This window comes from Arachis hypogaea, chromosome 19 (assembly GCF_003086295.3).
Source record: "Arachis hypogaea cultivar Tifrunner chromosome 19, arahy.Tifrunner.gnm2.J5K5, whole genome shotgun sequence".
In the NCBI taxonomy this organism is placed as follows: Eukaryota; Viridiplantae; Streptophyta; class Magnoliopsida; order Fabales; family Fabaceae; genus Arachis; species Arachis hypogaea.
In genome coordinates, this window is record NC_092054.1 from 30,435,424 (window position 1) to 30,507,512 (window position 72,089).

Here is a 72,089-nt window from a genome sequence, read left to right on the forward strand (position 1 = left end):
TTGAGGAGACTTGCATGCATGATGAACCAGGCTGGGAGCAAGTTGTGAGGAAAGGTAAAACCAAGCTGGGCCAGAAGCAATCTAACAATGTCCAAAAAGGCACTCAATCCAGAACCGATTCAGGTAGAGTAATCAGGGCCACCATCCACTTTCCTCACACGGATGGGTCCAGCTTCTATCACGCCAGGGTCGGTGATGAGCGGATAATTTATACCCTTTTTGGCATTGTTTTTACATAGTTTTTAGTATGTTTTAGTTACTTTTTATTATATTTTTATTAGTTTTTTTGCAAAACTCACATTTCTGGACTTTACTATGAGTTTGTGTGTTTTTCTGTAATTTCAGGTATTTTCTGGCTAAAATTGAGGGACCTGAGCAAAAATCTGATTTAGAGGCTGAGAAAGGACTGCAGATGCTGTTGGATTCTGACCCTCCTACACTCGAAGTGGATTTTCTGGAGCTACAAAATCCTAACTGGTGCGTTCTTAATTTCGTTGGAAAGTAGACATCTTGGGCTTTCCAACAATATATAATACTCTATATTTTTCCCGATATTTGATGGCCCAAACTGGCATTCAAATGCCAGCCAGAGACCCTTGTCTGGAGTAAAACGCCAGAACTGGCACCAAAACTGGAGTTAAACGCCCAAACTGGCACCCAAGCTGGCGTTTAACTCCAAGAATGGCCTATGCACGTGAAAGCTTCAAAGCTCAGCCCAAACACTCACCAAGTGAGCCCCGGAAGTGGATTTCTGCACTATCTTCACTTAGTTACTTATTTTCTATAATCCTTAGTAACTAGTTTAGTATAAATAGCACGTTTTACTATTGTATTCATACACTTTGGATACTTTATCATCTTTGGACTTGGAGGCTAGCCACACGGCCATGCCTAGACCTTTTCCTCCTATGTATTTTCTACGGTGGAGTTTCTACACCTCATAGATTAAGGTGCGGAGCTCTGCTGTTCTTCATGAATTAATGCAAGTACTATTGTTTCTCTTTCAATTCACTCTTACTTCTTCTCCAAGATATACTCTCGTACTTAATTCAGTTAAGTCAGAATGAAGGGGTGACCCGTGAAAATCACCCACTATCTTCGTTACTCGCTTAGCCAAGATCCGCGTGCCTGATAACCACAAAGCGGTCTACATGATGTTCAACGTAGTCATTGGACGACAGCCGGAGTATATTCTCTTGGGTCTCTAAGCCACGATTCGCATCATCTCTCCTGACAACAAAGCATCCGAATTCGTGATTAGAACCTTCGTGGTATAGGCTAGAACCAATTGGCAGCCATTCCTGAGATTCAGAAAGTCTAAACCTTGTTTGTGGTATTTCGAGTAGGATCTGGGAAGGGATGACTGTGACGAGCTTCAAACTTGCGAATGTTGGGCACAGTGACAGTGTGCAAAATGATAGAGATATCCTATTCCAACGCTAGTGAGAACCGACAGATGATTAGCCGTGCGGTAGCTATACCTGGTATTTTTCATCCGAGACAAGAAATTTGACAGTTGATTAGCCGTGTAGAAACCGTACCTGGTATTTTTCATCCGAGAGGATCATACAACTTGCCATGGAAGGGAGCACGCATGATTGGAAGAAGACAATAGGAAAGCAGAGGTTCAGAAGCAACAAAGCATCTCCAAACGCTTATTTAAAATTCTCACCAATGAATTACATAAGTATCTTTATTTTATTTTATGTTTTATTATCTTTTAATTATCAAAACCTCATAACCATTTGAATCCACCTGACTAAGATTTACAAGATGACCATAACTTGCTTCAAGCCGACAATCTCCGTGGGATCGACCCTTACTCACGTAAGGTATTACTTGGACGACCCAGTGCACTTGCTGGTTAGTTGTGCGGAGTTGTGAAAAGTGTGAATCACAATTTCGTGTACCAAGTTTTTGGCGCCGTTGCCGGGGATTGTACTAGTTTGGACAACTGATGGTTCATCTTGTTGCTTAGATTGGGTAATTTTATTTTATGTTTAAGCTTTTTATTTTTAATTTTCGAAAAAAATATATAAAAAAAATTAATAAAATCATAAAAACCAAAAAAATTTTATGTTTCTTGTTTGAGTCTAGTGTCAAATTTTAAGTTTGGTGTCAATTGCATTCTCTTTTTTTATTTTCTTAAAATTTTCGAAAATTCATGCAATGTGTTCTTCATGATCTTCAAGTTGTTCTTGATGATTTTTCTTTGTTTAATCTTGTGATTTTCTTGTTTTGTGTCTTTTCTTGTTTTTTCATATGCATTTTCAAATTCATAGTGTCTAAACATTAAAAATTTTTAAGTTTGGTGTCTTGCATGTGTTTCTTTTCTTAAAAATTTTCAAAAATATGTTTTTGATGTTCATCATGATCTTCAAAGTGTTCTTGGTGTTCATCTTGACATTCAAAGTGTTCTTGCATGCATTAGTTATTTTGATCTTAAATTTTTATGTCTTGTTTCATTTTGTTGTTTTTTTCTCTTTCTTCATTAATTCAAAAAAAAATAAAAAATAATATCTTTCCCTTATTTTACTCATAAATTTTGAAATTTTGGGTTGACTTAGTCAAAAATTTTTAAATTTAGTTGTTTCTTGTTAGTCAAGTCAAAATTTCAATTTAAAAAGTCTATCTTTTCAAATCTTTTTCAAAAATAAAATCTTTTTCAATTCTTCTTAATATTTTCGAATTTCTAAAATTAATTTTCAAAATCTTTCTTATTTTTATTTCCCATTTTCGAAAACTTTACTAACAATTAATGTTTTGATTCAAAAATTTCAAGTTTGTTACTTTCCTGTTAAGAAAGGTTCAATCTTTAAATTCTAGAATCATATCTTTTAGTTTCTTGTTAGTCATGTCATCAACTTTAATTTTCAAAATCAAATCTTTTTAAATTTCTTTTTCAAATCATTTTCAAAATAGATTTCAATCATATCTTTTTCAAAACTTAATTTCAAAATCTTTTTCTAACTTCTTATCTTTTCAAAATTTATTTTCAAATCTTTTTTAATTAACCACTTGACTTGCTTGTTTTAATTTTAAAAAGTTTACTATTTCTTATCTTTTTCAAAACCACCTAATTACTTTTCCACTTCTAATTTTTGAAAATCACTAACCACTTTTTCAAAATTCTTTTTAATTAGCTAATTGTTTTAAATTCTAATTTTATTTTATTTTATTTCTTTTCTTAAATTTTGAATTCTAACTTATAATTAAAATAAAAATAAAAATATTTTTTTATTATTTTAATTAATATTCGAATACTCTATCTCTCATCTCTTTCTATTTATTTAATTATTTACTAACACTTCTCTTCTACTCATAATTCGAACCCTCTCTCTTTCTCTGTGTTCGAATTCCTTTTATTCTCTCTCTACCTCATTCTCCTATTCTTCTATTCTTATACTCACATAAAGGAATCTCTATACTGTGATATAGAGGATTCTTCTTCTCTCTTTGTTCTCTTCTTTTTCATATGAGCAGGAACAAGGATAAGGACATTCTTGTTGAAACTGACCCTGAACCTGAAAGGACTCTGAAGAGGAAGCTAAGAGAAGCTAAAGCACAACACTCTGGAGAGGACCTTACAGAAATTTTCGAAAAAAAAGAAGACATGGCAGCCGAACCCAATAACAATGGTGGAGATGCAAGGAAGATGCTTGGTGACTTTACTGCACCAACTTTCGACTTCTATGGAAGAAGCATCTCAATTCCTGCAATTGGAGCAAACAACTTTGAGCTTAAGCCTCAACTAGTTTCTCTAATGCAGTAGAATTGCAAGTTTCATGGACTTCCATTGGAAGATCCTCATCAGTTCTTAGCTAAATTCTTGCAAATCTGTGACACTGTTAAGACCAATGGGGTTAATCCCGAGGTCTACAGACTTATGCTTTTCCCCTTTGCTGTAAGAGACAGAGCTAGGATATGGTTGGACTCACAACCTAAAGAAAGCCTGAACTCTTGGGAAAAGTTGGTCAATGATTTCTTGGCCAAATTCTTTCCACCTCAAAAGTTGAGCAAGCTTAGAGTGGAAGTCCAAACCTTCAGATAGAAGGAAGGTGAATCCCTTTATGAAGCTTGGGAAAGATACAAGCAATTGATCAGAAGGTGCCCTTTTGACATGCTTTCAGAATGGAGCATCTTATGTATATTCTATGATGGTCTGTCCGAATTGTCCAAGATGTTATTGGACCACTCTGCTGGTGGATCTCTTCATCTAAATAAAATGCTTGCAGAAGCCCAAGAACTTATTGAGATGGTTGCAAATAACTAGCTCATGTATACTTCTGAAAGAAATTCTGTGAATAATGGAATGACTCAGAAGAAAGGAGTTCTTAAGATTGACACTCTGAATGCCATATTGGCTCAGAATAAAATATTGACTCAGCAAGTCAATATGATTTCTCAGAATCTGACTGGAATGTAAGCTGCATCCGGCAGTACTAAAGAAGCCTCCTCTGAAGGAGAAGCTTATGACCCTGAGAATCTTGGAATGGAAGAGGTGAATTACATGGGAGAATCTTATGGAAACACTTACAATCCTTCATGGAGGAATCATCCTAATTTCTCATGGAAGTATCAACAGATGCCTCAACAAGGCTTCAATAATAATGTTGGGAGAAATAAGTTTGGCAATAGCAAGCCTTTTCCATCATCTTCTGAGCAACAGACAGAGAATTCTAACCAGAGCTTCTCTGACTTAGCAACCATAGTCTCTGATCTATCTAAGACCATTCTCAGTTTCATGACTAAAACAAGGTCATCCATCAGAAATCTGGAGGCACAAGTGGGTAAACTGAGTAAAAGAGTTACTGAAATCCCTGCTAGTACTCTCCCAAGCAATACAGAAGAGAATCCAAAGAGAGAGTGCAAGGCCATCAATATAACCAAATTGGCCAAACCTATAAAGGAGGAAGAGGCAGTGATTTCCAGTGAGGAAAACCTCAATGGACGTCCACTAACCAATAAGGAGTTCCCTATTGAGGAACCAAAGAAATCTGAGGCTCATACAGAGACCATAGAGATTCCACTGAACTTACTGTTGCCATTCATGAGCTCTGATGAGTATTCTTCCTCTGAAGAAGATGAAGATATTGTTGAAGAGCAAGTAGCTCGGTATCTAGGAGCAATCATGCTGAATGCTTTGGTTCAACAGAAATTACCTCAGAAGAAACCACATCCCGGAAAGTTCTTAATACCTTGTACCATAGCCACCATGACCTTTGAGAAGGATCTGTGTGACCTAGGATCAGGTATAAAACTCATGCCACTCTCTGTAATGGAGAAACTAGGGATCTTTGAGGTACAAGTTGCAAGAATCTCACTAGAGATGGCAGACAAATCAATGAAACATGCTTATGGACTTGTAGATGATGTCTTAGTGAAGGTTGAAGACCTGTACATCCCTGCTGACTTCATAATCCTAGACATTGGGAAGGATGAGGATGAATCCATTATCCTTGGAAGACCCTTCCTAGCCACAGCAAGGGCTGTGATTGATGTGGATAGAGGAGAGTTAGTCCTTCAATTGAATGAGGACTACCTTGTGTTTAAGGCTTAATGATCTTCTTCTGTAACCATGGAGAGGAAGCATGAAAAGTTTCTCTCAATACAGAGTCAAACAGAGCCCCCACACTCAACTTCTAAGTTTGGAGTTGGGAGGCCACCATTAAGCTCTGGGTCTCTGTGAAGCTCTCTAAGAGCTCACTGTCAAGCTATTGACATTAAAGAAGGGCTTATTGGGAGGCAACCCAATGTTATTTAATTATATTTATTTTTATAGACATTTGTTTTCCATTGTCATGTTATGTTTTCTTTAGGTTGATGATCATATGGAGTCATAAAAACAGCTACAGAATTAAAGCAGAATAAAAAACAGCATCAAAACAGCACACCTTGTAGGACAGGCTTACTGGCGTTTAAACGCCAGTAATGATAGCAGAATGGGCGTTTACCGCCCATGCAGGCAGCATTCTGGGCGTTCAGAAAAAATGCCTAGTAAAGAAGGAATCCTAGTATTTAACGCCAGCCAGGGTATCTGGCTGGGCATTAAACGCCCAAATAGGCAGTCAAGTGGGCGTTAAATGCCAGAATGGATAGCATTCTGGGCGTTTAATGCCAGGATGACACAAGGGAGGTAATTTTATTTTCAATTCGATTTTTTTTAATTTTTCATGTTTTAATTCATAATTTTTTGCATCAAACATATTTTAAACATTCATCTTTCAATTTCTATTTTCAATTATTAATAATCTTTCCAATTTTTTTTTAATTATTTTTTTTAATTCTTTTCAATTCCTCCCAAAATATTTTCAAAACTTACTATCTTTTCAAATTATTTTCAACTCTTTTTAAATTTTTCTTGCATGCAGTAATAAGTTTTCAAATTAATTGCATCATTCTTCTTCTACTCCCTTCTATCTTATTTTTTTGCTCAAGGACGAGCAAACCTTTTAAGTTTGGTGTGAAAAAAATCTTTGCTTTTTGTTTTTCCATAACCGTTAATGACACCTAAGGCTGGAGAAACCTCTAGGAAGAGGAAAAGGAAGGCAGTTGCTTCTAACTCTGAGTCATGGGAGATGGAGAGATTCATCACAAAATCCCATCACTAGAAAGAGGATAGAACAAACAAGAGAGCCCACTCATGGACCTCAACAAGAGCATGAGAAGATTCCTCATCAAGAAATCCCTAAGATGCCTCAAGGGATGCATTTTCCTCCACACAACTACTAGGAGCAACTCAACACTTCTTTAGGAGAATTGAGTTCCAACATGGGGCAACTAAGGATGGAGCACCAAGAGCACTCCATCATCCTCCATGAAATCAGAGAGGACCAAAAAGCCATGAGAGAAGAGCAACAAAGGCAAGGAAGATACATTGAGGAGCTCAAGCACTCCATAAGATCTTCAAAAGGAAGAACTAGCCGCCGTCACTAAGGTGGACCCGTTCTTTAATTTCCTTATTTTTTTTTTCTGTTTTTCGGTTTCTATGCATTATGTTTTGTCTATGTTTGTGTCTTCATTACATGATCATTAGTGTTTAGTGTCTATGTCTTAAAGCTATGAATGTCCCATAAATCCTTCACCTTTCTCAAATGAAAAATGTTTTCTGAAAAAGAAAAAGAAGTACATGAATTTTGAATTCTGTCTTGAAAATAGTTTAATTATTTTGATGTGGTGGCAATACTTTTTGTTTTCTGAATGAATGCTTGAACAGTGCATATTTTTGATAGTGAAGTTTATGAATGATAAAATTGTTGGCTCTTGAAAGAATAATGAAAAAAGAGAAATGTTATTGATAATCTGAAAAATCATATAATTGATTCTTAAAGCAAGAAAAAGCAGTGAAACACAAAGCTTGCAAAAAAAAAGGAAAAAAATGGCGAAAAAAAAAGAAAAAAAACAAAAAGCAAGCAGAAAAAGCCAATAACCCTTTAAACTAAAAGGCAAGGCTAAAGAGGATCCAAGGCTTTGAGCATTAATGGATAGGAGGGCCCAAAGGAATAAAATCCTGGCCTAAGCGGCTAAATCAAGCTATCCCTAACCATGTGCTTGTGGCCTGAAGGTGTCAAGTGAAAAGCTTGAGACTGAGCAGTTAAAGTCATGGTCCAAAGCAAAAAGAGTGTGCTTAAGAGCTCTGGGCACCTCTAACTGGGGACTCTAGCAAAGCTGAGTCACAATCTAAAAATGTTCACCCAGTTATGTGTCTGTGACATTTATGTATCCGGTGGTAATACTGGAAAACAAAATGCTTAGGGTCACGGCCAAGACTCATAAAGTAGCTGTGTTCAAGAATCAACATACTGAACTAGGAGAATCAATAACACTATCTGAATTCTGAGTTCCTATGGATGCCAATCATTCTGAACTTCAAAGGATAAAGTGAGATGCCAAAACTGTTCAGAAGCAAAAAGCCACTAGCCTCGCTCATCTAATTAAAACTAATCTTCATTGATAATTTTGGAATTTATTTTATTTTCTGTTCTTTTTATCCTATTTTGTTTTTAGTTTCTTCGGGACAAGCAACAATTTAAGTTTGGTGTTGTGATGAGCGGATAATTTATACTCTTTTTGGCATTGTTTTTACATAGTTTTTAGTATATTTTAGTTACTTTTTATTATATTTTTATTAGTTTTTATGCAAAACTCACATTTCTAGACTTTACTATGAGTTTGTATGTTTTTCTGTAATTTCAGGTATTTTCTGGCTAAAATTGAGGGACCTGAGCAAAAATCTGGTTCAGAGGCTGAGAAAGGACTGCAGATGCTGTTGGATTCTGACCCTCCTGCATCCGAAGTGGATTTTTTGGAGCTACATAATCCCAATTGGCACGCTCTAAATTGTGTTCGAAAGTAGACATCTTGGGATTTCCAGAAATATATAATAGTCTATACTTTGCTCGAGATTTGATGGCCCAAACTCGCGTTCAAACACCAGCCAGAGACCCTTTTCTGGACTAAAACGCCAGAACTGGCACCAAAACTGGAGTTAAACACCCAAATTGGCATCCAAGCTGGCGCTTAACTCCAAGAATGGCCTATGCACATGAAAACTTCAAAGCTCAGCCCAAACACTCAACAAGTGGGCCCCGGAAGTGGATTTCTACACTATCTTCACTTCGTTACTTATTTTCTGTAATCCTTAGTAACTAGTTTAGTATAAATAGCACATTTTACTATTGTATTCATACACTTTGGATACTTTATCATCTTTGGACTTGGAGGCTGGACACACGGCCATGCCTAGACCTTTTCCTCTTATGTATTTTCTACGGTGGAGTTTCTACACCTCATAGATTAAGGTGCGGAGCTCTGCTGTTCTTCAAGAATTAATGCAAGTACTATTATTTCTCTTTCAATTCATGCTGACTTCTTCTCCAAGATATACTCTCATACTTAATTCAGTTAAGTCAGAATGAAGGGGTGACCCGTGACAATCACCCACTATCTTCGTTACTCGCTTAGCCAATATCTACGTGCCTGACAACCACAAAGCGGTCTACATGATGTTCAACGTAGTCATTGGACGACAGCCGGAGTATATTCTCTTGGGTTTCTAAGCCACGATTCGTGATTAGAACCTTCGTGGTATAGGCTAGAACCAATTGGCAGCCATTCCTGAGATCCAAAAAGTCTAAACCTTGTCTGTGGTATTCCGAGTAGGATCTGGGAAGGGATGACTGTGACGAGCTTCAAACTTGCGAATGTTGGGTGCAGTGACAGTGTGCAAAAGGATAGAGAGATTCTATTCTGACGCTAGTGAGAACTGACAGATGATTAGCCGTGTGGTAGCTGTACCTGGTATTTTTCATCCGAGACGATAAATCCAACAGTTGATTAGCCGTGCAGAAACTGTACCTGGTATTTTTCATCCGAGAGGATCATACAGCTTGCCATGGAAGGGAGCACGTATGATTGGAAGAAGACAATAGGAAATCAGAGGTTTAGAAGCAATAAAGCATCTCCAAATGCTTATCTGAAATTCCCACCAATGAATTACATAAGTATCTTTATTTTATTTTATGTTTTATTTATCTTTTAATTATCAAAACCTCATAACCATTTGAATCCGCCTGACTAAGATTTACAAGATGACCATAGCTTGCTTCAAGCCGAAAATCTCCATGGGATCGACCCTTACTCACGTAAGGTATTACTTGGACGACCCAGTGCACTTGCTAGTTAGTTGTGCGGAGTTGTGAAAAGTGTGAATCTCAATTTCGTGCACCAGTCGGGTCACAGGTCAAGGTCGGACACAGCGCTTCCCGTGTTGGTGAGAAGTCGATCTCCTCAACCTGACACACCCAAGTGCCTCGTGGCTCCTCTCTCTAGAAACGACCAAGGCCGCCGTCCCTACAGAGCTCGCCAGTTGAGAAGAGTGGAGGCACAGCGGTGGAAGCATCGTCATGTCCTCTTGCAGCTGTAAAAGAGAGTGTTACTGTGTCGGTTCCATTGGAGAAGGAAGGCGCATTGCCAGCTGTTGCTGCGGTGGTAGGCGGGAATAAGGAGATATTCCATGGAGATCATGCAAACATGAAGGTCATGGGAGTCATTCCCGCTGGGCAAGCCTCAGTTTGAGGTTGGTGAAGCACTTTGATTTCCTTGTTTTATATTTTTATATTTTTATATTTTATATTATGGATAGTGTAAATATAATAGCTTGGAACATTAGGGGTGCTTCTAATAAGTTGGCCCATGTGAATTGTAAAGAGCTGGTTAGGAAATTTAAACCTGTAATTTTTATTGTAGTTGAAACTCACTATCCTTTTTAACACTTGAAACTTTCCTTTTTAACACTTGGTTATCACTCTATTGGTATAGTGGAGGCATCAGGACATAAGGGGGGTATTTGGTTCCTTTCTGCAATGCAGGGTGCTCACTGCAAATAGGTTGATGCTTTCGATCAGTGTGTTATAGTTGAGGTTTAGGTAAATAATGTGATTTGGAGGTGCAGTGGTATCTATGGTAGTCCTCAGTTTAATACCAGAGTTCTACTATGGGATTATCTTGTTACTCAGTCTTCGTCTTTCTGCGGGCTATGGATTATTCTTGGTGATTTTAATGAAGTACTATTCTCTCACGAATCTAAGGGTTGCCTCTTCTCGAGTCACCATGCAGATTGGCTTGCTGCCTCTCTAGGGGATAGTGATCTGTTTGACTTGAAGAATATTGAAAGACAGTTTTCTTGGTATAGAAGGGTTAAAAATGCTGTTGAGCTAGTGAAAAAACTTGACCGAGTCTATCTCAACAGTGGATGGTTATCTCTCTTCCCAGAGGTTTACACAAAAATTTTAAATAAGCTTCAGTCTGATCATTGTCCTATCCTAGTGCGCTGTACAGGTTGTCCCCAACCGAAAAAGAATAGACATTTTTGGTTTATTGCAGCTTGGGCAACTCATCCGGGGTACAGAGATATTGTGAACCAGTCATGGCAGGCTGGCTACAGAGAGATGCATGGCAAGCTTTCAGAAGTGCAGAAGAACTCTTTGGAGTTTAACTCTAAAGTGTTCGGCAATATTTTTGTTAGGAAATGTGAATTGGAGAGACAGATTTATTTCCTTTAGAAGCGACTAGAAGTAATGGAAGATTTGTCTATGCGGCAAAAAGAACAACAGCTGATTGAGGAATTTAATAACACGCTTGTTCAGGAAGAACTTTTATGGTTTCAGAAATCTAGAGAGCAGTGGGTAAAATTCGGGGATAGAAATACCAAGTTCTTTCATGTCCAGACTCTTGTGCGAAGAAAGCATAATAAGATTCATGGTCTCTTTCTTCAAGATGGGGTGTGGGAAATGGATTCGGAGGTCCTTAGAAAGGAAGCTAAATCCTTTTATAAACGCTTATTCTGCCAGTTGGGGATGAAGATTTAGGTTGTTTTGGTGATGTGCCGCTACCTTCCTTGAATGATGAAGCTTGTTGTAGCCTTACAGCGCCAGTTACTCTGGAAGAAGTTAAGTCGGCTGTTTTCAGTATGCATTCTTTTAAGGCACCGGGCCCTGATGGGTTTCAGGCTTTCTTCTTTAAAGAATACTATGAGATTGTTGGTTTTGATATTTGGACTATGGTTTGTCATGCGTTCTCTGGTTTGGATATGGATCCAAGTAGGGGTGGCAAATGGGTCTAAACCCGCCGGGTCGGTGATGAGAGGACTTTTGCGTGGTCTAGAAATTTGCGGATAAATCCTCGTTGCAAGTATAGTTTCTAAACCTTCAAAAGTTCTTTCATACAAACTTTTTGGTTGTCACAAGTAACAAACCCCTTTTAAAATTGATAACCGAGTATTTAAACCTTGGGTCGTCTTCTCAAGGAACTGCAGGGAAGTATGTTCTTATTATTGGTTATGGAGATTGTAAATTTGGGGTTTCAAGAATGAGGAACGAGTAATTTAATGAAAAGTAAATTAAATGGCAATTAAAATAAATAAATAACTGTAAAGCAGACTTTTGGCAAGGTATGAGAAATCGGAGGTCCTATCCTAACTATCCTTATCAATGATGATGATGGTTGAATCTTAATTTCACTTTGTTAACCTTTACTAAGATAAAGGAAGGTCAAGGGATTAATTGGTTTGATCTTCGAATCCTATTTATTTCCTAAGAAAAGATTGGGATTATGGAAGTTCAATTCAATTGGCAAGATAACAATTATCAATTATGCTGTTGAATTGGATAACTCCTGAGTTACTAATTTCTTAACCAAGTCCAAAAGGGGAAAAATAAATTCTACTGGAATAAAAATGTCTTCAGAGTAAAAACAACAATAGCATAAATAAAAGAAATCAATATTAAACTGAAATACCTCAAATAACCTTAATTCAAATAATCTGTAACATGAAAGGATTCATAAAGTAGCTTACAAAAGTAAATAAAAGGAATATTGAACCTGATCAAAAGAGATAATCCTGAAAGCGAATAATAGTCCTAATTCTAAATCCTAATCCTAAAGAGAGAGGAGAGAACCTCTCTCTCTAAAAACTACATCTACTCCTAAAATTGTGAATATGAGAGCTTTTTTTGAATGGATATATTCCTCCACTTTATAGCCTCTAATCTATGTTTTCTGGGCCGAGAACTGGGTCAGAAACAACCCAGAATTCGCTGGTTGCGAATTCAACATGCTGAATTTCCGTCACTGCGATGCGTCCGCATGGAGCACGCGGTCGCGTCACCTAGTGTCAGGATAACTATGGCATATTATATATCAAATCGAAGCCCTGAAAGTTAGCTTTCCAACGCAACTAAAACCGCATCGTTTGAACCTCTATAGCTAAAGTTATAGCTGTTTGAGTGCGAAGAGGTCAGGCTGGACAGCTTTGCAGTTCCTTCAGCTTCTTGTATTCCTTCCACTTTTGTATGCTTCTTTTCCATCCTTCAAGCCATTCCTGCCCTATAATCTATGAAATCACTTAACACACATATCAAGGCATCTAATGGTAATAAGAGAGGATTAATAATAAGCAAATATAAGATCAAAGAAGCATGCTTTCAATCATAGCACAAAATCAGGAAGGAAAATGTAAAACATGCGAATAGTATGAATAAGTGGGTAAAGAGTTGATAAAAATCACTCAATTGAGCACAAGATAAACCGTAAAATAGTAGTTTATCAACCTCCCCACACTTAAACATTAGCATGTCCTCATGCTAAGCTCAAGAGAACTAAAAGAGTGAAGGAGAATGGTAAGAATGTATGAAATGCAATCCTATCTATATGAATGCAACTAAATGTGAAATGATTCTGCTTACTTGGTTAAAAATAAATAAATTCTCCAAGACAAATATAAATCAGATTCCACTAATTCAAATCATACAAAATAAGGTACAAGTAAACTTGTAAGAAGATAGCTCATGAAAGCAGGGAACATAGAATTTAGCACTGAACCCTTACTGGTAGTGTATATCACTCTAACTCTCAAGTGTCTAGGGTCAATCACTCTACTCTTCTCTAATCATACTTTCTAAACTTTGTTCTTCATCTAACCAATCAACAAATATTTAGTATACCAATGCAAACATCATGAGGTCTTTCCATGGTTGTAATGGGGCTAAGGTAAGGGTGAGGATATATATATATATATATATATATATATGGCTAAGTGAGCTATAATATGAATCTTTGACTAACCTAAGCTCTCACCTAATATACATATACTCTATATACTGTTAAATTCATGCTTAGCTACCCAAAATTCTCACTTTTGTATGATTTCCATACTCATGTACCAAAATTTTGATATCTCTTTACTTTTATCACATGTGCATTGATCTTTTTATTAACTTAGTATTGGGGTAATTTTGTCCCCTTATTTATTTACTTATTTGAATATTTTTGGATTTTTTTGTAGAGAAATAAACATAACTTATCGATGCACATGGATTTTTTTTTATTATTTTTTTATTTTGGTTTTTCATGAGTAGGTTCCCAAATTCCCAATATTCAAATGAATTAGAAACATGATACATTCCCTTATTAACCCATATTCCCACAATTTTTCCACATTTAGTTGATGCACAATCTCTATCTTAAGCTAACCAAAGATTCAATTGGGGTTTTTAATTTGTTTTTCTGCTTAAGGCTAGTGATGTGATAAAATATAGAATAAATGGGATTAAAAAGGCTCAAGGTGGCTGACAAGGGTGATTTAAAGGATAGGCTTATTTGGGATAAGTGAGCTAAAATCAAACAATGGCCTCAATCATATGCAAGCATGTAAATATACTAAATAATGGACATATAGAATGGAACAAAGCAAAGATTGCAATTATAGAGAAGAAAACACACAAGAATAAAATTTTTATGGTTAAATAATGTAACCATATAAATAAGCTCAAAATCTCACAGGTTGTGTATTCTTTGGCTCAAAAACCATATTCCACATACAACTTCAAACAAGTTTTAACATAAAAATTTTTTTCAATTTAAATTAGTGAAAATTTTCAAAGGTAGGGTCTTAAAAGAATTTTATTACTTTAAACAAGTAGTAACTAAATGCATAAAATCAAACAAATATGCAAATGCAATAACTAATTTAACAAAGAAAATTTAAACATTGGTGTTGAAACAAAAAGGTACTAACCCATGGAGATCGGTATCGACCTCCCCACACTTAAAGATTGCACCGTCCTCGGTGCATGCTGAGATTTGCAGGTGGACGGGTTGTTTCAACTATTACTTTTCTCTAAGGATTGTGCAGATGGACTTGTCTGTCTCCCCATGTAAAATGTCTTCCGCTTCCCTTCCGGGTGGCCATCCTGAAAGAAAAAGGGAAGAAGAGTAACCCAGAAATAGAGATAAGAAAATAAAAGAAGTATGGGTGGGTTAATGCCAAATGATAAGGGTCTCATTTACATGGAAGCTTCAACATGTAAGTGAGAAAACAATAGAAGCCATGGCATACCAGTGGTGCAAAATTCCAACAATGGAGAAGAGAGTGGGGAAAGAGATAATATAAATTCATGTCAATGCAAAAAAGTAATACAGGTATAAAAGATTGGCATTGATTTAAATAATATTACCTAACTAGAATAAAACAAGTCATAAGCACCAAGATAATACCAGAAAAGATATAACAGTTGAATAAGAACATTTGAACACCAATGGTAAAATAATAAATTTAGAAAAGAAAAGAAAAATATGCACAAAATTAAAATGTAATGAATGAAATATTCAAATAAATTAAGTAAAATAAAATGAAAGATAAGAAGAATGAGAAGGGAGAGAAGGGAAGAAGAAGTAAGTAAGAAAGGAGGGAGGAAAAATTAGGATTGGGGGAGAAAAGATAAGATATTTGGCAAATTAGGATAAGCTGTGCGGCGTAAGCGACGCGGTCGCGCGACTTGCGCTTAAACTGATTGACGCGGTCGCGTCGATCACGCGGTCGCGTGACCCGTTTTATGCCACTAGCGCCAGGGGAGCCTCGCGCTCACACAACTTTCTGTTCAAAATCATTTAATTGCCAAATATTGGGTGACGCGATCGCGTGGGCCATGCGATCGCGTGAGTGGGCTTTCAGAAGGACATGACGCGGATGCGTGAGGCACGCGATCTCGTGAGAGGAACTGCGCGTCCAGGGCCAGTCCAGCACCACTCTAGCACAACTTTCGGGTGTGCACCACTTTGACGTCGAAATCCTGGTCACGCGGCCGCGTGGGGCTCGCGGTCGCGTGGGAGGCCATTATTCCCATATGACGCGGTCGCGTCAGCGACGCGGTCGCATGGGACGATTTGTGCCATTGGCACGCCTCCAGCGCTGCTCCTGCGTAACTCTCTGTTCATATTAATATTGTCCCCCATCTCCTTGCGACGCGGACGCGTCGCTGATGTGGTCGCGTCGCGTGCTCTCTTTTTTTTATCTGAAAAGATGCAGAATGCAGTGTTAATATGAATGTGATGCAAAACTCCAGGTTCAATATAATAAAATGAAATAAAACTCGAAAACAAATAAAACAGACTAGAATTAAAGCTTAAAAAGGGACGATCATACCAGGGTGGGTTGTCTCCCACCTAGCACTTTTAGTTAGAGTCCTTAAGTTGGACATTTGGGGAGCTTCCTGTTATGGTGGCTTGTGTTTAAATTCATCCAGAAATCTCCACCAATGTTTGGAATGCCAGTAGCCTCCAGGGTCCCAAACTAGGCATGTGAAGCTTCTGAGCAGCTTCAAACAGATTTTCAGGCTCCCGGGGTGATGAATATCAGAATATTTTCTAGGATCCCAAACTTTGGTTCTAAATATGCCTTTGTTTTGATCTATATTTTTCCATCTGGGCGGTTTAGAAAGTAGATTCTCACCATAGTGACCAAACATTTTCCGAGATCCATTCAATTGAGCATGATACCAATCCGTGCACTTCGATTTGAAGCGTGGAACCTTATTGAACCTTGTACACCAGCTCTGAGTACGAGCCATTTCCCTCTTACTCTTAAAGCCACAGAGAGCTCTAAGCTGGCCATCTGTTTCAAGCAAACCATATTCAAGTGAGAAAGTAAAGTTAAAAGTTAAGGATTGTACCCACTTGAAGCTTGTATTAGGCGGTAATGGCCTTGGGGTAGGTGTTTCTGGTGGTTCCGTAAGTTCCACTCCCTCGTGCTCTTCTATGAGTTCCTCCACTTCTTCGCAAGATTCTTCAAATGCATCTGTATCCTGGTTAAAGTCTTCTATGTCTTCCTCATCACTTGAGTCATAGATTGGAGGTTGAGAGAAATCTACCTCCGCATCATCTTCGTATTCACTTGGGGAAGATTCTTCGATCTCAGAGAATTCACTTACGGATGCAAGTTCATTACTAAGAGAGCTAGACTTGTGACTATCATCATCAAGGGAATTTGTGTCTTGGGTTATTCCGTCTAGTTCTTCATAAACGACTTACCTTGGGGATTGTGCTCTATCCTCCTTAGCATCAACTGTGACGTCCTTGACGGAGTTCTCCTCAACTCTGGATTCCCATGGAGGTTCAGCGTCTCCTAGATCTTCAACGAACTCTTCTTCTTGTACAATGACAGCTTCTTCTACTTGTTCTAGTACGAATTTATGCTCTGTCTTGTCCACTGGAGTTTCTAGTGTCTCCTTCATGCTACGCTCTTCATTAGATTGTCCACATGGGACTGTGGTTGGTCCTTGAATGTTCGTGCGTCTAGAAGCTAATTGAATTACTACTTGCTCCATTTGTCGAATAGTTGTTTGAAGTTTATTTACTGTTGCCTTGAGGTGAACCTCTGATTCTCGGGGTGATGGATTTGGACATGAAACATAGGGAAGTGGTGGTGCTTGGGAGTGATTGGATTGGAACTGGGGTAGAAAAGGATCATACGGTGGCGAATGGTGAAGAGAAACTTGTGAGTGTGGTGGTTCGAGGTTATGTTGAGAGGATGGTCTATAGGCACGGGGTGGGGCTTGTTGGTAGTTACAAGGTTGTCCACCATATCTATCAGCTGGGTATGCATTGTAGAATGGTCGTTGTCCATGATATCTTGGAGGGTGTTGATGCCTAAAGGGTTGATTAGATCCTCTTGGCTCCATCCATCCTTGATTGGTTTGACCTTGATGCATATTCCTACTGTAACTTCTATTTTCTTCAACAAAGTTAGAGCCAAACTCAAAGCGAGAGGGGTGAGAGTCCATAGTAGCAAATAAAATTAAAAAGGAAAAACAGAAATAAATAAACAAGCAAAAGAAAAATATTTACAATAACCAATAATAAGGCACACATTAGCAGTTCCCCGTCAACGGTGCCATTTTGACGAACAGGATTTTTGCCAGTAAAGAATGTCATAAAAACTGTCGCGTTGTAGATATAGTTTCTAAACCAACAAAAATCCCTTTCGTGCAAACATTTTGGTTGTCACAAGTAACAAACCCCTTTTAAAATTGATAACCGAATATTTAAACCTCGGGTCGTCTTCTCAAGGAACTGCAGGGAAGTATGTTCTTATTATTGGTTATGCAGATTGTAAATTTGGGGTTTCAAGAATGAGGAACGAGTAATTTAATGACAAGTAAATTAAATGGCAATTAAAATAAATAAATAACTGTAAAGCAGACTTTTGGCAAGGTATGAGAAATTGGAGGTCCTATCCTAGCTATCCTTATCAATGATGATGATGGTTGAATCTTAATTTCACTTTGTTAACCTTTACTAAGATAAAGGAAGGTCAAGGGATTAATTGGTTTGATCTTCGAATCCTATTTATTTCCTAAGAAAAGATTGGGATTATGGAAGTTCAATTCAATTGGCAAGATAACAATTATCAATTATGCTGTTGAATTGGATAACTCCTGAGTTACTAATTTCTTAACCAAGTCCAAAAGGGGAAAAATAAATTCTATTGGAATAAAAATGTCTTCAGAGTAAAAACAACAATAGCATAAATAAAAGAAATCAATATTAAACTGAAATACCTCAAATAACATTAATTCAAATAATCTGTAACATGAAAGGATTCATAAAGTAGCTAGCAAAAGTAAATAAAAGGAATATTGAACCTAATCAAAAGAGATAATCCTGAAAGCGAATAATAGTCCTAATTCTAAATCCTAATCCTAAAGAGAGAGGAGAGAACCTCTCTCTCTAAAAACTACATCTACTCCTAAAATTGTGAATATGAGAGCTTTTTTTTGAATGGATGCATTCCTCCACTTTATAGCCTCTAATCTATGTTTTCTGGGCCGAGAATTGGGTCAGAAACAACCCAAAATTCGCTGGTTGTGAATTCAACATGCTGAATTTCCGTCACTGCGATGTGTCCGCATGGAACACGCGGTCGCATCACCTAGAATTAGGGCAACTATGGCATATTATATATCAAATTGAAGCCCCGGACGTTAGCTTTCCAACGCAACTAGAACCGCGTTGTTTGGACCTCTGTAACTAAAGTTATAGCCGTTTGAGTGCAAAGAGGTCAGGCTGGACGGCTTTGCAATTCCTTCAGCTTCTTGTATTCCTTCCACTTTTGCATGCTTCTTTTCCATCCTCCAAGCCATTCCTACCCTATAATCTATGAAATCACTTAAAACACATATCAAGGCATCTAATGGTAATAAGAGAGGATTAATAATAAGCAAATATAAGATCAATGAAGCTTGTTTTTAATCATAGCACAAAATCAGGAAGGAAAATGTAAAACATGCGAATAGTATGAATAAGTGGGTAAAGAGTTGATAAAAATCACTCAATTGAGCACAAGATAAACCGTAAAATAGTGGTTTATCAGTCGGCCCGCGCAACCCACCGAAAAAGGCAGGCCAAGCTGGAAATTTGGGACCGCTGAAAGACAAAAGCCCGCCTAACTCACACCGGTTAAATCGTGGGCTTTGGCAAGGCGGGGCGGGCTTCCTCGGTGTTCATGCCCTGGGTCGAACTGCACGACCTAGGCTAATTAAAGACAAGTCGACCGACCTCTTCAAGTCTGGATTCCCCGACCTCTTCTTAAAGAGGTCGGCCAAATCGCTACAAGGAGCCCAAGCAGGCCCAAATAAAGGGACATAGCCCAATCTAAAGGCAACTAAAGCCTAGAAAGATAAGGGCAGTTCCCCTCAAAGATAAGATGACTTCACTCAGAAGATAAGATAAGATAACTAACTTATCTTATCCGGAAAGGTCAATGGGATCCTGGAGGCTATTGGAATTACAAACACTGGTGGGGATTCCTGGATGAGTTCAAGCACAAGCCTCCATGACAGGAAGCTCCCCAAATGTCCAACTTAAGGACTTTAACTAAAAGTGCTAGGTGGGAGGCAACCCACCATGGTATAATCGTTCCTTTTTATTCTTAATCTTATTTTATTTTACTTTTATTAGTGTTCATGCAAAATTTTGGCATATTCACCTGCATTCTCCATTTTTCATTCTGCATATAAAAAGGGGGGGGGGGGGTCAACGCGCAAGTGTCTACGATGCGCACGCATCGTTTGCGTATGCGCACCTGAACAGACAGTTGTGCGAGAGGTGCGCGGGAGGGGTGCGTGGTGCACAAGCCACCCCACGCGTACGCGTACCTCACGCATACGTGTCCCCTGCAAAGAGTTCAACCCATGCGTAAGCGTCAACGACGCGAACGAGTGGGCATGAAAAATCGGCGTAAAAGAGTGTTGAACAGCGTGTTGTGATGGTCTGTGGCTGGTACTGTGCTAGAGGCACAACATCACCCACGCGTACGCGTCCCTGATGCGTGCGCGTCCCTGACGCGTGCGCGTCCTTTTTCTTCCAGACCACCCACGCGTATGCGTGGGCGACGCTTACACGTCGAACGGCCACTCAGTTTTCACGTGTACGTGTGATGCCCGCGTGTGCGTCGCGTCCCGTTTTTCAATTCTCCATTCTTTCTTTCTTCTTACTTCCTACTTCCATCTTTTTCCTCTTTCCATCTTCCTCATCAGGTTTCTTTTCTTTTCTCTCCTTTACTCTCTCATTCTTTATTTAATTATTGTATTTAATTATTTTTCTTCCTTCTCAATTTCGTCTTAGCATAATTCCTTTTTGTTTCTTTTTCATTTTTTTTATGTTGGTGTTGGAGTTTTATTTGGATAGTACCTTATTTTACTTGAGCCTGTGGCTATTCTGAGGAGTGATTTGACAATTGACATTTACTTATGGCTCTCATATACATTTGGATTACATTATTTTCATTCCTATTATACCTTGCACACCACGTGTTTGTGAAAAAGCTTTTATGGCACTTTGAATCCTATTTTCTTTTACTCTTTTACTTGTATGCCTCTTTTTTACAACACTTGTGCTCCACATGTATTTGGGATTATCGTTCACAATTGTCATCATTATAAATGCTCTTTTAATTTGGCATAATTATTACTTGATGCTTGAGTTATGCTTCTCATGCCTGTTACTTGCATGTTTTTACCCTCCTGCATCTTATTATTCTGAATTGCCTACCTAATCTTAGTTGATGCCTTACCTACATGTTGTAGCTACCATGTATTTGAGCTATCATCTTTCCTTTGGCATTCATTATAAATTGGAATTTTCTCCCTTCTGGTCTTAGTTATCTATATTTCACACTCTTTTTTTTTCTTCTTCCTTAGGCATGGGTACCAAGAAAGGAAAAGAGAAGGCCATTGACAAGACACCGGCACGGAGAGGAACCAAGAGACCTCCAGCTAAGGCGCCTCCATCTAAAAATGCCAGTTGGAACCACCCGTCCACTTGTACATCTTAGCATGCACCGAGGACAGTGCAATCTTTAAGTGTGGGGAGGTCGATACCGACTTCCGTGGATTAGTTAATTTCTTCTCAACACCAATATTTTATTTTCCTTATTAGTTGTTGCATTTGCATGTTTGACTGTATATTTGTTTGATTTTGTGCATTTAGCTACTACTTGGTTGAAATAATATTTTCTTTTTCAAGATCCTTTTTATAGTATTTCTCTAATTTAAATAGAAAACTTTTGTGATAAACTTGCTTGAAGACTGTAAATTGGAACATGAATTATAGCTAAGAACACACAACTCAGTGAGATTTTTGAGCTTAATTACATGGTTACACTATTTAGCCATAATATTTTTCTTGTGTGTTTCCTTCTTTATAATTGCAATCTATAGCTTGTTCTATTCTATATGTCCATTGTTTAGTGTATTTACATGCTTGCACATGATTGAGGCCATCATTTGTTATTACTTCACTTATCCCAAATAGCTTACCTTTCAATCACCTTTGTTAGCCACTTTGAGCCTTTTAATCCCCATTTGTTCTATATTTTACCACATCACTAGCCTTAAGTGGAAAAACAATTAAACACCCCAATTAAATCTTTGGTTAGCTTAAGATAGAGATTGTGTGTCAACCAAGTGTGGGAAACTGTGGGAACTTGGGTTAATGGGAATGTATTGTGTTTGTACTTTATTTGAATATTGGGAATTTGGGTGCATACTCATGTGAGACCAGAAAAATTAAAAACCCATGTGCATTGATATATTATGTTTGCTTTTATGATTCAAAAAAATAATAAAAAATAATAAAAAAATAAAAAAATAATAATAATAATAATAAAAATATATTATTACAATATAAATAAATAAATAAATAAGGGGACAAAATTATCCCGATGTCAAGTTTAATAAAAGATCAATGCATATGGGGTGAAATTAAGGAAAATTTGGTATATGAGTATGTGAAATATACAAAAGTGGGAATTATGGGTAGCTATGCATGATTTTAGAATTACATAGAGTGTGTGTGTGTTAGGTAAGAGCTTAGGTTAGTCAAAGATTCATATTACAGCTCACTTGGCCATACATATATCCTCACCCTTACCTTAGCCCCATTACAACCTGGAAAAAACCTCAAGATGTTTGCATTAGTATACTAAATTTTTGTTGATTGGTTAGATGAAGAACAAAGTCTAGAAAGCATGACTAGAGAAGAGTAGAGTGAATTAACCCTAGACACTTGAGCGATTAGAGTGCATATACACTACCAGTGAGGGTTCAATGCTTGATTCTATGTTCCCTGCTTTAATGAGTGGTGCACGAAATTGTGATCATCAATGGCGCCAACAACTTGATACGCACAATTGTAATCTCAACTCTTTATCACAACTCCGCACAACTAACCAGCAAGTGCACTGGGTCGTCCAAGTAATAAACCTTACGTGAGTAAGGGTCGATCCCACGAAGACTGTCGGCTTGAAGCAAGCTATGGTCACCTTGTAAATCTCAGTCAGACGGATTCAAATGGTTATGGAGAATTGATAATTAAAAGATGAATAAAACATAAAATAAAGATAGAGATACTTATGTAATTCATTGGTAGGAATTTCAGATAAGCGTATGGAGATGCTTTGTTCCTTCTGAACCTCTGCTTTCCTATTGCCTTCATCCAATCATTCATACTCCTTTCCATGGCAAGCTTTATGTTGGGCATCACCGTTGTCAATGGCTACTTCCCGTCCTCTCAGTGAAAATGTTCCAAATGCGCTGTCACCGCACGGCTAATCATCTGTCGGTTCTCGATCATGTTGGAATAGGATCCATTGATCCTTTTGCGTCTATCACACGTCCAACACTCGCGAGTTTGAAGCTCGTCACAGTCATCCCTTCCCAGATCCTAGTCGGAATACCACAGACAAGGTTTAGACTTTCTGGATCTCAAGAATGACCGCCAATGATTCTAGCCTATACCACGAAGGTTCTAATCTTAGATTAGAAACCCAAGAGATACACATTCAAGCTTGTTTGCATGTAGAACGGAAGTGGTTGTCAGGCATGCGTTCATAGATGAGAATGGTGATGAGTGTCACGGATCATCACATTCATCAAGTTGAAGAACGAGTGTATATCTTAGAGAAGAAGTAGGCGTGAATTGAATAGAAAAACAGTAGTACTTTGCATTAATTCATGAAGAACAGCAGACCTCCACACCTTAATCTATGGTGTGTAGAAACTCTACCGTTGAAAATACATAAGAACAAGAGGTCCAGGCATGGCCAAATGGCCAGCCTCCCAAAGCGTGAACATACAAGTTCCAAGATGAAAAGTATGTAAAAGTCTCTCAAAATACAATAGCAAAAGGTCCTATTTGTAGAAAACTAGTAACCTAGGGTTTACAGAATTGAGTAAATGATGCAGAATCCACTTCCGGGCCCACTTGGTGTGTGCTTGGGCTGAGCATTGAAGCTTTCACATGTAGAGGCTTTTCTTGGAGTTAAACGCCAGCTTTTGTGCCAGTTTGGGCGTTTCACTCCAGCTTTTATGCCAGTTCTGGCGTTTTGACGCCAAAATTTCTATGCTGACTTTGAACGCCGGTTTGGGCCATCAAATCTTGAGTAAAGTATGAACTATTATATATTGCTGGAAAGCCCAAGATGTCTACTTTCCAACGCAATTGAGATCGCGACAATTGAGCTTATGTAGCTCCAGAAAATCCACTTCGAGTGCAGGGAGGTCAGAATCCAACAGCATTTGCAGTCCGTTTTAGCCTCTGAATTAGATTTTTGCTCAGGTCCCTCAATTTCAGCCAGAAAATACCTGAAATCATAGAAAAACACACAAACTCATAGTAAAGTCCAGAAATGTGATTTTTATTTAAAAACTAATAAAAACATAATAAAACCTAACTAAAATATACTAAAAACATACTAAAAACAATGCCAAAAAGCGTATAAATTATCCGCTCATCACAACACCAAACTTAAATTGTTGCTTGTCCCCAAGCAACTGAAAATCAAATAGGATAAGAAGAATAGAATATACAATGAATTCCAAAAACATCTATGATGATCAGTTTTAATTAGATGAGCGGGGCTTTTAGCTTTTTACTTCTGAACAGTTTTGGCATCTCACTTTATCCCTTGAAGTTCAGAATGATTGGCATCTATAGGAACTCAGAATTCAGATAGTGTTATTGATTCTCCTAGTTCAGTATGTTAATTCTTGAACACAGCTACTTTATGAGTCTTGGCCGTGACCCAAAGCATTTTATTTTTCAGTATTTCCTCCGGATACATAAATGCCACAGACACATAACTGGGTGAACCTTTTCAAATTGTGACTCAGCTTTGCTAGAGTCCCCAATTAGAGGTGTCCAGAGCTCTTAAGCACACTCTTTTTACTTTTGGACCACGACTTTAACCGTTCAGTCTCAAGTTTTCACTTGACACCTTCACGCCACAAGCACATGGTTAGGGACAGCTTGGTTTAGCCGCTTAGGCCAGGATTTTATTCCTGTGGGCCCTCCTATCCACTGATGCTCAAAGCCTTGGATCTTTTTTTATCTCACCCTTGCCTTTTGGTTTAAAGGGCTATTGGCTTTTTCTGCTTGCTTTTTCTTTTTCTTTCTTTCTCTTTTTTTTTTGCATATATATTTTTTTCTGCAAGCTTTTCACTACTTTTTCTTGCTTCAAGAATCAATTTTTTTTTTATTTTCAGATTATCAATAACATTTCTCCTTTTCCATCATTCTTTCAAGAGCCAACAATTTTAACATTCATAAACAACAATTTCAAAAATATGCACTGTTCAAGCATTCATTCAGAAAAATAAAAAATATTGCCACCACATCAAAATAATTAATCTGTTTTAAAATTTGAAATTCATGTACTTCTTTTTCTTTTTGCAATTAAAAATATTTTTTATTTAAGAAAGGTGATGGATTCATATTCATAGCTTTAAGGCATAGACACTTAGACACTAGTGATCATGTAATAAAGACACAAACATAGATAAACATAAAGCATAAAAATTCAAAAAATAGAAAATAAAGAACAAGGAGATTAAAGAACGGGTCCACCTTAGTGATGGCGGCTAGTTCTTCCTCTTGAAGATCTTATGGAGTGCTTGAGCTCCTCAATGTCTCTTCCTTGCCTTTGTTGCTCCTCTCTCATGACTCTTTGATCTTCTCTAATTTCATGAAGGAGGATGGAATGCTCTTGGTGCTCCACCCTTAGTTGTCCCATATTGGAACTTAATTCTCCTAGGGAGGTGTTAATTTGCTCCCAATAATTTTGTGGAGGAAGATGCATCCCTTGAGGCATCTCAGGGATTTCTTGATGAGGAATTTTCTCATGCTCTTGTTGAGGTCCATGAGTGGGATCTCTTGTTTGCTCCATCCTTTTCTTAGTGATGGGCTTGTCCTCATCAATGAGGATATGTTCCTCTATGTCAATTCCAGCTGAATTGCAAAGGTGACAAATGAGATGAGGGACGGCTAACCTTGACAAAGTAGAGGACTTGTCTGCCACTTTGTAGAGTTCTAGGGATATAACCTCATGAACTTCTACTTCCTCTCCAATCAGGATGCTATGGATCATGATAGCCCGGTTTATAGTAACTTCAGACCGGTTGCTAGTGGAAATGATTGAGCGTTGAATGAACTCCAACCATCCCCTAGCCACGGGCTTGAGGTCATGCCTTCTTAGTTGAACCGGCTTCCCTCTTGAATCTCTCTTCCATTGAGCGCCCTCTTCACAAAAGTCTATGAGGACTTGGTCCAACCTTTGATCAAAGTTGACCCTTCTAGTGTAGGGGTGTGCATCTCCTTGCATCATTGGCAAGTTGAATGCCAACCTTACATTTTCTGGACTGAAATCTAAGTATTTCCCCCGAACCATTGTAAGCCAATTCTTTGGATCCGGGTTCACACTTTGATCATGGTTCTTGGTGATCCATGCATTGGCATATAACTCTTGAACTATTAAGATTCTGACTTGTTGAATGTGGTTGGTGAGAACTTCCCAACCTCTTCTTCGAATCTCATGTCGGATCTCCGGATATTCACCCTTTTTGAGCTTGAAAGGGACCTCGGAAATCACTTTTTTCTTGGCCACAACTTCATAGAAGTGGTCTTGATGCACCCTTGAGATGAATTTCTCCATCTCCCATGACTCGGAGGTGGAAGCTTTTGCCTTCCCTTTCCTCTTTCTAGAGGTTTCTCCGGCTTTTGGTGCCAAAATGGTTATGGAAAAACAAAAAGCAACGCTTTTACCACACCAAACTTAGAAGGTTTGCTCGTCCTCGAGCAAAAGAAGAATGAAAAGAGCAGAGAAAGAAGAAATAGAGGAGATGGAGGGGGGTTAATGTTTCGGCCAAGGGGGAGAAGTAGTGTTTAAGATGTGTGAAAATGAAGGGGTGAAGATGGATTTATATAGGAGTGGAGAGAGGGTAAGGTTCAGCCATGTATGAGTGGGTTTGGGAGGGAAAGTGGTTTGAATTTGAATGGTGAGGTAGGTGGGGTTTATGATGGATGGATGTGGATTGGTGAAGGGTATTTGGGGAAAAGTATTATGAAAAGGTGTGAAGAAGAGAGAGAGTGAGTTGAGGTTGGTGGGGATCCTGTGGGATCCACAGATCCTGAGGTGTCAAGAATTTCTCATCCCTGCACCAATTAGGCATGCAAAACGCCCTCTGCTGCCAATCCTGGCGTTAAACGCCAGGTTGCTGCCCATTTCTGGCGTTTAACGCCAGCTTCTTGCCCTTTTCTGGCGTTAAATGCCAGTTTGGTGCCCATTTCTGGCGTTAAACGCCCATAATGGTGCCAGACTGGGCGTTTAAAGCCTATTCTGCTGCCCTTACTGGTGTTTAAACGCCAGTAGGCTTCTCCTCCAGGGTGTGCTATTTTTCATTCTATTTTTCAGTTTGTTTTTGCTTTTTCAATTGTTTTTGTGACTTCACATGATCATCAACCTATAGAAAACATAAAATAACAATGGAAAATAGAAATTTAACATAGATAAGTAAAATTGGGTTGCCTCCTAACAAGCGCTTCTTTAATGTCAGTAGCTTGACAGTGGGCTCTCATGGAGCCTCATAGATACTCAGAGCATGATGATGGCCTCTCAACACCAAACTTAGAGTTTGGTTGTGGCCTCCCAACACCAAACTTAGAGTTTGAATATGGGGATTTTGTTTGACTCTGTATTGAGAGAAGCTTTTCATGCTTCCTCTCCATGGTTACAGAGGGAGATCCTTGGGCTTTAAACACAAGGGAGTCCTCATTCACTTGAAGGACCAATTCTCCTCTGTCAACATCAATCACAGCTTTTGCTATGGCTAGGAAGGGTCTGCCAAGGATGATGGATTCATCCATACACTTTCCAGTATCTAGGATTATGAAATCAGCAGGGATGTAGTGGTCTTCAACCTTTACCAAGACATCCTCTATAAGTCCATAAGCCTGTTTCCTTAAATTGTCTGCCATCTCTAGTGAGATTCTTGCAGCTTGTACCTCAAGGATTCCTAGCTTCTCTATTACAGAGAGAGGCATGAGGTTTATTCTTGACCCTAGGTCACACAGAGCCTTCTCAAGGGTCATGGTGCCTATGGTACAAGATATTGAGAACTTTCCAGGATCTTGTCTCTTCAGAGGTAATTTCTGCCTAGTCAAGTCATCCAGTTCTTTGGTGAGCAAGGGGGGTTCATCCTCCCAAGTCTCATTACCAAATAGCTTGGCATTTAGCTTCATGATTGCTCCAAGGTACTTAGCAACTTGTTCTTTAGTAGCATCTTCATCCTCTTCAGAGGAAGAATACTCATCAGAGCTCATGAATGGCAAAAGTAAATTCAATGGAATCTCTATGGTCTCAGTGTGAGCCTTAGATTCCCGTGGTTCCTCATTAGGGAACTCCTTGGAGGCCAGTGGACGTCCATTGAGGTCTTTCTCAGTGGAGATCACTGCCTCTTCCTCCTTTCCAGGTTCGGCCGTGTGGGTTAGGTTGATGGCCTTGCACTCTCCTTTTGGATTCTCTTCTGTATTGCTTGGGAGAATACTAGGAGGGAGTTCAGTAACTTTCTTACTCAGCTGACCTACTTGTACCTCCAAATTTCTAATGGAGGACCGTTTTTCAGTCATGAAACTTTGAGTGGTTTTAATTAAATCAGAGACTATAGTTGCTAAGTCAGAGTGGCTCTCTTAGAATTCTCTATTTGTTGCTGAGAAGATGATGGAAAAGGCTTGCTATTGCTAAACCTATTTCTTCCACCATTATTGTTGTTGAAGCCTTGTTGAGGCCTCTGTTGATCCTTCTATGAGAGGTTTGGATGATTTCTCTATGAAGGATTATAGGTGTTTCCATAGGATTTTCCCATGTAATTCACCTCTTCCATTGCTAGGTTCTCAGGATCATAAGCTTCTTCTTCAGATGAAGCTTCTTTGGTACTGACTGTTGCTGCTTGCATTCCAGACAGACTTTGAAAAATCATATTGACTTGCTAAGTCAATATTTTGTTCTGAACCAATATGGCATTCAGAGTATCAATATCAAGAACTCCTTTCTTCTGACTTGTCCTATTATTCACAGGATTCCTTTCAGAGGTGTACATGAATTGGTTATTTGCAACCATTTCAATGAGTTCCTGAGCTTCTGCAGGCGTCTTCTTCAGATGAAGAGATCCTCCAGCAGAGCTGTCCAATGACATCTTGGACAATTCAGACAGACCATCATAGAAGATACCTATAATGCTCCATTCTGAAAGCATGTCAGAAGGATACCTTCTGATCAAATACTTGTATCTTTCCCAAGCTTCATAGAGGGATTCACCTTCCTTCTGTCTGAAGGTTTGGACTTCCACTCTAAGCTTGCTCAATTTTTGAGGTGGAAAGAACTTTGCCAAGAAGGCATTGACTAGCTTTTCCCAAGAGTTCAGGCTTTCTTTAGGTTGTGAATCTAACCATGTTCGAGCTCTGTCTCTTACAGCAAAGGGAAAAAGCATAAGCTTGTAGACCTCGGGATCAACCCCATTGGTGTTGACAGTGTCACAGATTTGCAAGAATTTAGCTAAGAACTGATGAGAATCTTCCAATGGAAGTCCATGAAACTTGCAATTCTGTTGCATTAGAGAAACTAATTGAGGCTTAAGCTCAAAGTTGTTTGCTCCAATGGCAGGGATTGAGATGCTTCTCCCATAGAAGTCAGGAGTAGGTGCAGTAAAGTCACCAAGCACCTTCCTTGCATTGTTGGCATTGTTGTTGTTTTCGGCTGCCATGGCTTCTTCTTGTTTGAAAAGTTCTGTTAGGTCCTCTTCAGAGAGTTATACTTTAGCTTCTCTTAGCTTTCTCTTCAAGGTCCTTTCAGGTTCAGGATCAGCTTCAACAAGAATACCCTTGTCCTTGTTCCTGCTCATATGAAAAGAGAGAAGAAGAAAATATGGAATCCTCTATGTCACATTACAGAGATTTCTTGAGGTGTCAGAGGAAAATAAAAATAGAAGGATGAGGTAGAGAAGAGAGAATTCGAACTTATCAAGAGGGACAGAGTTCGAATTATTGATAATGGAGAGGTATTAGTCCTCTAAATAGAAGGATTTGAGAAGAAGGGAAGAATTTTTGAAATTAAAGTAAAAAGATTTTGAAATAATTAAGAGCAATTTTGAAAATTTGGTAAATGATTTTCAAAAACTAAGATTGGGAAAGAAATTAAGTGATTTTTGAAAAAGATTTTGAAATTAGAAATAAAAAAGATATGATTGAAACTTAATTTTGAAAAAGATGTGATTGAAAAGATATGATTGAGAAGATATGATTGAGAATCAAATTTAAAAGAAGAAAGTTTTTAAAATTAAAGTTGATTACTTGACCAACAAGAAATTAAAAGATATGATTCTAGAATTAAAACTTTTGATCCTTTCTTAATAGGCAAGTAACAACTTGAAAATTTTGAATTAAATCACTAATTGTAGCAAGGATTTTCGAAAATAGTAATAAATAAAAAAATTGAAAAGAAATTGATTTTGAATAGATATGATTGAAAATATATGATTTGAAAAAAAAATTTGATTTTGAAAAATTATGAGAATTTGAAAAAAATTTGAATTAAAAACAAAATCTTCCCTCTAGTGTCCTCCTGGCGTTAAACGCCCAGAATGACATCCATAATGGCGTTTAACGCCCAAAATGATACCTTTTTGGGCGTTTAATGCCTAGCCAGGTACTCTGGCTGGCGTTTAAATGCCAGTTTTCCTTCTTCACTGGGCATTTTGAACGCCCAGCTTTTTCTGTGTAATTCCTCTGCTGAATGTTTTGAATCTTCAATTCTCTGTGTTATTGACTTAAAAAGACACAATTTAAATTTTTTTTTGAATTTTTAATGATGAGAAACAATAAAAAAAAATGCAACTAAGATTAAATAAACAATGCATGCAAGACACCAAACTCAGAAGTTTGTATATTAAGGACTATAACAATTTAAAAATGCATGTAAGAAACAACAAAAGACACAAAATAAGAGAAATTAAAGATCAGAGCACTGAAATCATCAAGAACAACTTGAAGATCAATGAAGAACATAATGCATATATTCGAAAAATGCAAGAAGAATGCAATTGACACCAAACTTAAGATTAGACACTAGATTAAAACAAGAAACATAAAATATTTTTGATTTTATAAATTTTATAAATTTTTTGTGATTTTTCAAAAATTATATGAAAAAGAAAATAAAGAGATTCAAAATTTTTAATAAGAATTCCAAGAATCATGCAATGTTAGTCTAAAACTCCGGTCCAGGAATTAGACATGGCTTACTAGCCAGCCAAGCTTTCAGTGAAAGCTTCGGTCCAAAACACTAGACATGGCCAATGGCCAGCCAAGCTTTAGAAGATCATTACTCTCAACAGAAAAATTGATAGAAATCAACAATCTCTTGTGATGATAAGTTGAAACCTCGGTCCAAAAGTTTAGACATGGTTTTACAACCAGCCAAACTTCAACAAATCATCATGAAACTCTAGAATTCATTCTTAAAAACTCTGAAGAATAGAATAGAAAATTTTTTTTTGTATTTTTTGAAAAAATTTTTTGAAAAAATAAAAAGTAAAAAGCATAATCATAAAATAAAATTACCTAATCTAAGCAACAAGATGAACCGTTAGTTGTCAGAACTCGAACAATCCCCGGCAACGGCGCCAAAAACTTGGTGCACGAAATTGTGATCATCAATGGCGCCAACAACTTGGTACGCACAATTGTAATCTCAACTCTTTATCACAACTCTGCACAACCAACCAGCAAGTGCACTGGGTCGTCCAAGTAATAAACCTTACGTGAGTAAGGGTCGATCCCACGGAGACTGTCGGCTTGAAGCAAGCTATGGTCACCTTGTAAATCTCAGTCAGGTGGATTCAAATGGTTATGGAGAATTGATAATTAAAAGATGAATAAAACATAAAATAAAGATAGAGATACTTATGTAATTCATTGGTAGGAATTTCAGATAAGCGTATGGAGATGCTTTGTTCCTTCTAAACCTCTGCTTTCCTATTGCCTTCATCCAATCATTCATACTCCTTTCCATGGCAAGCTTTATGTTGGGCATCACCATTGTCAATGGCTACTTCCCGTCCTCTCAGTAAAAATATTCCAAATGCACTGTCACCGCACGGCTAATCATCTGTCGGTTCTCGATCATGTTGGAATAGGATCCATCGATCCTTTTGCGTCTGTCACACGCCCAACACTCGCGAGTTTGAAGCTCGTCACAGTCATCCCTTCCCAGATCCTAGTCGGAATACCACAGACAAGGTTTAGACTTCCCAGATCTCAAGAATGACCGCCAATGATTCTAGCCTATACCACGAAGGTTCTAATCTTAGATTAGAAACCCAAGAGATACACATTCAAGCTTGTTTGCATGTAGAACGGAAGTGGTTGTCAGGCACACGTTCATAGGTGAGAATGGTGATGAGTGTCACGGATCATCACATTCATCAAGTTGAAGAACGAGTGTATATCTTAGAGAAGAAGTAGGCGTGAATTGAATAGAAAAACAGTAGTACTTTGCATTAATTCATGAAGAACAGCAGACCTCCACACCTTAATCTATGGTGTGTAGAAACTCTATCGTTGAAAATACATAGAACAAGAGGTCCAGACATGGCCAAATGGCCAGCCTCCCAAAGCGTGAACATACAAGTTCCAAGATGAAAAGTATGTAAAAGTCTCTCAAAATACAATAGCAAAAGGTCCTATTTGTAGAAAACTAGTAACCTAGGGTTTACAGAATTGAGTAAATGATGCAGAATTCACTTTCGGGCCCACTTGGTGTGTGTTTGGGCTGAGCATTGAAGCTTTCATGTGTAGAGGCTTTTCTTGGAGTTAAACGCCAACTTTTGTGCCAGTTTGGGCGTTTAACTCTAGCTTTTATGCCAGTTCTGGCGTTTTGACGCCAGAATTTCTATGCTGATTTTGAACGCCGGTTTAGGCCATGAAATCTTGGGAAAAGTATGGACTATTATATATTGCTGGAAAGCCCAAGATGTCTACTTTCCAACGCAATTGAGAGAGCACCAATTGGGCTACTGTAGCTCCAGAAAATCCACTTTGAGTGCAGGGAGGTCAGAATCCAACAACATCTGCAGTCCTTTTCAGCCTCTGAATCAGATTTTTACTCAGGTCCCTCATTTCAGCCAGAAAATACCTGAAATCACAGAAAAACACACAAACTCATAGTAAAGTCCAAAAATGTGATTTTTATTTAAAAACTAATAAAAACATAATAAAAACTAACTAAAATATACTAAAAACGTACTAAAAACAATGCCAAAAAGCATATAAATTATCCACTCATCAATGAGCTATCTTCTTACAAGTCTACTTGTCTTTTATTGTGTGATTTGAATTACTGGAATCTGACTTATAGTTGTCTTGGAGAACTTATTTGCTTTTAACTAAGTAGACGAAAACATCTTAGTATATAGTTGCTGATACACCACTATTTTATTGTTTATCTTGTGTTTAATTGAGTGATTTTTATCAAGTCTTCACCCACTTATTCATATGATTTTCATGATTTTATAATCCCTTCCTAGTATTGTTTTATGATTGAAAACTTACTTCCTAGAGATCTTTAATTAGTATATTTTAATTCTCCTTTATACCATTCGATGCCGTGATCCGTGTGTTAAGTATTTGAGGCTTTATAGGACAGGAATGGCTTAGAAAATGGAGAGGAATCTTGCAAAAATGGAAGGAACACAAGAAACCAAGGAGATGACTAGAGAGCACCGATGCGCACGCATGGCTCACGTGAGCGCGCGGAATGGAAAAATTTACAGCGACGCGTGCGCGTGCCTGACGCGTACGCGTGGATTGGAGTCTGCATAAAAGACGCGCACGCGTGGACGATGCGTACGCGTGACAAGGAAATTCACCAAATGACGCGTACGCATGACTGACACGTACGCGTGACCTTCGCGATCTGCAGAATTAACAGAAAATGCTGGGGGCAATTTTGGGCCGCGTTTTGACCCAGTTTTCGGCCCAAAAACACAGAATAAAGCTAGGAAACATGCAGAGACTCAACACACACAGAGATACATTCACATAATCTTATTAGGATAGTTTTTAGGTTCTTAGATCTGAATCTATAGAGGAATTACTCTCCCTCTAGTTTCTCTTTACATTCCTAGTTTATTGCTTTTGCTTTTGAATACTGAAGAGTCTTTACCTCCGTTGAAGATATTATTCTAGTTTGTTTCCCTACTTGCTCTTTTATTTATTCCATATTCTTAATTCTTGTTTAAAGTGGTAGTTGGATTATTTTCATGGATTGTTAGTGAAAATGATTACTTTTATCTTTAATTTAATTTTCAAAGCTTTATTTTATTCAATTTATTATGTCTTCTTCTTATATTTTTCTAAGCATTATATTCATGTCAATGGAGTAGACTCCATACTTGACATGGGGGTTGATTAAAAGGAGACACTTGAGTTGGAAGGCTTAAGTGATGGTTAAATTGGAAATTGTTGGCTAGTTCTGTATTTACTAACGCTAGACCTTCCTAAGGGAGAGGACTAGGAATTGCAAATAAGAGTTATCTCAATCACTTGACTTTCCTTTATTTAGTAAGGGTTAACTAAGTGAAAACAACAACCTTTTTGATACTACACCTAAGAGATCCCAACAAGGATAGAACTTCCAATTAATCATTCCCCCAGTCAAGGCTTTTTATCTAGAATATTAATAATCATTCTTAGTTTTTATTGCTTTAATTTATAATTATTTAATTGCTCATTATCCAAACTCAAACTCTTTTGAAAACTCCTGATTAATAAATTAGCATCCTTTCTCACAACTCGTTGGGAGACGACCTGGGACTCATACTCCCAGTATTTTTATTCTAAACTTTTTGTGACATCCTTTCTAAATTGATGAGGTGGATCTTTGCTGGTTAAGAGCTATACTCGCAACGCTGTTCTATTATATTATAATCTCTTAATTGGTCTAACTTCCGCCGCTCGTCAGTTTTGGCGCCGTTGCCGGGGAGTTGCAATTGTGTGCTAAATTATTAATTAGTGTACATATTTTTAGTTTTATTTGCATATTTTATTTTTATTTTATTACCATGAGCTATACGTTTCTCTCATTGAATGATGCATTCACTGCCTGATCTGAGCTTAGCTGCATTTGATCCTGAAATTGAAAGAACTATTTCACGTATTAGGCGAGCTCGACACAGGTTAGCCTCTAAGGGTGGTTAAGTGATTGTTATCGATTCACCAGTTTCATCTGAGGGCGAATATGAACCGCCATCTAAGAGAGAAACAAGCTCCTTTACTACTGATTCAGTTGATTCACATGCAGATAATATGGCAGCACCTAGGAGGATTACTCTCCAGGAAGCTGGAGCCCCAGATTTTACACTACAACCGTATCAAGTGCATCATCCAACTCTGGCTGCAGATTTTGAGCTGAAGACTACATTAATCAACTTGATGCCCAAGTTTCATGGCTTACCTGCTCAGGAGCCCATCAAGCACTTAAGGGATTTTTAGACAGCCTGTTCTACTGTTAGGCGTCGCGGTACGAATGAAACTTCTATTTTGTTAACCGCCTTCCCGTTTTCCCTTGAGTGAAAGGTGAGGGAGTGGTACTACTCCCAACCTAAGGTGACTATTACCAATTGGGATACCCTCAGGAGAGAATTTTTGGAAAAATACTTTCCAGCTGAAGTTACAGACAGACTGAGGAAAGAGATCTCCTGTATTGTTCAAGGAGAATCAAAAACTCTTTATGAGTACTGGGAGCACTTTAAGAACCTTCTAGACGCATGCCCCCATCACATGATTGACAGACTAGTGTTAATCAGCTACTTCACTCAAGGCATGAAGCCTCGGGATAAAACTACACTAGATGGTGCTAGTAATGGTTCTCTGAAGAAGTACAAGATCGCAGATGAAGCATGGTTACTGATTAGCGACTTAGCTGAGTCTACCAGGAATCACAGGCACAGAAGCAGCCACTCCAAAGCTATTGCAGAGGTTTCCTCTAGCACTGAGACCTCTGCTCTTACATAGAGTATATGTGAAATGACTAACCTACTGAAGCAAATGCAGTTAAATCAACAACAAACTCAGCCTTCCCCACCACAACAAAGCCAACAATTAGTTCCACAAAGAGTATGCGGAATATGTGCTGATTATAGTAATTATACTGATGAATGCCCGCAGCACCAACAAGAAGATAACACTGTGGCAGCTACTCATAACTTCTATGACTGCCCAAATTAAGGATACAATCAACAAGGTGGCAACTACAACAAGGTGGAAACTATAACCGAGGATGGCAAGACAACTGCAACCAAAGTTGGAGAGATAATTCCAACCATGGCTGGAGGGACAACTATAACAGAGGAGACAGAGATAATAATGGAAACCAGAGGTGGAATAACAACAATAGACAGCAGAATTAGAACCAACCTTACAGAGATCCTCACCTAAGACAGTTACAAGGACCCTAACATAACCAACAACAAGTCCCACAGATCACTTATCCTACTTCCTCATCAAATGATGAGATGTTTCGTTCTCTTGGACAAGGACAACAAGACTTGCAGACTACACTGAACTCTATTCTAAATGGTCTGAATGCTACCTTACAAGCTCTCGCTGCCCGAATAGATTCATTACCTACTTCCACTAACAACCTTTAAGCTCCAGTGGAATTCCTTCTCAACCCTTACCTAATTCCAAGGGTGGCATCAATGTCATCACTTTAAGGTCCAGAACTACACTGCCAGAGAAGAATCAGGAGGAGCCAAGCCCAATAGAACACACCCAAATTGAAGACTCAGTGGAAGTGGAAGATGCTGAAATGGAAGATGCTGAAGAGGAAGATCAAGTACAAGTCAAGGTTGAAGAAGAAATAGCTCAGCCAAGGAATGGAGCACCAAAGGATGCAGAAGCTGCAAGTAGCGCCATTCCTATCCCATTTCCACATCTTGCAAGGAAGTCCAGAAAGCAGATGGAACTTGATCCCAAAATGGTAGAAATTTTCAAAAAGGTTGAGGTAACTATTCCCCTTTTTTATGTTATTCATCAAGTACCTAAATATGCAAAGTTTCTGAAAGATTTATGCATTCATAAGGATAAAATTAATGAATTAGAAACTATTCCTTTAGGTAGTTCTATATCTGCTTTAATGGGAGGTATACCTGAAAAATGTAGTGATGCAGGTCCATGTATGGTAAACTGTACCATTGGAGGTGTAATATTTTCTGATTGCATGTGTGACTTAGGAGCGTGTGTTAGTATAATGCCATTGTCTATATATGATACTTTGAGGGTCCCTCCCTTAAAAAGGTTGGCAGCTCGTTTTGTGTTAGCAGATAAAAGCATTATTACAGTAGTTGGAATTGCTGAAGATGTATTAGTGAGCATTAAGGGGCTCACATTTTCCATTGACTTCTATATCCTGGAAATGCCCCCTAATGACTCAAGAAGACCATCATCAATCCTGCTTGGAAGACCATTCCTGAAGACTTCAAAATTCAAGCTGGATGCATTCTTAGGAACTTACTCCTTTGAGATAGATGGCAGAACAGTGAGTTTAAGTTTAAATGAAGCTATGAAGCACCCTCCAGAAGATCATTCTATCTTCCAGTGCGACATCATTGATGAAACTGTAGCTGAAGTTCACCAAGAAGAAGTAGAAGAGAAACACATGGAGCAAGGTCCAAGTGTGGGGACACCATCTGAACATAATGACGACACTTTACCATTACTACTAGCCCCGGATGATCCAAAACCTAGCCATGAGCAGAAATTGGAATTAAAGCCCCTTCCTCCACACCTCAAGTATGCTTACCTTGAGGATAATCAGAAGTTTCTAGTTATCATTGCAAGGGAACTCACTTCTCAACAGGAGGAGCAACTGCTCAGTATGCTGAGAAAACACAAGAAAGCAATTGGGTGGAGCTTGGCGGAAATAGTAGGCATCAGCTCTCAAGTTTGTGAGCACATAATATATTTAGAAGAGGAATCAAAACCCGTCCGTCAACCCCAAAGAAGATTGAATCCTACCATCTTAGAAGTTGTCAAGAAAGAAGTGACCATGCTACTTGAAGCAGATATCATTTACCCCATCTCATACAGTGAATGGGTCAGTCCAGTACAAGTGGTACCCAAGAAGTCTGGAGTCACAACAGTAAAGAATGAGCATGGAGAACTCCTGACAACTAGAGTGCAGAATTCATGGAGGGTTTGCATTGACTATAGGCGTCTCAACCAAGCTACTCGCAAGGATCATTACCCCTTGCCATTTATTGATCAGATGCTTGATCGCCTGTCAGGTAAATCGCATTACTGTTTTTTAGATGGTTATACAGGCTATTTTCAAATTCATATAGCTCCTGAAGATCAGGAGAAGACTACTTTTACATGTCCCTTTGGAACGTATGCATACAAAAGGATGCCTTTTGGCTTATGTAATGCACCGGCTACTTTCCAAAGATGCATGATGAATATCTTTTCAGATCTTATTGAGAACTGTATGGAAGTATTTATGGATGATTTTAGCGTTTATGGTGATTCATTCAACCTTTGCTTGGATAGTTTAGCTAGAGTATTAGACAGGTGTGTTAGTTCAAACCTTGTATTGAATTTTGAAAAATGTCACTTTATGGTAAAACAAGTGATTGTTCTAGGACATGTTGTTTCTAACACGGGTATTTCTGTAGATCCAGCAAAGGTGGATGTCATTTCTAGTTTACCTTACCCCCTCCCCCGTGAGGGAAGTCCGTTCGTTCCTTGGCCATGCAGGTTTTTACAGGAGATTCATTAAGGACTTCAGTAAGGTAGTATTACCTTTATCCAGACTGTTGCAGAAAGATATTGAGTTTGAGTTCATTGAGGATTGCATGCAAGCATTTGATAAGCTGAAGATCGCCTTGACGCAAGCTCCAATTGTGAGAGGACCAGATTGGAGCCAGCAATTTGAAATTATGTGTGATGCCTCCAACCATGCAGTAGGAGCGGTGCTGGCCCAGCGCAAAGGTAAAGACCCCTTCGTAATTGCTTATGCATCTAAGACCTTAGATGCTGCGCAGTCTAATTACACTACTACTGAAAAAGAGCTTCTAGCTATTGTTTTTGCTCTGAATAAATTCCGAGCCTATTTACTTGGTACTAAGGTGGTAGTGTACTCAGACCATGCAGCTCTAAAGTATTTATTAGCTAAAAAAGAGTCTAAACCAAGATTGATATGTTGGATACTGTTGCTGCAAGAATTTGATTTAGAAATTAAGGATAGGAGTGGTAACCAGAATTTAGTGGCAGATCACTTGAGTTGCCTTGAGCACATTAAGGATGACTCCACTCCTATAAATGATGCTTTTCCATTTGATAGCTTGCATGCAGTATCCAAAGTAGTTCCTTGGTATGCACCTGTATCTAATTATCTAGTTAGCCACACTTTCCCTCCCAATTTTACTAAGCATCAAAGGGACAAGCTGAAAAGCGAATCTAAATATTACATATGGGATGACACATACTTATGGAGGTGTGGTGTTGACCAGGTAATTAGAATATGTGTGCCCCAATCAGAATTCCAGTCCATTTTAGAGGCCTACCACTCTTCTGAGAGTGGAGGACATTTTGGCCCTCAAAGAACAACTAGAAAAATCTTAGACTGTGGATTCTAGTGGCCTACTCTTTTTAAAGATGCTGCTGAATTTTGTAAATCTTGTTCCCCATGCCAAAGGTTTGGTAATATATCCAAGAGGAATGAGATGCCTCAATAGATTATGCTTTTCTGTGAAATTTTTTATGTTTGGGGCATTGACTTCATGGGTCCATTTCCAAACTCTAATGGTTACCTTTATATACTGTCAGCTGTAGATTATGTTTCTAAATGGGTGGAAGCAATTCCTACCCGTACTGATGATGCTAACACTGTTGTTTCCTTTGTTAGAAACCATATTATTTGCCGCTTTGGATCACCACGAGCAATCGTGAGTGATCAAGGCACTCACTTTTGTAACAAGAGACTGACAGGATTACTGAAGAAGCATGGAATTGTTCATAAAGTAGCAACAGCTTATCATCCTCAGACCAATGGACAAGTTGAAGTATCTAACAGAGAGATTAAACGTATTCTGGAGAAGATAGTAAAGCCCTATAGGAAGGACTGGAGTGCCAGGCTACAAGATGCACTCTGAGCATATAGAACAGCGTACAAGACACCCACTGGGATGAGCCTCTTTCGCTTAGTGTACAAAAAGGCTTGCCACCTTCCAGTAGAGGTAGAACACAAGGCTTTCTGGGCTGTGAGGGAGTGCAATATGAATTTTAAAGAATCTGGTGCTGAAAGAAAGTTGCAACTAGCAGAATTGGAGAATCTTTGCCTAGAAGCATATGACAACTCCAGGCGATACAAAGAGAAGATGAAGGCTGTCCATGACAAGCATGTAAAAAGGAGAGAATTCAGACCAGGGGAGTTAGTTCTTCTTTATAACTCCAGACTAAGGCTTATGCCAGGTAAACTGAGATCAAGATGGAAAGGTCCCTACAGAGTAGAAAAGGCAGAGCCATACGGAGTTTTTCACCTACGTCATCCTTCAAGCTCTAAATTCATAAAGGTCAATGGACATCGCCTAAAGCTTTATCATGGAGAAAAGACGAAGGATCACAAAGAGCTAGAGGTTTTCCTCTTGGAAGACCCACTAACAGAAGCAGAATGAGCCTGAAGAACGTCCAACTTAAGGACGTAAAAGCAAAGTTCTAGGTGGGAGACAACCCACCATGGTATGATCGTTCCGTTTTAGTCTTAGTTTTATTCTATTTTGCTTTTGTTAATGACTCTTCTTATAATCTCTGCATATAGCATGCATTTGCATTTACATTCTGCATATATTAAAAGAAATACACACGACGCGTAAGTGTCGCTGACGCGTCCACGTCATAGGTGCATTCGAAACAAGGAAGAAAAGAAGCAGAGAGTCACGCGGGAGCGTGGCTGGAGGCTTGCCTTAGGCACAAGCATGCCCACGTGTAAGCGTCAATGATGCGTCTGCGTTATTTGAAAAATAGCCTCCCACGCGTGCGCGTCGCCCATGCGCACGCGTGACCCTGCGAACTCGACGTAAATGGGTATATGGTAGAGAGTTATGGTGGAGTGGGGTTGGAATGGTGCTAGAAGCACAAGCCCTACCACGCGAATGCGTGCCCCACGCATCCGCGTCGTTTTTCAAAATATGGCCATTCACGCGTGCGCGTCACCCACGCGCACGCGTCACCCTAATTTTTGGCATTATGCGAACAAAACAGAAAGTTGCGCGTGCGCGAGGCTGCACCCGCGCCAATAGCATAAATCACTTCACGCGAACGCGTGACCCACGCGTCCGCGTCATCTGAAAATAACGCCAATCACCCGAAAGCATTAACCACGCGTCCGCGTCATATGCGACGCACAACTTATCCAGATCAATGCCAGATATCATATCTTTTCTTCTCCAAATCCTAATTTTTCTTATCCCTTCTTATTTCTTTCTTCTCTCTTCTTCCTTCGTTATTCTTTCTAATTTTTTTTATTTTCTCCAACCTTATTTTTCACTTTCATTATCAAGGTTCTTTTCTTTCTTTCTTCACTTTTACTTTTCCATTATTTTTAATTATGTTTTCTTCGTTTTCTTTTTACTTTCATTATCTACGTTTTCCTTCTTTTCCTTTTTATTCTTTTAATTGGTGTTAGAAATTTAATTAGGTGATTATTTTCTTTTACATTTTGCTTGTGGATTATTGTGGAATTGTTTGATAATTAATATTACTTCTTAAAGGGTTATTTGCATGTTCAATATAATACTTTCGATAACATATTTACCATGCATGCTATGTGTTTGTGAAAAAGCCCGTATGGCATTATACATTATTTTAAATTATTCTATTCCACTACTCTAATGCCTATTTTTCACAAAACCCTTTTTATATTTTATTGATCAAATATAATTGTCAATACAAATAAAATGTTAGTTTGAAAGAGTTGATAATCAAACTTGGACATTTAATGCTTGATCTATGCTACTCATGCCTTTGCCGGCATGCCAATAAACATCTTGCATTTAATAGCCATCACATGCACTTGCTATATTTCTATTGATGAACTTTTCACATGTAGTCATGACCATGTGTTAACGACATCCTTCTTTATCGTGCATTGATTATCACCTAGACTATCCTCTCCCTTGCTTGAACCCTTAGCTTTACATATTACTTTCTTTTTTTCTTTTCAAGATGGCCACCAAGAAAGGTAAAGAGAAAGCTACTCCCAAACCACCAGCAAGGAAAGAAACAAAAAGAACACTAGTGGCAGAGCCATCTTCAACAGCAGTAAATCCCTCAACAAAATGAATCAAGAGGATCATCAAGGTCGATGAAAAAGAGAAAGCTTTCCCAGCAAAGGACACTGCGCGGTTCACTAACCGTTACTGTGAGCAGATGTTCCCCATCCTGGCTGAGAGAAACTATAACAATGAGTATCTACTCATCCTCCTAACCAACATTGTTGAATTTGTTGAGCCGCGAATTGAATGAAGACATTGGGAATTCCTACGGAGACAGCCACGGCAGGTTAATCTTTCATGGGTAGTTGAATTCTACTCCAATTTTCACATGCCAACCATGCAGTCTGTCTATGTCCGTCAGAAGCAAGTTCCCATAACAGAAGAGGCCATTCAACAAGTTTTAGATCTTCCCCCTGCTCCAGAAGGATTGGACGCATTCCAAGAAGCCTCATTCAAATGCCAGACATACCAATTTGACTGGGACGCCGTTCTCAGAGTTATAGCACAACCTGGCAGCAGATGGATCTATGGATACCATCGATCTCGACCTAAGAGCATATTGGCTTCAGCACTCACCTTGAAGGCTCGAGTTTGGGCATAGATTATGTCTCATTACGTCTTTTCGAGCACTCACGAGTCCTCCTTCACTGCAGACATGGCTGTTCTACTCTGGTGTATCCTTACAGACCAGCACCTCAATTTACCAAGACATATTCGGCATGCTCTGGGACACGTACAGATTGTGGGTAACATACCTTTTCCCGCCTTAGTTTCAAAATTAGTCTCACCAGCCGGAGTCTCCCACAGAGCTGGGGACACCAAAGCCATGATTCCACGAGATGATCAGTACGTCCCTAACGGGAAGTATATCAGACCTCCTGCAACAACTATCAACCGGAGCACAGAACCAGCAGAAGATATCCCCTCTCCTACCACATCACAAGCACCTTCAACAAACCAACTGCTCCATCAGATACTTGATAGATTAGACCAGCTTGACCAGAAAGGAAAGCAAAGGGAGCGCCGTAACAAGCGCAGATTGATATACCTCAAGGAGCTACTTGTTGGTAACCGCCCACCTGAAGAAAACCCAGACACCCCGGACTCCACTTTATTTACCAGCACAGGGAGCCATGACGGTCCCGATTCTGGAGATGCTGCTACCAGCCCCCCTTTGTTCCTGACTGATGGCACCGAGGACGGTGCCAAGCTTTAAGTGTGGGGAGGTCAGTTAGTACCTGACTTCTGGAGGTAATTTCTCTTTCTTAGCACCAATAGAATATGATATTTATTTAATTTTTCTTTTGTTAGGATAGGATAAAATTGCATAGTAATAGGTTATTTGCATGCATGTTCTATTTGGTTAGAAAATAATAAGTTTCTTTATAAGACCCTATTTTTGAAAAATTTCACTAATTTAAATAAAAACTCTTGTGTTAAACTTGTTTGGAAGTTGTATTTGGAACATAGTTAAAAGCTAGAACACACAATCTGTGAGAATTGAGCTTAATTGTATGGTTACATTATTTAACCAAAAAAATTTTTATTCTTGTGTGTTTGCTTCTCTATGATTGTAATCTATATTTTGTTCCATCCTATATGTCCAATGTTTAATGTGTTATATGCATGCATATGATTGAGGCCATTATTTGATTAATAACTCACTTATCCTAAATAGCCTACCCTTCTATTTACCTTTGTTAGCCAACTTTGAGCCTTTTTAAATCTCCTTTGTTCTATATTTTACCACATTACTAGCCTTAAGCGGAAAAACAAGTAATACCCCAAATTGAATCTTTGGTTAGCTTAAGATAGAAATTGTGTGTCAATTAACTGTGAGAAAATTGTGAGAACATGGGTTAATAAGGGAATGTGTCATGATAAAATATTAGAAATTTGGGTACCTACTCATGTGAAACTAGAAAAATTAAAAATCCATGTGCATTGGCAATGTTATATTTATTTTTATGCTTCAAAAAAGAAAAAAAAAGAAAAAAAATCCAAAAAAATATTCAAGTAATTAAGTGATTCAATAAATGAATAAGGGGACAAAATTACCCCAATGTTAAGCTTAATGAAAAATCAATGCACATGTGATACAAGTTAAAAGAAGAGTTGATGCATGAGTACGTAATACAAAAGTGGGAAAACTTTGGGTAACTAGGCATGAATTTAAAAGTATAGAGTGTATGTATAGGTAAGAGCTTAGGTTAATCAAGGATTCAATTTATAGCTCACTCAGCTATATATATACCCTCACCTTTACCTTGGCCCCATTACAACCTTAAAAAGACCTCATGATGTTTGCATTGGTACATTAAATACTTGTTGATTGGTTAGGTGAAGAACAAGGTTTATAAAGCATGATTAGATAAGAGCAGAGTGATTACCCTATACACTAGAGTGACTAGAGTGTATATACACCATTAGTGAGGGTTCAATGCTTGATTTTGTGTTCCCTGCTTTCATGAGCTGTCTTCTCACAAGTTTAATTGCTTTTACTGTATGAATTTTAATTAGTAATATTTGATTTAAATGTCTTGAAGAACTTATCTATTTTTAACCAGGTAGGCAAAAAAATCATTTTAGCATATAGTTACATTCATATACATAGGTTGCATTGCATGAGTCTTACTTTTCCCTACTCATTTATTTTATCTCCTTAAGCTAAGCATGAGGACATGCTAATGTTTAAGTGTGGGGAGGTTGATAAACCGCTATTTTATGGTTTATCTTGTGTTTAATTGAGTGGTTTTTATCAAGTCTTCACCCACTTATTCATATGATTTGCATGATTTTATAATCCCTTCCTAGTATTATTTTATGATTGAAAACTTGCTTCCTAGAGATCTTTAATTAGTATATTTTAATTCTCATTTTTACCATTCGATGCCGTGATCCGTGTGTTAAGTGTATCAGGCTTTATAGGGAAGGAATGGCTTAGGAAATGGAGAGGAATCTTGCAAAAATGGAAGGAACACAAGAAACCAAGGATATGACCAGCGAGCACCGACGCGCACGCATGGCTCACGCGAGCGCGCGGAATGGAAAAATTTACAGCAATGCGTGCGCGTGCCTGATGCGTACGCGTGGATTGGAGTCTGCACAAAAGACGCGCACGCATGGACGACGCATACGCGTGACAAGGAAATTCGCCAAATGACGCGCACGCGTGACTGACGCGTACGCGTGACCTTCGCGATCTGCAGAATTAACAGAAAATACTGGGGGTGATTTCGGGCCGTGTTTTGACCCAGTTTTTGGCCCAGAAACACAGAATAAAGCCAGGGAACATGCAGAGACTCAACACACACAGAGATACATTCACATAATCTTATTAGGATAGTTTTTAGGTTTTTAGATCTGAATCTAGAGAGGAATTACTCTCCCTCTAGTTTCTCTTTACATTCCTAGTATATTGCTTTTGCTTTTGGATACTGAAGTGTCATTACCTCCGTTGAAGATATTATTCTAGTTTGTTTCCCTACTTGCTCTTTTATTTATTCCATATTCTTAATTCTTGTTTAAAGTGGTAGTTGGATTATTTTCATGGATTGTTAGTGAAAAGGATTACTTTTATCTTTAATTAATTTTCAAAGCTTTATTTTATTCAATTTATTATGTCTTCTTCTTATATTTTTCTAAGCGTTATATTCATGTCAATGGAGTAGACTCCATACTTGACATGGGGGTTGATTAAAAGGAGACACTTGAGTTGGAAGGCTTAAGTAATGGTTAAATTGGAAGTTGTTGGCTAGTTCTGTATTTACTAACGCTAGACCTTCCTAAGGAAGAGGACTAGGAATTGCGAATAAGAGTTAGCTCAATCACTTGACTTTCCTTTATTTAGTAAGGGTTAACTAAGTGAAAACAACAACCTTTTTGATACTACACCTAAGAGATCCTAACAAGGATAGAACTTCCAATTAATCATTCCCCCAGTCAAGGCTTTTTATCTAGAATATTAATAATCATTTTTAGTTTTTATTGCTTTAATTTACAATTATTTAATTGCTCATTATCCAAACTCAAACTCTTTTGAAAACTCCTGATTAATAAATTAGCATCCTTTCTCGAAACTCATTGGGAGACGACCTGGGACTCATACTCCCAGTATTTTTATTCTAAACTTTTTGTGACAACCTTTCTAAATTGACGAGGCGGATCTTTGCTGGTTAAGAGCTATACTCGCAACGCTGTTCTATTATATTATAATCTCTTAATTGGTCTAACTTCTGCCGCTTGTCAGTTGCATTCATAGGTTGCATCTCATGAGTCTTACTTCCCCCATTCATTCTTTCTAACTCCTTGAGCTTAGCATGAAGACATGCTAATGTTTAAGTGTGGGAAGATTGATAAACCACTATTTTATGATTTATCTTGTGCTAATTTGAGTGGTTTTTATCAACTCTCTGCTCACTTATTCATATAATTTGCATGAGTTTACATTTTCCTTCCTAATTTTGTGCTATGATTGAAAACATGCTTCTTTGGCCTTAAATTACTAATTTTAATCCTCTCTTATTACCATTCGATGCTGTGATATGTGTGTTAAGTGATTTCAGGGTTTATATGGTAGGAATGACTTAGAGGATGGAAAGAAAGCATGCAAAAGTGGAAGGAATACAAGAAATAGAAGGAATTGCTAAGCTGTCCAGCCTAACCTCTTCGTACTTAACTGACCATAACTTGAGCTACAGAGGTCCAAATGAGGCGGTTCCAGTTGCGTTGGAAAGCTAACATCCGGGGCTTCAAAACCATATATAATTTTCCATATTTTCCATGCTGTTAAGCGACGCACATGCGTGGATCACGCGTACACGTGACCTGGAGAAAATTCAATCCACGCGTACATGTGGACGACACGTACGCGTGATGTGCGCACGTGCTGGACGTATCAGAAATCGCTAGGGGCAATTTCTGGGCTATTGTTGACCCAGTTTTTGGCCCAGAAAACACAGATTAGAGGCTACAGAGTGGGGGAATGCAATTATTCATTGAAACAACTTCTCATAATTCACAATTTTAGGTTTTAGATGTAGTTTCTAGAGAGAGAGAGGCTCTCTCCTCTCTCTTAGGTTTTAGGATTTAGAATTTCTTCTTTCAATTTCTCCCTTGGTTCAGGTTCAATGTTCTTTTAATTTAGTTTTCTTATACTTTTATTTACCCTATTACTTTTAATTCATTACCTTTAATTATTTCTCAGTTATTATTTATCATGTCTTCCTTTTATTCCCTTTTTAATTCTGTACAAGTAATTTTCATGTCAATGGAATAGACTCCCAACTTGACTTGGGGGTTGATTAAGAGGAGATCCTAGAGTTGGAATGCTCAAGTGATTAGTTAAATTGGAAATTGTTGGCTAACTTCCTGGTCTCTAACTCTAATCCTTCCTTAGGAGAGGATTAGGACCTAGGATTCAAAGTTGGTTAGTTAGTTGTTTGCCTTTCCTTTATTCTGTAAAGGATAACCAAGTAGAACAACACCCTTTTTAATCTTACACTTGGGAAAAATCCAACAAGGATAGAACTTCCAATTAATCATTCCCTCGGTCAAGGCTTTTTATTTGATTATATGAATCTCTTTTAATTTACATTGCCTTAATTCACAATCCTTTATTTTTCTGTTATTCAACTCTTAAAATTTCTCAGAAAACTCATAACCAATAATAAACAGACTTCCCTGCAATTCCTTGAGAGACGAACCAATGTTTAAATACTTCGGTTATTACTTTTTAGGGGTTTTGTTACTTGTGACAACCAAATTTTTGTACGAAAGGATTATTGTTAGTTTAGAAACTATACTTGCAACGAGAACTTATTTGTGAAATTCTCTACTAGCAAAAATCCGTTCATTAAAGGACAAAGCCAAACACCCCCTAAGCCTATTAGGAATTAAACAAGGAGATCGGGAGAGTCTTCGCTCTTATATGGAAAGATTCAACAAAGCTTGCCTGGACATACAAAGTCTACCAATAGAAGCAACCATCATGGGTCTCATCAATGGCCTACGAGAAGGACCCTTTAGTCACTCCATATCAAAGAAACACCCAACATCTTTAAATGAAGTACAAGAACGGGCAGAGAAATACATCAACATGGAGAAAAATTCTTGTTAGGAGATACCTCAAAATCTGGATTCTCCTACTCATCTTGAGATAAGGATAAAGAGTCCAAGAAAAAGGAAGATCAACACGGAGAGAAGCCTAAAAAATACCACAATTTCACCCCTCTTCGGGTGTCTCTTGTGGATGTTTTTCGAGAAGTATGTCACACTGAGAAGATTCCACCACCTCATCCAATCAAAAGCAAAAAAGGAGAGGGAAATCGGACAGAATATTGTGAGTACCACCGAATCTATGGACATCCTACAAATGAGTGCTTCGACTTGAAGAATGTCATAGAAAAATTGTAAGAGAAGGGTGACTAGATCGGTACTTAGCCAACAAAACAGACGAACCCAGAAAAAGAAGAAGGGACGAAGAGGTTGGTCGAGCTGAACGACCACCCCGCACCCCGGAGAGGCACGTTGATGACTTGCATCCTCTACCCTTCTTTCTTGCATAAAGAAGACCATAAAAGAGCATAAACTTCATTTGATCAGTACAATTCATGCATTATTTGATGAATATTATGGTACACTACTTTGAGATGAGTTGTGCTGAATTTCAGGTAAAAAAGGCATCAAAAATGGGTAGAAGACAAACAAGAAGCTGGGCGTATGAAACTGGCGTGCCACTTGAGAGCAAACGCCACAAAAATGCACTGGCATGGCACGCCAGTACTAAATTCTAGAAGGGAAGTCCAAGCATGCATGTGGGCGCGGCACGCCAGGGACTGGGTGTGGCACGCTAGTACAAAATTCCAGAGAGTAACAATGGAGGACACAAAAGGGGCGTGGCACGCCAGGTTGGGCGTCACACGCCTAATCCATCAACTACTATGGGCGTGCCACTTGAGCAAAGGGGCGTGGCACGCCAACCCACCATTCCAAGAAGAACCCCACTATGGCGTGCCACTTGGTATCGAAGGCGTGGCACGCCAGCTCCAAGAAGTCACTTGGGCATGCCACTTGAGAACCCAGGCATGGCACGCCAAGCTTGAAGAGTTCACAAATCCATGGGCGTGCCACTTGAACAGCATGGCGTGGCACGCTGGTACAATAATCCAGAGAAGGGGCTGAAGGAAATTAAAGACTGGGCGTGCCACTTGAAGTCAAAGGCGTGGCATACCAACTTCTCAATCTCACTTAGGCGTGCCACTTGAGCAACCAGGCGTGGCACGCCAGTGCACAAAGAGACCAAAAGCAAGGACTGGGCGTGCCACTTGGTATCGAAGGCGTGGCACGCCAACCCAAGCATCTCACTATGGCGTGGCACTTGAAGGCTGAGGTGTGGCACGCCAACTACTGGAACCAAGGTAAGATCATGAGCGTGGCACGGTGGTGCACGAATTATGAATCACACTTTTCACAACTCGTACCACTAACCAGCAAGTGCACTGGGTCGTCCAAGTAATACCTTACGTGAGTAAGGGTCGAATCCCACAGAGATTGTTGGTTTGAAGCAATCTATGGTTATCTTGCAATTCTTAGTCAGGAAGTTAATTGTATTTATTAGTTGAATTGCGAATAAACAAGAGAGCATGGGTTAAAGGTTACTTGTTATGCAGTAATGGAGAATATGTTGGAGTTTTGGAGATGCTTTGTCTTCTGAATCTCTGCTTTCCTTTGTCCTCTGATTCACGCACGCACGTCCTTCTATGGCAAGCTGTGTGTTGGGGCATCACCATTGTCAATGGTTACATCCCCTCCTCTTGTGAAAATGGTCCAAATGCTCTGTCACAGCACGGCTAATCATCTGAGGTTCCCGATCATGCTGGAATAGGATTCACCCTCCTTTTGCGTCTGTCACTACGCCCAACACTCGCGAGTTTGAAGCTCGTCACAGTCATTCAATCCCTGAATCCTACTCAGAATACCACAGACAAGGTTTAGACTTTCCGGATTCTCATGAATGCTGCCATCAATCTAGCTTATACCACGGAGATTCTGATTAAGGAATCTAAGAGATATTTATTCAATCTGATGTAGAACGGAGGTGATTGTTAGACACACGTTCGTGGATTGAGAAAGGTGATGAGTGTCACTGATCATCACCTTCTCCATAGTTAGGCGCGAATGGATATCTTAGATAGGAACACGCATGTTTGAATAGAAAACAGAAATACTTGCATTAATTCATTGAGACACAGCAGAGCTCCTCACCCCCAACAATGGAGTTTAGAGACTCATGCCGTCAAAGAGTACAAAGTTCAGATCTGAAATGTCATGAGATGCAAAATAAGTTTCTAAAAGTTGTTTAAATACTAAACTAGTAGCCTAGGTTTACAAAAAGTGAGTAGACTATGACAGATGGTGCAGAGATCCACTTCTGGGGCCCACTTGGTGTGTGTTAGGGCTGAGACTTAAACAATTCACGTGCATAAGGCTGTTTTGGGCGTTCAACGCCAGGTTTGGATCCATTTCTGGCGTTGAACTCCAACTTTTAATCCTTTTCTGGCGCTGGACGCCAGAATTGGGCAGAGAATTGGCGTTGAACGCCAGTTTACGTCGTCTATCCTTGAGCAAAGTATGGACTATTATATATTTCTGGAAAGCTCTGGATGTCTACTTTCCAACGTAATTGAAAGCGCACCATTTCGAGTTCTGTAGCTCCAGAAAATCTACTTTGAGTTCAGGGAGGTCAGAATCCAACAGCATCAGCAGTCCTTTTTCAGCCTGAATCAGATTTTTGCTCAGCTCCCTCAATTTCAGCCAGAAAAATACCTGAAATTACAGAAAAACACACAACTCATAGTAAAGTCCAGAAATATGAATTTTTCCTAAAAACTAATGGAAACACACTAAAAACTCACTAAAACATACTAAAAACTATATGAAATTAACCCCAAAAAGCGTATAAAATATCCACTCATCACAACACCAAACTTAAACTGTTACTTGTCCTCAAGCAACTAGACAAATAAAATAGAAGACTAATAGGTTGAGAAGCAATAATATCTCAGAGTTTTGAGTGAAGCTCAGATTCTAATTAGATGAGCGGGACTAGTAGCTTTTTGCTTCCGAACAGTTTTGGCATCTCACTTTATCCATTGAAGCTCAGAGTGATTGGCATCTATAGGAACTTAGAATTCAGATAGTGTTATTGATTCTCCTATTTCAGTATGATGATTCTTGAACACAGCTATTTCATGAGTCTTGGCCATGGCCCTAAGCACTTTGTTTTCCAGTATTACCACCGGATACATAAATGCCACAGACACATAATTGGGTGAACCTTTTAGATTGTGACTCAGCTTTGCTAAAGTCCCCAATTAGAGGTGTCCAGAGTTCTTAAGCACACTCTTCTTTCTGCTTTGGACCTTGACTTTAACCGCTCAGTCTCAAGTTTTCACTTGGCACCTTCACGCCACAAGCACATTGTTAGGGACAGCTCAGTTTAGCCGCTTAGACCAGGATTTTATTCCCTTAGGCACTCCTATCCACTGATGCTCAAAGCCTTGGGATCCTTTTTATTACCCTTGCCTTTTGGTTTTAAGGGCTACTGGCTTTTTTTTTTGCTGCTTTTTCTTGCTTCAAGAATCATTTTTATGATTTTTCAGATTATCAATAACATGTCTCATGTTCATCATTCTTTCAAGAGCCAACATATTTAACAGTCTTAAACAACAAATTCAAAAGACATATGCACTGTTCGAGCATTCATTCAGAAGACAGAAAGTATTGCCACCACATGTAACTAATTAGAATTTCTCTTATTAAAACTCGAAATTTTATTGCCTCTTATTCAAAAGATCTACTATTTTATTCATGTTTGCTGATGATGAGAAAAATAAACTATGGCTTAATTGGAGATAAAATCAAGATAGATACTAATTACTACTATATGACTCCTAAGGTGAACTTCTATAATGACACTATCACAAAGTTAAAGTAGAAATTGGAATTTAACAACCTTTGTTCTGGGAAGTGGATGTCCCTCTGATCTGTGGGGTGCTTGGTCCTTCAAGAGATAACTTCTGGTGCTTCAATTCCCTTAAGTCACGCCCTTGCTCCTCTTGTTCTTTAAACATATAGGTAAGGATTTGACTGTGTTCCTTCTATTCTTTTATTATTTGTTCCATAGCTTCCCGTATCTTGGTAACAGACGTCTCAAGATACTCCCAGTATTCAGATTGAGAGATTTTTGGGAGAAATTCCTGTGTTTTCTTTTTGGTGGGATCATCCTGTGCTTGTTATTTTTCCATTGATGCTTTGGTGATTGGTTTCTCAACTGAGATATACTCAGTTATTCCCATCCTTACTCCAGCGTCCTTGCAGAGCAGAGAAATCACGCTTGGATAAGCCAACCTGGCTTCTTTAAAATTTTTGTTAGCAATTTTGTAGAGTTCAGCTGAGATTAGCTGATGAACTTCCACTTCTTTTCCCATCATGATGTAATGGATCATCACTGCTCTTTTAACAGTGACTTCAGAACGGTTGCTAGTGGGCAACAGAGAATGTCCAATGAAGTCCAGCCATCCTCTGGCGACTGGTTTGAGATATTCTCTCTTGAGTTGATTTGGGACACCCTTTGTGTTGGTGGTCCACCTGGCTCCAGGGATACATATGTCCTCTAGAATCTTATCCAGGCCCTTGTCTGTTCTCATCATTCTCCTGTTGAAGAAGTCTGGATCATCTTTCAGCTGAGGTAGCTTTAAGATCTCCCTGATCCTGTCAGGGTGGGTATGAACAATCTTTCCTCTGACCACAGTCCGATAGTCATAGAAAGCAGTCCCAGATAGTTTTTTCTTGTCAGTTTGCCACATATTAGCATAGAACTCCTGAACCATGTTCCTCCCTACTTTCGTTTTAGGATTAGCTAGGACTTCCCAGTTCCTGATTCGAATTTGCTCCTGGATCTCTGGATATTCATCTTCTTTCAGATCGAATCTAACTTCCGGGATCACTGATCTCAGACCCATTATTTTGTTATAATGGTCTAAATGTTCTTTAGATAAGAACTTCCCTTGATTCCAAAGTGGTTTTGGAACGCTCTCTTTCTTGCCTCTTGGAGTGGGTTGTTTTCCTTTAGGAGCCATGATCTTAGTGATCGCGGATAAACACACCAAACTTAGAGGTTTGCTTGTCCTCAAGCAAAAGAAAAGAAAGGAGAGGGATAGAAGGAGAGCTAGGTGCAATTGTTGATGAAAGGGGAGGGAGGCCGAACCCATATATAAAGGGAGGGGGGTTGGGTTCAAAAATTTTGAAAAGATATGATAAAAAGATTGATATGGAAAAGATAAGATAGAAGATATGATAAGAGAGGATATAGTTTAAAATTGAAAAGATATGAAAGATTTTTGAAAAAGATAGATTTAGATTTTGAAAAAGATAAAGTGGAGGTTTTGAAAAAGATATTGATGAGTTGAAAAGATAGATTTGTTTTTAAAAAAAGGATTTGAAAAGAGTTGGATTGAATTTGCAAAGAGGCCTGGTGCTTATGGATTAAGATACATTTGATATTTTTAAAGAGGGATTTTTGAAATCAAGGTTCTTAACATGTTTATGCAAGAAATCATGAGTTAAAAACATGGAATTTTAAAATTAGAATGAAAAAATATGAAGAAGAATGATTTTTACCTCCTCCCCACTATCCTGGCGTTTGAACGCCCAAACACTGCCTGTTTTGGGCGTTCAACGCCCAAATGCTGCTCTCCTGGGCGTTCAACGCCCAGTTGTTGCCCTTTTCTGGCGTTGAACGTCAGATTGCTATCCTTACTGGCGTTCAACGCCCACTGGTTGCCCCTTTTGGGCGCTGAACGCCCAAAATAGGCTCTTACTGGCCTTTTCTTGCCAGTGAGCTCTTTTTCTCTGTTTTGTGTGCAGATTCCTTCTGTAACCCTGTGAACTTATGCAATTGATTCTTTACCTTGTTATCAATGAACTCTATATAAACAAATAAAAATAAAAATAGGGCAAAATGCTTAGAGGATTGATGCCCCATGGCTGGGTTGCCTCCCAGGAAGCGCTTCTTTATTGTCTTTAGCTGGACCTTGCTGAGCTTTTAATCTAGCTTCAGCCTTGAGCACTCTTGCTCAATGTTGCCTTCAAGATAGTGCTTGATTCTCTGTCCATTGATAATGAACTTCTTATCAGAATCAATATCCTGAAGCTCCACATAACTATATGGTGATACACTTGTAATCACGTATGGTCCCCTCCACCGGGATTTCAATTTCCCGAGGAATAGCCTGAGTCTAGAGTTGAACAGCAGAACCTTCTGTCCTGGCTCAAAGATTCTAGATGACAGCTTTCTGTCATGCCACTTTTTTTATTTCTCTTTATAAAGCTTGGCATTTTCGAAAGCTGTGAATCTGAATTCCTCTAGCTCATTTAGCTGGAGCAATCTTTTTTCTCCTGCTAATTTGGCATCAAAGTTTGGGAATCTGGTTGCCCAGTAGGCTTTATGTTCCAGTTCCACGGGCAGGTGACATGCCTTACCATACACAAGTTGGTATGGAGAGGTCCCTATAGGGGTCTTGAATGCTGTTCTGTAAGCCCACAGAGCATCATCCAAGCTCCGTGCCCAATCCTTTCTACGGGTACTTACTGTCCATTCTAGGATTCTCTTTAATTCTCTGTTAGAGACTTCAGCTTGCCCATTAGTTTGTGGATGATATGGAGTAGCCACCTTATGGCGAATTCCATACCAAACCATGGCAGAGTAAAGCTGTTTATTGCAGAAGTGAGTGCCCCCATCACTGATTAGTACTCTAGGGACACCAAACCTGCTAAAGATATGTTTCTGGAGGAACTTCAGCACTGTTTTAGTATCATTGGTGGGTGTGGCAATGGCCTCAACCCATTTTGATACATAGTCAACTGCCACCAGAATATAAGTGTTTGAGTATGATGGTGAGAAAGGTCCCATGAAGTCAATTCCCCATACATCAAACAACTCAATTTCCAAGATTCCTTGTTGAGGCATGGCGTAACCATGAGGCAGATTACCAGCTCTTTGGCAACTGTCACAGTTACGTACAAACTCTCGGGAATCTTTATAGAGTGTGGGCCAATAGAATCCACATTGGAAGACCTTGGTGGCTGTTCGCTCACCTCTGAAATGGCCTCCATATTGAGATCCATGGCAATGCCACAGGATCCTCTGTGCTTCTTCTCTAGGCACACACCTACGGATTATTCCGTCTGCACATCTCTTAAAGAGATAGGGTTCATCCCACAAGTAGTACTTTGCATCAGTAATTAATTTCTTCTTTTGTATCCTGTTGTACTCCTTGGGTATGAACCTTGCAGCTTTATAGTTTGCAATATCGGCAAACCATGGTGTTTCCTGAATGGCAAATAAATGCTCATCCGAAAAAGTCTCAGAGATCTCAAGAGAGGGGAGGGGCGTCGCTTCTACTGGCTCTATCCGGGACAGATGATCAGCCACTTGGTTCTCTATCCCTTTTCTGTCTCTTATTTCTATATCAAACTCTTGCAGAAGCAACACCCATCTGATGAGCCTGGGTTTTGAATCCTGCTTTGTGAGTAGATATTTAAGAGCAGCATGATCAGTATACACAATCACTTTTGATCCTACTAAGTATGATCTGAACTTGTCAATGGCGTAAACCACTACAAGTAATTCTTTTTCTGTGGTTGTGTAATTTTTTTGGGCATCATTTAGAACGTGACTAGCGTAATAAATGACGTGCAGAAGCTTGTCATGCCTCTGTCCCAACACCGCACAAATGGCGTGATTACTGGCATCACACATTAGCTCAAATGGTAATGTCCAGTCTGGTGCAAAAATAACTGGTGCTGTAACCAGCTTAGCTTTCAGCGTTTCAAACGCCTGCAGGCACTCTGTGTCAAACACAAATGGCGTGTCAGCAGCTAGCAGATTGCTTAGAGGTTTTGCAATTTTTGAAAAATCCTTTATAAACCTCCTATAGAATCCTGCATGCCCCAGAAAGCTTCTGATTGCCTTAACATTGGCAGGTGGTGGTAATTTTTCAATTACTTCTATTTTTGCTTGATCCACCTCTATTCCCTTATTTGAGATTTTATGCCCAAGAACAATCCCTTCAGTCACCATGAAGTGACATTTTTCTCAGTTTAAAACTAGGTTGGTTTTTTGGCATCTTTTCAGAACAAGTTTCAGGTGATCAAGACAGGAGCTGAATGAGTCTCCATATACTGAGAAGTCATCCATGAAGACTTCCAGAAATTTTTCCACCATATCAGAGAAAATAGAGAGCATGCATCTCTGGAAGGTTGCAGGCGCATTACACAGCCCAAATGGCATCCTTCTATAAGCAAACACTCCAGATGGACATGTGAATGCTGTTTTCTCTTGATCCCGAGGATCTACTGCAATCTGGTTATAGCCTGAGTAGCCGTCCAAAAAGCAGTAATAATCATGACCTGCTAGTCTTTCTAGCATCTGGTCTATGAATGGTAAAGGAAAATGATCCTTTCTGGTGGATGTATTGAGCCTTCTGTAGTCAATACACATGCGCCACCCTGTAACTGTTCTTGTAGGAACCAGTTCATTCTTTTCATTATGAACCACTGTCATGCCTCCCTTTTTGGGGACAACTTGGACAGGGCTCACCCAGGGGCTGTCAAAAATAGGATAAATAATCCCAGCCTCCAGTAATTTGGTGACCTCTTTCTGCACCACTTCCTTCATGGCTGGATTTAGCCACCTCTGTGGTTGAACCACTGGTTTTGCACTATCCTCCAATAAGATTTTGTGCATGCATCTAGCTGGGCTTATGCCCTTAAGGTCACCTATAGACCACCCAAGAGCTGTCTTGTGTGTGATGAGTATTTTGGTGAAAAATAAATTTCTCCCAAAACACACAAATCTAACCGGCAAGTGTACCGGGTCGTATCAAGTAATAAAAACTCATGGGAGTGAGGTCGATCCCACAGGGATTGATGGATCAAGCAACTTTAGTGGGTGATTAGTTTAGTCAAGCTAACATTGAGTGATTTGAGTGACAATTGAAGCCAACAGAATGTAAATGACAAGGAAAATTAAAGTGCAGAAAGTAAATTGCATTGAAACTTAAAGAGCAAGAAATGTAAATTGCAAGAATCTTAAATTGCAAGAAATGTAAATTGCATGAAATTAAAAGGGAGTGGGTGCTGGAAATTAAAAGAAAGCAGTAGATTCAACAGATTTGGAAAATCACTTTAAAATCAAAACAGAGAGCAACTTGGCTCAATTGCAAAATCTAAATGAGAGGTTGAAGATCTCAGGGGTTGGATGAGACTAGAGACCAAGTCTAGATCTCAATTCCTTCCTTGATCCAACAGAGAATAATTGCAGAAGAAAATAGAGAAGAAAGCAGTAAAGAGAGTTTTGATTCAAATCACAATTCACTGAAATTATGCAGACAAGTAAACAGAGAGAATTCTCAAGGTGAGATTGAAACAGAATTTCTTCAATTCTCAACTCAAGATTCAAAACAAAAAGGAAAACTAAAGAGAGAGAGTTCTGTATTCCTAATGCTCCCTAGTGGAGCCAGCCTCCCTTACAAATATGAAACAGATGCCTATTTATAGGCATTTCTACAAATTGAAAATGAAATTAAAAACAAATTACAATTAAATGAAAATCCTATTTTATCTATTTCTTGTGCCTTTGAGTGATGATCATTTGGGCCCTTGCTCTTGATGGAATTGGGTTGAAAGAGGCCTTGGTTGATTGCTCTTGGAGTTTGAGGAAGAACCGAAGTGAACCAATTGAACCGGTTTTGAAGTTAGCCATAGTTGGTCCCAACGTTAGGGCCAAAGTTAGGGGTCTAACTTTGACCCCAACTTTTCATAGCAGCAAGCATAATTTGCTGGTATGAACGTTGGTGCCAACGTTAGGGGTCTAACTTTGACCCTAACGTTGGCCTCCCTTATGTACATTTATGGGGCCAACTTTGTCCTCTTGTCATGTTGCCAATTTTATGCCCAATATAGACTATCATATATGGTTGGAAAGCTCTGAATGTCAGCTTTCTAACCCACTTGGAATCACTTCAATTGGACATCTACAACTCAAGTTATGATCATTTGAAGAGGGTATGGTCGCTGGCTTTGGTGTGCAGCGTTTGAGGTAACGTTAGCCCTCAAACGTTGGCGAAAACGCCAGTTCTGGAGGCTCAAATGTATTGTCCACCCCATACTATTATACATTGTTGGAAAGCCCTGGATGTCTACTTTCCAATGCCTTTGGGAGCACATCATTTGGAGCTCTACAGCTCGAGTTATACTCCTTTGAAGGTGCAGAGGTCAAGTGGCCTCACTGCAGGTTGCCACCATGTTCGTTTATGCACATTGCGGGGCAGTTTTCTCCCTCAATTTTAGTGTCCACCATGCAGTGCCATATATGCTTGGAAAGATCTTGATTCCTACTTTCCAATGCTTCTTGAATCACCTCATTTGGAGCTCTGTAGCTCAAGTTATTCTTGCTGGAAGTATACCCCTTGTATGCCTTGTGGTGTGTGGCGCCAACGTTAGCCTCCAAGTTAGGGGGCTAACGTTGGCGCAAACGTTGGCCTTCTCCCCCTTTATAACTCATGTGCCAACGTTAGCCTCCAAGTTAGGGGGCTAACGTTGGCGCAAACGTTGGCTGGCCCAGGGATGAGTTTCAAGTTTCTCTTGCCAACGTTAGCCTCCAAGTTAGGGGGCTAAAGTTGGCTCAAACGTGGGGAGTCCAGGGAGTGATCTTCATGCCCAACGTTAGCCTCCAAGTTAGGGGGCTAAAGTTGGGGCTAACTTCATGCCTCCAGGATCAACTTCCATTCTTCACTTCTAGCCATTCCTCTTTGCTTCAACCTTTCTCCAAGCTTTCTTCACCTATCATTAATCAACCAAACACATCAAAGCTATGCTCATAATCATGAGATATTCATTCTATCATAATATGTGTCACTTTTAGCATAAAACCTCATGAAATAGCATGAATTCATACATGGTTGATTAAATCAAAGGAAGCATGAAAATCTACCCACTTGGCTTGCTTATGGCTCAAGAAAGTGCATAAAACCTATTGAAAACAAAGGAAAAAGGCATAGAAAAACATGACATGATGACATGTCATCACAACACCAAACTTAAAACTTGCTTGTCCCCAAGCAAGAAGAGAATCATGCAATAAAGATTGACAATCCAAGGTAAGAAGAATAGCAACTCAATGTTCATGATAAGCTAGTTTTCTAAGCATGCTACAATCACAAAAGAAATGTAAATGATTGATGCTTCCATCTAGCTCAATTTATGAAATCTTTCTTTTATATTTCTTCCTTGAAAAAAGCTTTTGAATTTTTTAATTAGCTTCTCCTTTTGGGTGCTTTGCCCCATGAGTTGATAACAAAGCTACGACTTCTAAATGCTTTGTTTTCAAGTATTACCACTTGATACATAAGCACCACAAGCATTTGATTAGAGGACTTCATTAAGCTCATTTTTCTTTTCTTTTCTTAACTCTCTAATCATTGATGCTCAGAGCCTTGAGCTTTGAGGGAGTGCTTTTGCACTTTGAGCCTAGCCTTGACTTCTAAGTGTTTTGTTTTCAAGCATTTGGCTTGATACATAAACACCACAAGTACTTAGCAAATAAATTGCCATTGGTACTCAGAGCCTTCAGCTTTCTCAATTTTTCCCTTTTTCTTTTCTTGCTTTATTTTTCATTTGCTTTCAAGGTTTTCATGATTTTAAAAGATTTCACAAAACGTGCTAGATGAAAACTTCAATTAAATAAAATCTAATGCAATTAAGCAACAATCAAACATACTAGCTTCCCAATACTTTTATGCACATGCTAAAATCTTCTTTAATGCCTTGTTTGTTTATGATCATGATACCTTGTTGCTTTTGAATTCACAAAACTCAAGTTGGTAATCATAATGACATAGCACCATGTTGCAATTTAGAAATCAACTATGCCTTTTCATACACACATGCATACATAGAAGGTAAAGACAATCATGCAGTTTATAGTGCTTGAAACAAATGAGAGGAAAAAGAACTTTACAACCTTGTAGTTCATCTTCTCTATTGTTGTCATTTTCCTCCCATTCTCCTCCTTCCCATACCAAACTCAGAATACTTGCTCATCCTCAAGCAACAATTAGGACAATGGCTATGGGGCTAAGATGGATCATGAATGTCTTACACAAGAAATGTTAGTAGTACATGTGTTTCAAGCAAGCAAAATTAAAGATAATAATCAAGGCACAAGAGACAGAGACATTGTGATTGCATGCTTAAGAAGGTGAGCATAATACTTTGCATAGAAGATAAGTGGCACACCAAACTTAGTGTGACACTTTCACTTGGAATTAATGCAAGTATCTTGTAAGAATTGGAACTAAATTTTGTTGCATAGCAACACCAAACTTAGAATGCAACCATATGTCAATTTATTTGAACTAAAACTAAACAAAAGAAACTGTTATATGTTAAATACAATCACCAAATGAAGAGTCTGTTATGAATAAGGATGTCTTGGTGATGTATTAACAAAAACAGTTAATGAAGGAAAGCATTAAAAACAAGTAATTAAATGAAACAAAGAGAAAACAAAAATTATCCAACTAAGAAGAAAAATAACACTGTAAAAGGCAATATGATTATGCAGACAAGTGATGTTGCTGGATTGATTTGCATAGAAAAATAGGTGGCATACCAAACTTAGAATCTTGGTGTGTCACTTTCATTTTTAATTTGATGCAATCATCCAAAAAGATTGAAAACAATTTGTTGCAAGGCAACACCAAACTTAGAATGTAACCATATGCCAATTTATTGAATTTAAACAAAACAAAGAACGAAGACAAAGCAGAAAAGAAATGTTACCTACGGTTGGGTTACCTCCCAACAAGTGCTCTTTTAGTGTCATTAGCTTGACATGTTGTTCTTCACTTTCTTCCTCTTCTTCCAGTTTGTTAAGAGGAATGACCTTAAGGGGGGAGAAGATTCAGCTAGTGTCCCTTGTCTTGGCCTTTCCTCAGCAAGCTTCCTTTTACAAATGGCTTGATTAATCTTGCTTGCTGGATCAGGGACAGGATTGGTGTTCTTGCTAATTGCCTTCACTTCTTTGGATTCAAGACTTGGTTGCTGTGTGATTATTGGAGTTTTGTATTCATCCAGAGCCTTTTGAACTGGTGGTTCCATGAACTTCTCCTTCATGTACTTCTCTGCCTCACTTGAGTTTGGAATGATTTCCTCACTTTCTTGCTCCTCCAGTTCCTCTTTTACACTCAACATTTGTTTTAATAGCTCTTTCATGGAGGAGGTTTGTTGATCTTCCCAACATTTCTTCATCTCCTCTTCATATCTTTTAATCTCAGATTCAATTGTTGAGACTTTTTGGTCCAGGGGAGTTTGAGGAGGTTGTGAGTGTTCAGGTTCTTTTGTCACCTCAAGTGCAGTTTCATTTTCCACCACCTCATTCTTCATTGAAAGTTCACTTGATGCAGTAGCCTCCTCATCTTGCTCTTCCACTTTATCCTTCACATCCATCAATCGGTCTTTATTTTCCTTGCTTAGTGGTTCTGAGCATTTCCCTATGTTCTCCAATTGCTCATCCATCTTCTGAAGACGGATTTCTTGTTCTCTCCAGGATTGTTGTTGTTCCTTCATGAATTGTTCTTGTCTTTTCAACAATTCTCTGGATTTTTGAAGTGGATCTTCATTTTGCTCTTCCACCTCCTCCTTCTCATTTAGCGTTTGATTGATCAACACTTCTATGTTTTTGAAGGAGTTCTCTTGTTCTTTCCATGATCTTTGTACTTCCCTTTCATGTCTTTCAAACATGGTTTCAAGCTTTGAGGGGCCTTGGTTCATGGAAATTTGTGTGGATGGTGAGTTTGGAAAATTTTGTATAAGTGAATTGATAGTACGTTCGAGTGAAGATAGCTCTTGATAAGTGGAATATGGGCTCTCAAATGTTTTCTGGTTTTGCTCCCCCCAGCCATCATTAGAATAGCAACTTGCATCATTTTGTGGTGGAGGAAGATATCCCATATGATTTTCTTGCTCATCTTGTGTCTCTGAAGCAAATCTCCATGAATTGGAGTGCTCAGAATGTGTATTCTCGTGGTGATATTCCCAGCCACCATTAGAGATTGGTGATGGTGGGTAATATCCCATAAAATTTGTTTGATCATAAGATGAGTTGAACTCCATTTGAATTTTGTAAAACACAACACCAAATAAAATTGAAATTCATGTTTCAGATGATATTTGCTTAGTGAGGCAAAAACACAAACACCTTGGTTTCAAGAACAAAAATAAAGAAAATGCTTAATCTAGACTTCTCACCCACTTAATCATTGTTGATCTAATCAATCCCCGGCAACGGCGCCAAAAACTTGATGAGTATTTTGGTGAAAAATAAATTTCTCCCAAAACACACAAATCTAACCGGCAAGTGTACCGGGTCGTATCAAGTAATAAAAACTCACGGGAGTGAGGTCGATCCCACAGGGATTGATGGATCAAGCAACTTTAGTGGGTGATTAGTTTAGTCAAGCTAACATTGAGTGATTTGAGTGACAATTGAAGCCAACAGAATGTAAATGACAAGGAAAATTAAAGTGCAGAAAGTAAATTGCATTGAAACTTAAAGAGCAAGAAATGTAAATTGCAAGAATCTTAAATTGCAAGAAATGTAAATTGCATGAAATTAAAAGGGAGTGGGTGCTGGAAATTAAAAGAAAGCAGTAGATTCAACAGATTTGGAAAATCACTTTAAAATCAAAACAGAGAGCAACTTGGCTCAATTGCAAAATCTAAATGAGAGGTTGAAGATCTCAGGGGTTGGATGAGACTAGAGACCAAGTCTAGATCTCAATTCCTTCCTTGATCCAACAGAGAATAATTGCAGAAGAAAATAGAGAAGAAAGCAGTAAAGAGAGTTTTGATTCAAATCACAATTCACTGAAATTATGCAGACAAGTAAACAGAGAGAATTCTCAAGGTGAGATTGAAACAGAATTTCTTCAATTCTCAACTCAAGATTCAAAACAAAAAGGAAAACTAAAGAGAGAGAGTTCTGTATTCCTAATGCTCCCTAGTGGAGCCAGCCTCCCTTACAAATATGAAACAGATGCCTATTTATAGGCATTTCTACAAATTGAAAATGAAATTAAAAACAAATTACAATTAAATGAAAATCCTATTTTATCTATTTCTTGTGCCTTTGAGTGATGATCATTTGGGCCCTTGCTCTTGATGGAATTGGGTTGAAAGAGGCCTTGGTTGATTGCTCTTGGAGTTTGAGGAAGAACCGAAGTGAACCAATTGAACCGGTTTTGAAGTTAGCCATAGTTGGTCCCAACGTTAGGGCCAAAGTTAGGGGTCTAACTTTGACCCCAACTTTTCATAGCAGCAAGCATAATTTGCTGGTATGAACGTTGGTGCCAACGTTAGGGGTCTAACTTTGACCCTAACGTTGGCCTCCCTTATGTACATTTATGGGGCCAACTTTGTCCTCTTGTCATGTTGCCAATTTTATGCCCAATATAGACTATCATATATGGTTGGAAAGCTCTGAATGTCAGCTTTCTAACCCACTTGGAATCACTTCAATTGGACATCTACAACTCAAGTTATGATCATTTGAAGAGGGTATGGTCGCTGGCTTTGGTGTGCAGCGTTTGAGGTAACGTTAGCCCTCAAACGTTGGCGAAAACGCCAGTTCTGGAGGCTCAAATGTATTGTCCACCCCATACTATTATACATTGTTGGAAAGCCCTGGATGTCTACTTTCCAATGCCTTTGGGAGCACATCATTTGGAGCTCTACAGCTCGAGTTATACTCCTTTGAAGGTGCAGAGGTCAAGTGGCCTCACTGCAGGTTGCCACCATGTTCGTTTATGCACATTGCGGGGCAGTTTTCTCCCTCAATTTTAGTGTCCACCATGCAGTGCCATATATGCTTGGAAAGATCTTGATTCCTACTTTCCAATGCTTCTTGAATCACCTCATTTGGAGCTCTGTAGCTCAAGTTATTCTTGCTGGAAGTATACCCCTTGTATGCCTTGTGGTGTGTGGCGCCAACGTTAGCCTCCAAGTTAGGGGGCTAACGTTGGCGCAAACGTTGGCCTTCTCCCCCTTTATAACTCATGTGCCAACGTTAGCCTCCAAGTTAGGGGGCTAACGTTGGCGCAAACGTTGGCTGGCCCAGGGATGAGTTTCAAGTTTCTCTTGCCAACGTTAGCCTCCAAGTTAGGGGGCTAAAGTTGGCTCAAACGTGGGGAGTCCAGGGAGTGATCTTCATGCCCAACGTTAGCCTCCAAGTTAGGGGGCTAAAGTTGGGGCTAACTTCATGCCTCCAGGATCAACTTCCATTCTTCACTTCTAGCCATTCCTCTTTGCTTCAACCTTTCTCCAAGCTTTCTTCACCTATCATTAATCAACCAAACACATCAAAGCTATGCTCATAATCATGAGATATTCATTCTATCATAATATGTGTCACTTTTAGCATAAAACCTCATGAAATAGCATGAATTCATACATGGTTGATTAAATCAAAGGAAGCATGAAAATCTACCCACTTGGCTTGCTTATGGCTCAAGAAAGTGCATAAAACCTATTGAAAACAAAGGAAAAAGGCATAGAAAAACATGACATGATGACATGTCATCAGTGTGTCCTTAGCACTTGAATAAGTGCTTCCTCTTCCTGTGAACTTAAAGCAGAGCTTATGATCACTGGAAAAGTGTCACCTTCTCCCAGAAAAGCATATTTCAAGGATGGTGGTAATGGCTTGAGCTCGGGTTTAGGAGGTTTTTCCTCTTCCAGAAGAGATTTCAGAGGCTCTTTCATGTCCTCTGAATCCTCCAAATCAGGCTGAACATCTTTAAAGATGTCTTCTAACTCCGATTCGAGACTCTCAGCCATGTTGATCTCTTCTACCAAGGAGTCAATAAGATCAACTTTCATGCAGTCTGTTGATGTGTCTAGATGCTGCATGGCTTTGACAGCGTTCAACTTAAATTCATCATCATTGACTCTCAGGGTTATTTCCCCCTGTTGGACGTCAATGAGGGATCGTCCAGTTGCTAGGAAGGGTCTTCCTAGAATGAGAGTAGCACTCTTGTGCTCCTCCATTTCCAGTACAACGAAGTTAGTGGGAAAGGCGAATGGCCCAACCCTGACAATCATGTCTTCAATCACGCCTGATGGATATTTAATGGAGCCATCAGCAAGTTGGAGACATATCCGGGTTGGTTTAACTTCTTCAGTTAAACCAAGCTTTCTGATAGTGGATGCAGGTATTAGGTTGATGCTTGCCCCAAGATCGCATAAAGCTGTCTTGGTGCAATTACCTTCTAATATGCATGGTATCAGAAAACTCCCAGGGTCTTTAAGCTTTTCAGGAAAGCTCTTCAAAATGACTGCACTGCATTCTTCAGTGAGGAGAACTCTTTCTGTTTCTCTCCAATCCTTTTTATGACTCAAGATCTCTTTCATGAACTTGGCATAAGAAGGTATTTGCTCAAATGCTTCTGCGAATGGAATCTTTATTTCAAGAGTCCTGAGGTAATCTGCAAAGCGAGCAAATTGCTTATCCTGCTCCTCTTTCCGGAGTTTTTGAGGATAAGGTATCTTGGCTTTATATTCCTCAACCTTAGTTGCTGCAGGTTTATTGCCTACAGAAGTGGTTGAAGAAGCCTTTTTAGAGGGGTTGTTATCAGCATTTGTGTGTGTCTGATCCCTCACTGGCAATCGAGTGCCAGGGTCAGAAGCTAGAGTGAAATTGGACGCCAGCTCCTTGTCTGTTCCTGGTGTCTGAACGCCAGAACTGTGCCCTTTTTGGGCGTTCAGCGCCAGATCTTGCCCATTTTGGGCGTTCAACGCCAGATCCTTGCCTATTTCTGGCGTTGAACGCCAGTCCTGCCTTGTTTCTGGCGTTGAACGCCAGTCCTGAGCATGGTCTGGGCGTTCAGCGCCAGCCTTCCACCAAATTTCTGGCGTTTTAGTTCCAGAATTACTTTTTCCTGGGCTCTTACTGTCCTCAGGTGAATTTTGGATGGTTTGCTCATCCCTTAGCTATTTGCTGCCTTGAGGTGGGGTATTTAATGTTTTTCCACTTCTTAATTGAACTGCTTGGCATTCTTCTGTTATTTGTCTTGACAGCTGCTGCTTTGTTTGCTTCAATTGTTCTTCCATATTTATATTAGCCATCCTTGTCTCTTTTAGTTTATCCTTGAATTCGGCTAACTGCTTTGTTAGAAAATCCAATTGCTGATTGAATTCAGCAGCTTGTTCTATAGGGCTGAGTTCAGCAGTTACTGTTTTAACCTCTTCTTTCATGGAAGGGTCACTGCTTAGGTACAGATGCTGATTCCTGGCAACTGTATCAATGAGCTCTTGAGCCTCTTCAATTGTCTTTCTCATGTGGATAGATCCACCAGCTGAGTAATCTAGAGACATCTGAGCTCCTTCTGCAAGCCCATAATAGAAGATGTCTAACTGAACCCACTCTGAAAACATTTCAGAGGGGCATTTTCGTAGCATCTCTCTGTATCTCTCCCAGGCATCATAAAGAGATTCATTATCTCCTTGTTTAAAGTCTTGGATGTCCAGCCTTAGCTGTGTCATCCGTTTTGGGGGAAAGTATTGATTCAGGAATTTTTCTGTCAGCTGTTTCCATGTCCTTATGCTGGCCTTAGGTTGGTTATTTAACCACCTCTTAGCTTGATCTTTCACAGCAAATGGAAACAGTAGTAGTCTGTAAACATCCTGATCTATTTCCTTATCATGTACTGTGTCAGCAATTTGTAAAAACTGTGCTAGAAACTCTGTAGGTTCTTCCTGTGGAAGACCAGAATACTGGCAATTTTGCTGCACCATGATAATGAGCTGAGGATTCAACTCAAAGCTACTGACTCCAATGGAGGGTATGTAGATACTACTCCCATATGAAGCAGTAGAGGGGTTAGCATATGACCCCAGAGTCCTCCTGGACTGTTCATTTCCACTTAGATCCATAATAGAGAAAGGGAGATGATAAAAAAAATTTTATTTATTTATTTATTTATTTATTTATTTATTTCGAAAATGAAATAAATTAAAATAAAATAAATAAAAATGGTTGAAAATTTTTGAAAAAAATGAGGAGAGAGAAAATGGTTAGGATGTTTTGAAAAGGATATGATGATTTTTGAAAAAGGTTTTAAATTTTGAAATAAAAATCTGAATTTTAAAGGCAAATTTCGAAAATTTGCTTTAAAATAGAGAGAAAAGATATTTTTGAATTTAAAGAGGAGAGAGAAAAACAATAAGATAGCACAAGATTTAAAACTTTTAGATCTAATGCTCCTTGTTTTTTTTTTTTTTTTGAAAATTTTTGGAGGGAAAACACCAAGGAACACCAAACTTAAAAATTTTAAGATCAAGACACAAGGAAAACTCAAGAACACTTTGAAGACTCACAAGAACACAAGAACATGAAGAAAGAACACCAAACTTAAAGTTTTTAGAAAATCAAAGGGAAATCAACTAGAAAACACCAAACTTAAAGTTTGGCACAAAATTTAATAGAGAAAATATTATTTTTGAAAAAGATTTTAAAAAGAGTATACCAAACTGCCACGGACTTAGACCAACGCTCTAGCCAATTGGGCAGTAAATGTAACACTTGTTTTGAAGAAGGATATTTTTAACTAAGAACAATAATAAGAGACTCTAAACCAAAAAGAAAAATTTTCCTAATCTAAGCAACAAAATAAACCGTCAGTTGTTCAAACACGAACAATCCCCGGCAACGGCGCCAAAAACTTGGTGCACAAATTATGAATCACACTTTTCACAACTCGTACCACTAACCAGCAAGTGCACTAGGTCGTCCAAGTAATACCTTACGTGAGTAAGGGTCGAATCCCTCAGAGATTGTTGGTTTGAAGCAATCTATGGTTATCTTGCAATTCTTAGTCAGGAAGTTAATTGTATTTATCAGTTGAATTGCGAATAAACAAGAGAGCATGGGTTAAAGGTTACTTGTTATGCAGTAATAGAGAATATGTTGGAGTTTTGGAGATGCTTTGTCTTCTGAATCTCTGCTTTCCTTTGTCCTCTGATTCACGCACGCACGTCCTTCTATGGCAAGCTGTGTGTTGGGACATCACCGTTGTCAATGGTTACATCCCCTCCTCTTGTGAAAATGGTCCAAATGCTCTGTCACAGCACGGCTAATCATCTGAGGTTCCCGATCATGCTGGAATAGGATTCACCCTCCTTTTGCGTCTGTCACTACGCCCAGCACTCGCGAGTTTGAAGCTCGTCACAGTCATTCAATCCCTGAATCCTACTCGGAATACCACAGACAAGGTTTAGACTTTCCGGATTCTCATGAATGCCGCCATCAATCTAGCTTATACCACGGAGATTCTGATTAAGGAATCTAAGAGATATTCATTCAATCTGATGTAGAACGGAGGTGATTGTCAGACACACGTTCGTGGATTGAAAAAGGTGATGAGTGTCACTGATCATCACCTTCTCCATAGTTAGGCGTGAATGGATATCTTAGATAGGAACACGCATGTTTGAATAGAAAACAGAAATACTTGCATTAATTCATTGAGACACAGCAGAGCTCCTCACCCCCAACAATGGAGTTTAGATACTCATGTCGTCAAAGAGTACAAAGTTCAGATCTGAAATGTCATGAGATGCAAAATAAGTTTCTAAAAGTTGTTTAAATACTAAACTAGTAGCCTAGGTTTACAAAAAGTGAGTAGACTATGACAGATGGTGCAGAGATCCACTTCTGGGGCCCACTTGGTGTGTGCTGGGGCTGAGACTTAAACAATTCACGTGCATAGGGCTGTTTTGGGCGTTCAACGCCAGGTTTGGATCCATTTCTGGCGTTGAACTCCAACTTTTAATCCTTTTCTAGCGCTGGACGCCAGAATTGGGCAGAGAACTGGCGTTGAACACCAGTTTACATCGTCTATCCTTGAGCAAAGTATAAACTATTATATATTGCTGGAAAGCTCTGGATGTCTACTTTCCAACGCAATTGGAAGAGCGTCATTTCGAGTTCTGTAGCTCCAGAAAATCCACTTTGAGTGCAGGGAGGTCAGAATCCAACAGCATCAGCAGTCCTTTTTCAGCCTGAATCAGATTTTTGCTCAGCTCCCTCAATTTCAGCCAGAAAAATATCTGAAATTACAGAAAAACACACAACTCATAGTAAAGTCCAGAAATATGAATTTTTCCTAAAAACTAATTGAAACACACTAAAAACTCACTAAAACATACTAAAAACTATATGAAATTAACCCCAAAAAGCGTATAAAATATCCGCTCATCACACGGCAGCCTTTAGGCGTGGCACGCTGGTATAAGTTTCCAGAGAGGATGAAGGAGGCCAATTACATGCGGTGTGCCACTTGGTATCGAAGGCGTGGCACGCTAATTACTATTCTCCACTTAGGCGTGCCACTTGAATCCCAGGCGTGCCACGCCAGTGCCATTCAGAGAGCAAAGAAGCATTGGGGCGTGCCACTTGAGTTCGTGGCGTGGTACGCCAAACAGAGGAACCACTCACTCACAAAGGGGCATTGCACGCCAGACCCTGGGCGTGCCACGCTAGTTCAACTTTCTAGAAAAGCTTAACCAAGCATAGAGTAAGGGCGTGGCATGTTAAACCCTAAGCGTGCCACGCTAGTTCAAGTTTCCAGAGGTAAAGAGAAGTGGAAAAAGACTAGGGCGTGCCATTTGAGCTCGAAGGCGTGGCACGCCAAGGTTGTCAGTGAAGACGAGTGTGCCACTTGAAGGGCTGGGCGTGGCACGCCAAGCTGAAATTGAAGAGCACGTGACACGCCACTAGAGCGCCAATCACACGCCAGCTGGGAGGTCATACTTATTGAGCTTCTTTTTCCCTCCAAAATATAATTTTCCTTTTTCACTTTTGTAATTCTTTTATTTTACTAGGAGTAGTATAAATACCCCCAAGGAGTACTAAAGAGGGGGTTGAGCAGTTAGTTTTAGATCTACTTTTACACTTCACTTTTGAGTACTTTTTGAGCTATGAGTAGCTAACTTCCCTCTCATTGAGAGAGGGAGCTCTGTTGTACTTGATGGATTGATAATAGTGAAATTCTTCTTCTCTTCATCTTCTCTTTGATTTGCTAGAAGGAATTTCGTTCTTAATGCTTAGTGTTCAATTATCTTGGGAAAGATATTGAATGTAATTGGGTTTCATGGGAACCTTAGGAAAGGAAACATGAAACCATGCTTGAAATCCCTTCTCACACTTGAGTAAAATCTAGGTTTTGGTGTTTGGATATGTGACATATAATCCTCCGTCTACTTGGACCTATAATGGTGTGTGGTATAATCAGGGACCAAGCATATCTCTCTTCATGAACAATTAGACCAAGGAATTGGCTATTGATCAAGATCTGAGAGATTGAGTCACCAAGGGATTGGGGCTCAATCAATCATGATTGTCAAGAGGTCAATGAGTTGCATGATTAAAGAGGATATAAGCTAGATTTGATCCAAAGAGACAACATCTCCCAATCTCAATGAATTTCCTCATTCTTATCTATCCCTTTCTTTATAGCTTAATTTTACATTCAGCAATTCCCCATTCCCGTTTACATTCAAGGCATTTATGATTCTGCACTTTACATTCTGCCATTTCTATTTCTGCACTTTATTACTTTTCTTTATATTCTAGTCATTTACATTTATGTCATTTATAATTCTGCACTTCACAATCTTATTGATCCGCTTGACTAATTCCTCAATTAATTAAATCTGCTCGAATTTGCTAATCTCAGTGGATACGATCCCACTCCACTGTGAGTTATTACTTGACGATAATTTTGGTGCGCTTTCCAAAAGAACTAATTCACCAATTTTTGAATGGGGTGTGAATTTTAGTCATCAAGTTTTATGACGCCGTTGCTGTGGATTGGCTTAAATTTGATAGTGATTAAATTGATTGGAGATCTATATTAAGCAATTTAGATTCCTTGTTATTTTATTTTATTTAGTGCCTTTTATTTTTTTTATTTTGAGTCCTATTTCTTTCTTCTTTGATTATTTTTATTCATCATCCATATTTCCACTCTTCTAAATGTTCGATTAATTGCACCAACAAAGCTAACCACTAATCTCAACAAGGTTTTCCCCACTACACTTGTTCTCTGCTGGTTATTTGCCAATTGTATGATAGGTAGAAGAGGAGAGACTTCATCTCCCTTTGATAGTGAAATTGAGAGGACCCTCCTTAGGCGAAGGAGGGAAGCAAGTGGCAAAGGCATAATTGGAGAGGAACTAGTGGAGGAAAATCTAGAAACCACTATGGAAGAAGAAGCACATAACCATGTTGAAGAGGAGGCTGGCAATCATGTTGGGCAAGAAAGGAGAGTCTTAGGCTCCTACATCAACCCAAACCCAAGAAATTATGGCAGTAGCATCCTAAAGCCAACAATTCATGCCAATAATTTTGAGCCGAAGCCTCAACTCATCACACTTGTTCAGAATAACTGCTCATATGGAGGAAGTGCCCAAGAAGACCCTAATCAACATCTCAACACATTCTTGAAGATATGTGATACTGTAAAGTCCAACGGGGTACATCCTGACATCTACAAACTACTCTTGTTCCCTTTCTCACTCACAGATAAGGCAGCAAAGTGGTTGGAATCATTCCCCAAGGATAGCCTAACTACATGGGAGGAGGTCGTGAACAGATTTCTTGCAAGATTTTACCCTCCACAGAGAATCAACAGGCTGAGAGCTGAGGTGCAAAGCTTCAGACAACAAGATGGAGAAACACTCTATGAGGCATGGGAGAGATTCAAATATCTGACAAGAAGATGCCCACCAGAAATATTCAATAAGTGGGTACAACTACATATCTTTTATGAGGGGCTATCCTATGAAGCAAAGAAGGCAGTGGATCATTCTTCAGGAGGCTCACTCAATAAAAAGAAAACCATTGAAGAAGCCATAGATGTCATAGAGACTGTAGCTGAAAATAAGTATTTCTATGCTTCAGAAAGGACTCAG

General features: G+C 39.0%; 2 non-coding genes across 2 annotated transcripts; one reads left to right on the top strand and one right to left on the bottom strand.

Annotated features, from left to right (window-relative positions):
- Positions 1–4,018: 4,018 nt before the first annotated feature.
- On the bottom strand, positions 4,019–4,126 carry LOC112781581 (small nucleolar RNA R71). The gene has a single exon (XR_003192350.1). It is a non-coding gene; the product is annotated as a small nucleolar RNA R71 (small nucleolar RNA).
- A 24,790-nt stretch (positions 4,127–28,916) lies between these two features.
- Positions 28,917–29,024, top strand: LOC112781422 (small nucleolar RNA R71). The gene has a single exon (XR_003192200.1). It is a non-coding gene; the product is annotated as a small nucleolar RNA R71 (small nucleolar RNA).
- The last annotated feature ends 43,065 nt before the right edge of the window (positions 29,025–72,089 follow it).